Source organism: Phyllostomus hastatus, unplaced genomic scaffold, assembly GCF_019186645.2.
Source record: "Phyllostomus hastatus isolate PE091 unplaced genomic scaffold, TTU_PhHast_1.1 phas_contig_58, whole genome shotgun sequence".
Lineage (NCBI taxonomy): Eukaryota > Metazoa > Chordata > Mammalia > Chiroptera > Phyllostomidae > Phyllostomus > Phyllostomus hastatus.
The window spans coordinates 22702516-22763463 of record NW_025333916.1 but is presented as its reverse complement, the minus strand read 5'-3'; the positions used below and the strand labels follow the sequence as shown (position 1 = coordinate 22763463).

The following is a 60948-nucleotide window of genomic DNA, read 5'->3' as shown; positions in this document are numbered from 1 at the left end:
TTCAACCCCTCATTCTTCAAAATACGTAAAATGTAGCCTCTGTCAACAACCCCAAATGAAATAGTCCAGTTATATTAGAAACTCAAAATTCAGGATATTCCTCAGTAGTCATAGCTGTTGTGTAACCAAAAACTACAAACATTACGCCCCAAATAAACTTAAAAACTAATCCACCTAAAAAAAGACCCACCAAAATTTATTATAATACCGTAACCAATTCTACTTACAGCCAACCCTAAACCACTGTAAATGACAGTCTTGAAGAAAAACTTACAAAACTTACATAGTTAAAATAAATACAACATGTTATTCTCACATGGAATTTAATCAACTAGTGATGTCATGAAAATAATTATATTTCAACTATAAGAATACTAATGACCAACACCTATAAATCCCACCCACTAATTAAAACTATTAGTGACATTCATAGATTTACCAGCCCCATTAAATATTTCATCATGATGAAATTTTGACTCCCTTTTAGGAATCTGCTTGATTTTACAAATACACTTATACAGCACATATAATAATCACCTCCTGCTCTGTAACCCACATCTGCTGAGACATGAACTCCAAATGAATCATTCAACATGCACACACCAGTGGAGTGTCTGTTGTCTTGATTTGCTTATTCATTCAAGTAGGGCGAGGCCTATGTTACGGATCTTACACCTCCCTAGAAACATGAAATACTGGCATCATCTTATTCACAGTAATAGCTGTAGCATTTATAAGAGTAGATTCTAGCCCAAAGTCTTCTGAGCAGCCACAGTTATCAGAAATCTCTGAGCCTTTCTCTACATGGGCACTAGTCCAGCCAGATGGACCTGAGGAGGAGTCTCAGTTGACAGCTACACTCACCTGATGCTTCCATCTTCTACTCCATTCTCCCATTTGTTATTTCAGGCCTAATAATTATTCACCTACTATTTCTTTATGAAACAAGATAAAATAATTCATCAGGAATTTCATCTGACAGACAAAATTCCATTTCACCCCTACTGTGCAATTGGGAATATTCTAGGACTTTTAATTCTGCACTTAGCTATACTAATCCTGTTGTCACTCATTCTTCTAGGAGATCCAGGCAGTTGCACACAGCTAATCCTCCTAATACTCCACCACACATTAGACCAGAGTGAAACTTCCTATTTGCATATGCAATCTTGTGATCCATCTCCAATACATTAGGTGGCATATTAGCTCTAATTATCTCTATTCTAATTCTAGCAATTATCCCAATACCTCTTACATCCAAACCACAAAGCATAATATTCTGACTCCTCATCCATTGCTTATTCTGATTACTCGTAGCAGACCTGCTACCATTAACATGAATTGGAAGACAACCAGTTGACAACCCATTTATTATCATTGGCCAACTACCATCAGTCTTATATTTTCTAATTCTTGTCCTTACGCCACTCACAAGCTTAAGTGAAAATAATCTAGGCCGTCCTGATATGCCAAGATAGCAGGTTCAATCCCAGGTCAGGGCACACACAAGAAGCAACCAATGAATGCATAAATAAGTGGAACAACAAATCAATGTTTCTCCCTCTCTCAAATTAATAAGTTAAAAATTATAATCTAAAGTGAAGAGTCTTCATAGCATATTTATTACTCTGGTCTTGTAAATCAGGAAAGGTAAAAAACCTCCCTAGGTCATCAAGGAAGAAGCTCCAGTGCCATCATCAGCAACCAAAGCTGAAATTGTACTTAAACTATTTCCTGAAAGTTGCTCGTGAACAGAGAAACATTGTCACATGCTATGTCAATATTAAAAACAAATGAGCTCTGGCTAGTGTGGCTCAGTGGATTACGTGCCAGCCTGCGAACCAGAGTCACTGGTACGATTCCCAGTCAGGGCACATCCCTGCATTGTGGGCCAGGTCCCCAGTAGGGGGTGCACGAGAGGCAACCTCACACTGATGTTTCTCTCCCTCTTTCTCCGTCCTTTCTCCTCTCTCTAAAAGTAAATAAACTCTTAAAAATTAAAAAACATTCGAGACTATTCCATTACTATGTAATACATGTATTAAGTTGCCTACCCCATTGCAGTGTATTAGCACCTACGTGCTTGATTTATGTGACACATAATATGTACAATCATATATTAACTATTTACTCCATGTATATAAGCACATCAAACTACGATTACATAACAGGATGGTTCATTGTGCATAAAATTCTCTTCCACATGACTATTTGTAAACCCATAGATATAATTGACACTACATAGAACATATTTTTGTGACCTAGAATAACAAGCACTTACTTGTTTGTGATTCTGTGGGTCAATATTTTAAATTAAATTTATCAGGGTAACCTTGGTTAATAAGATTATGTAAATTTCAAGTGTCCAATATAATATAGCACCTGTATATTGCACTGTGCACTGATCACCCAAAATTTAGTCTCCTTTCACCATGTGTTTGACCCCCACACAGAGAACATGATGCTCTTTGTTACTGATTGTACATACCCTGTTACATCCTGCCAGCTCTCAGTCACCAAGCTTAGGTGACTTTCCTTAGTCCCCAGCTGCAGGAAACCAGCGACGCGTCTTACAAATGTGTCCCCTTCTCGCTCCAGGCTCATAACGTGGGGTTTTCTAGAGTTGAACTGTATCTGGTGTCTGGTTCTTTCTTCATGACCATCTCATTTAAAATCACCCACTCTGTCCTTTTAAATAAGACATTTTGATGGACTAAGCCCATACTCACACATAGCTGAATTATACATTTGGTATCTTGTAATTAGGGGGAGATGCTGTGACTCACCTATAGCTATCTGAAACCTTAACACAGTCAAGCAACCTGCAATTAGGCTGCTGTTGAACGATACTTACCTTTACTAACATCAGCCAAGAGGTCTTAGTCAATGCTTATAGCACGTAAGGGAATTTTACATGTGTAGTAGTCCCCCTTATCTGGGGGCGATACGGTCCAAGACCCCTGCAGACGCCTGAAATTGCAGATAGTACTGAACCCTATATATATGATGTTTTTCCTACACGTACGTGTCTATGATAAAGTTTAATTTATAAATTAAACACTGTAAGAGATTAACAACAACAACAATAATAGAACAATTACAAAATATACTGTGAAAAGTTATAAATGACTTTGGTACTTTTATTAAATAAAATATTGAACGAGGCACCATGACACTACGAGCCATTCTGGTCATCGAGACGGCTGCTGTGTGACTTATGGCTGAGCAGATAACACAGCATGGATGTGCTGAACAGAGGGCGGAGTCAAGTCCTGGATGGGATGTGGTGGGACAGTGTGAGATTTTTCCACATTCCTCAGAATAGCACGCAACCTAAAACAAAAATTGTCCATTTCAGGAATTTCCCACTTAATATCTTCAGTTGACCATAGGTAACAAAGCACAGAAAGCAAAGTCATGGATAAGGGGAACTATGGTACATGTACATGTATGTTTACCAAATAAAAACTAACTTAGCAAACCTCCCTTACCCCCCGTAGACCTTAAACTGTATATATTTGTTAACAACCTTGGCAAATGCCCAAAACAAGATTAAAGTATAACAGTACATAAAAGCTTACTCCACTCTAAGTATGTAAGTTACAAATTAAACTGAGACATATTTTAGCCAAGATCCTTCACCAAATAAAAATTTGTAACACTAAAATCGTCACATTGAAATCTATGGTTTAGAAAAACTTATTCCCCAGTAGTTGAAAATACTTCCACTAACAACTCACGTGCAATTTCAAGTCCCATTTCAATGGATGGGAAGCCCCTAATGTATTTGTTAATGTAGCTTCATAAATAGAGGCACTGAAATGCCTACATGAGTTTCCTCATTCCACAAACACAGGTTTGGTCCAGCCCTGTTGTTAATTCTTAATTACACATGCAAGGGTCTGCATCCCAGTGAGAACGGCCTTTACATCTCCAGTGACTGAAAGGAGCAGGCATCAAGCGTGTTAGCAAATAGCCCATTACACTTTCCCTAACGGCACCCCCACCAGAAACAGCAGTGATAAAAATTAAGCTGTGAACTGGTTTGACTAAGTTAAACCTAATAAGGGTTGTCTATTTTGCACCAGCCTCCAGTCATCCAATTAACCAACTAAGATTTTTAGCATAAAGTGCGTCAAAGATTTTCATCACAAAGTTTTAATTAGGCTGTAAAAAGCTATGGCTAAAAAAAATGATGAGAGTGACGGTTATTCTTGCTTCCCTGATAGCTGAGAGTCAGACTGGGATTAGATGCCCCACTATGCTTTAGTCCTAAACCCAAATAGTTACTGTAACAAAATCACTTACCAGAGTACTACTAGCAAATGCCTGAGACTCAAAGAACTTGATGGTGCTTTACATCACTCTACATAAACCCCAATAAACCTCACTAATCTTGCTAATACAGCCTATCCACCGTCCTCCTCGACAAAGCCTGACACGTTACCTGAGAGGTAGCAGGGCAGTCCTACTCCAGAGTTTGTATCAGCAATAGAGTTTATGGCCCCGATGTTGGATCAGGACATCCAGGGGTGTAACTACTACTAATGGTTCCTTTGTTCAGTGACTAAAGTTTTTCGAGACCTGAGTTTGGACCACAGTAATCTAGGTCGGTTTCTGTTTCTTCTTTATCCTAGTATGAAAAGAACAAGAAAAATAATGCTACTTTACAAAAGCACCTTCAAATTAATAGATGATATAATCTTAATCTAATTAACCTATACCAACCCTGCCCAAGAATAGGGTTTGTAGAATATCAGAGCTTGGTAATAGCATAAAACTTAAAACTTTATAATCAGAGGTTCAACTTTTCTCCTTAACAATGTTTATAGTTAACTTTCTTTTAATTATTCCCATTTTACTCATTATGACATTCTTTATTACTATATATCACCAATTGAATGAGAAGTACTAGGCTATATTCAACTCCATAAAGGACCAAAGCCTGCTCCAACCCACTGTCGATGCCACCAAGCTATTAAAGAACCATTATAACCATTAATACCCTCAAGATGTTTATTACTGCACCAATCCTAGCCCTCACTGTGGCCCTGACACTATGAATTCCATTACCCATATCATATCCATTAATCAAGCGTAAACTAGGGTGCACTGTTCTTTGGTCGGGTTGAGCTTTAAATTCAAAATATGATTGTGTCTGTACACGCAGTAGCACAATTTCATACGCAGTAACACTAGCAATCATTCTATTATAAATTCTGTGAATAAATTCACCTCAACAGTAGTCACCATCAAGAATACTTACGGCTAATTTTTCCACCTTGACCCCTCGCCATGTAACAATTTATCTCAGACTTACCAGAAACCAGCTGAGCTCCACTGGACCCAGCAGGAGGAGGAGCACAACTCGTTTTTAGCTGCCACACTGTGTGCGCAGTAGGCCCACTGGCCCTGTGCTTCTTAGCAGAACGTGCTGACGTGATCGCCATCATTATTACAACAGTGTTATTCCCAGGAGCACTTTGTACCCTCCATATAGTAGAACTATAGTCCATTTTGTCATCAAAACTTTACTCAAGAATCAGCCTCTTCTGTGAATTTACACATCTTCCATGAGGAATTTTCCTAATTTGAACACTAGCCCTTTGCATATGACATGTATCGTTTATTCTACCAATCATCTCACCACACACAAAAGAAATGTCTTAAAAGAGTTACTTTGATAGAGTAAATTATAGATGTTTCAATCCTCGTGTTTCTAGCATTATAGGGATAGAACCTGTTCTTAAGAATTTAAAAAAGAGTCTGTGGTACCGCATTGTACCACACTCTGTAGTCAGGTCGGCTTTGTACGCTACCAGACCCATATCCCCAAAGCGCTGGTTTATATTCTTCCTGTGCCAATAAATCTCCTTATTTTTCTGCCACTATCAATCATTTCAGGAACTATGATTTTCACATTAAACTCACAGTGATTAATGATCTGAACCAGCTTTGAAGTAAACGTATTAGCCGTTATTCCACGTTTAACAAGTTCGACCCACAAGCCACAAGAGCATTCACTAAACATGTTACTCAAGCCACCAGATCTGTACTTTCAGTAACAGCTGGTGTTGCCCTGGCCAGGTGGCTCCCTCGGCTGAGTGTCGCCCCGCACACCAGAGGGCTGCAGGTTTGATTCCCAGGCAGGGCACAGGCCTAGGTTGCGGGTTTGCTCCCTGGGCAGGGCATGTACGGGAGGCGGCCAGTCGATGTTTCTCTCTCACACCAATGTCTGTCTGTCTCCCCCACACCCTTCGCTCCATCCATCCGTTCCTTCCTCTCTTTCTAAATCAAGGAGTGTGTCCTCAGGCGAGGATTAAAATAATAATGGCTACTATTATGAATCCAATGCATTCTGGCCAACTACAATAGCTCTCATCATAAAACCTGGACCTGCCCTGTTCTCCCCTTGGGTGCCCAAACTTACAGAAGCTGCCGTTCTACTGGCATCTGGCCCGACTTTAACACCATGACAGAACATTGCACCACTATCAAGTTTATATCAAATCTCATCATCCACTAATGTAAACAGGCTGCTAATTACAGCTATTTTATATACCATAGTAGGAGATTGGGGAGGACTTGACCAAACCCAACTGCAAAAAACCAGCCTATTCATCAATTGCTCACATAGGTTGAGTAATACCTATTATAGTTTATAATACAACTATAATAGTTATAAAGTCATTTGTATCATAATTGTTATTGCAATTATTTATATAAAATTCAGGTACCACTTTCACTCTCCCTATACATAAAACAAAAGTACCTTAATCTCTATTTTTATTCTCCCTATTGCAGGGGTGTCAAACTTATTTTCACTGGTGGCCACATCAGCCTCGTGGTTGCCTTCAAAGGGCTGAAATAATTTTAGGACTGTGTAAATGAAACTACTCCATAACTGTTAAGGAGTTGAAATTACATCCTGCACTTTGAAGGCAACCATGAGGCTGATGTAGCCCCTGGTGAAAATGAGTTTGACACCCCTGCCCCTATTATATTATCAGGAGGCTTCCCACCAGGGGTGTCAGAGGGGTTTATCTGAATGAGTGATTATTCATGAAGTAAAAAAAGGGCCCTGGCTGGTGTGGCTCAGTGGATTGATTGCTGGCCTGTGAACCAAAGTGTCACCAGTTCAATTCCTGGTCAGGGCACATGCCTGGGTTGCGGGGCCAAGTCCCCAGTTGAGGGTTTACAGGAGGCAACCACACACTGATGTTTCTCTCCCTCTCTTTCTCCCTCCCTTCCCCTCTCTAAACATAAATAAAATCTTTAAAAAGAAAAAAAAAATAAAGGAAGTGACATCACCAAGATCTCCACCTAGGTCATTACTGACTTTGCCCCCCCTCACCAGAACAACTCACAACTATTAATGAACCAACCACTGCTGAGAGAATCCTAGAACAAGGGAGTAAGGCTGAGGTATCCCTCTATGCCACAGAGACCAAGAGAGACCATGTTAGAAGGGTAAGAGGAAAAGCTACACACTGACTGCTTTGCCTCTCTGGTGCAGCACCATCCCAAGAGGTATCCCCTGAGCCAATGGTACCTCCAGTGAAGAGACAGCCCAGGGGTGACATTCACCCTCGCCCCAGCATTGTGGGTTGCTTCATGGAATCCCCTGCTATAGTTTCACCCAATGAGGATCGCAGAGGAAATCTACGGGGCTCAACCATTGGGAGTCAACTGAGACAAAGCAGAGAGAGGCTTCCAACAATCAGTACTTGGGTCTTGGTAGACCAAGGTCCTACCTGCAGAACTGAAGTAGTAGTCCCAAACTATGGCTTTGCTCATCTGCAGAGCCCGGCCGTAGCACATGGGGGATTTGGCAGGGTGCAGGTCTGCTTAACCTGGCTTCCCAAATGAGGAGTTCTATCAGACCTAGAGCCTGGGCTGCCTATGCCCAAGGGAGAAGAGCTAAACCATAGTCCTACCTGCTGCAGATATGGCTCCTGGCACTGTTCAACCAGAAAGCCTGTTTGGGGAAAATGTGGGAGTTGCCTGGAATAGGCCCTCCCAGGCTAACCCAAGCTAGAACCAGACATACAACCTCACCCACTGCAGAAGATGGCCCTCAGCTAGGTGGGAGAGAACACCCAGAAGCTGTGTAACCCAGCAACTCTCCAGCTGAGAGGAAGATAGACAGAGCTTATTGCACCCCCTGTGAGCAAAGTCAGTGGCCCTCTTTGGCCAGGGAACATGGTACACAGTTGGCTTGTGTCCAACCACAAACAAAGAGAATTAGTGGCCCTTGAGCTGCTTTTCCCTGCTTGTGTGGGCAGAAAAGCTAATTCATAGCCCTCTTATTGCTGAATACAGCTGTCAGCCTGCCTGACCAGGGAATGAGAGCACACAGGAAACTGTTGCTCATCCAACAGCCCTGTTTACAGTGCAACTTGGAGAGAAAGCACAGCCTATGGGTTTTTTTTTGTCTTCAGGGCAAAACTGGTGACCTCATCTGACCAGGATATTTAATGCACACTCTTGCCCAATTCAGGCCCCTAAATAACAAACCATGAAGTCCCTGGGTCCCATCCTGCTGCCCAGTCATGGCAGAGAAGCTAATTCATAGCCCCACATACTGGAGTTTAGTCCCCAGTCCCAAATGTCTAGTAAGCCTCATCTTAGAATCCCAGCAACTATGAAGCCCATCCTATCAGCTTGCTTGGGCAGAAAATCGAGCCAGCAGGGCTGTCCAGCTATTTGTAGCCAGTGGCATACACCCCTCTCCTCAAGCCTCAGAGCTCAAACAATTGCCTCATACAAAAACAGACTGTAATAGCAGACCGCACCTGCCCAAAGGCATTCTCAACAGACATGTCCAGAAACCCAGGACTGAGCTGACTGGTGAAAAACCGTCTCTGCCAATGGGAATCTGCAGAGTCTAGAAGAGGAGATCATTTACTCAGATACATAGGGGTCAACATAAGGAATCAAAGATCATTTACAAACCAGGTAAATATGATACCACCAAAGGAACCTAATAAAGATTTAATAACTGATTCTAAAGAAATGGAAATCTAAGAACTGTCAAAGAAGAATAATCCTCTTAAAAAAGTTTAGTGAACTATAAGAACACACAATAAACTAAACAAAATTAGGAAAACAACGTATGAACAAAACAAGAAGTCCAACAAAGAAACAGAAACCATTGGAAAAAACAAATCTCATAGCTGAAAAATACAATAACTGAAGAATTCAATAGAGAGCTTCAAAATCAGACTTGACCATGCAGAAGAAAGAACCAGTGACCTGGAAGGTAGGACAATTGAAATTATCCAGTCAGAGGAGCATAAAGAAAAAAGAATGAAAACAAGTGAAGAAACCCTGTGGGACTTATGGGGCACAATGGAAAGAAGCAGTATTTGCATTATGGGAATTTCAGAAGGAGGAGAGAAAGAAAGAAACAGAAAATATGTTTAAAAGTTTCCAAGCCTGAAGAGAAAAATAGACATCTAGATCCAAGAGGCCCAAAGGATTCCAAATAGGTTGAACCCAAAGAGCGCTACATTGGGACACACAATGAAATTGTTAAAAGGCAAAGGCAAAAAAAAAAAATTTTTAAAGCACTAAGGTAAAAGAGAGAAATTATATACAAAGGAACCCCCATATGAATATAGGCAGATTTCTCAAAAGAAACTTCTCAGTCCAGAAGAGAATTGGTGGACATATTCAAAATATTGAAGGAAAACAAAATGTCAACCAAGATTACTATAGTCAATGAAGCTGTTCTTCAGAAATGAAGGAGGTATGAGGACTTTCCTGAAAAAAAAAAAAAAATACTGCCTAAGGGAATTCATTACCACTAGATCTGTCTTACAAGAAATGCTAAAGGGAGTTCTTTGAGTGGAAATAAAAGAATGCTAATTAACATCATAAAAACATAAGGCAGTGTAAAACTTACTGGTAATGGTAAATACATAGTCAAAGTTGGATTCTGTAATATGATAATGGTAGTGCAAAATTAACTTACAACTCTAAATTTAAAAAATTTAAAAGCATAGTACAAAATAACCATAACTATAACCATCTGTTACTAGTTATACAGTATTTAAAAATGTATAAATTGTAACATTAATAACCTAAAATGTGAGGGGGGAGAAGTAAAAATGTAAAGTGCATAAATTCTAGTTAAGTTGTTATTAATTTAGAGTAGAATTTTAGCTGTGACTAGCATGGCTCAGTTGGTTGGGCATTGTCCTGAAAAGCAAAAGGTCATGGGTTTGATTTCCAGTCAGGGTACATGCCTGGGTTGCAGGTTCAGTCCCCAGTTGGGGCACATAAAAGAGGCAACCAATCAATGTTTCTCACATCAATGTTTCTCTCCCTCTCTCCCTCCATTCTCCTCTCTCTAAAAATAAATAAAAAAAATTTTTAAAGTAGCATTTTATGAATTTAAGGTATTTCATATAAGCCTCATAGGAACCACAGAGAAAAAACCTATAGTAATTACACAAAAAGGACACGATAAAGAAGCCAAAGCATACTAATACAAGACATCAAAACATATCCACAAAGACAGAAGGGTAAGAAACAAGGAACGATGATTTATAAAGCTCAAGAATACAAACAAAATGGCAATAAGTCCTTACTTTTCAATAATTACTTTAAACTTTAGCAGATTAAGTTCTTCAATCAAAATACATAAAATAGCTGAATGGATCTTTTCAAACATACGATCACATACTACCTACAAGACACACACAGACTGACAGTAAAGACATAGAAGAAGATACTCAGGCAAATAGTAACAAAAGCGGGGGCAGGGATAACTATTCTTATATCAAAAATATATACTTTAAACTGATGAAAAAAGAGATAAGAGTTTGATAAAGGGGTCAATACCTCAAGAAAATATAAAATTTAAATATTTATGCTCCCAACATCAGAGCATCTAAATGCATAAAGTGAAAACTAACAGAACTAAAAGGAGAAATTAACAGCAATAATATAATAGTTAGGGACTCTAATACCTCTCTCTCAACAATAGACAGATCATCTGGACAGAGGACCAGAAAACTGCAGATTTGAACAACCCTATCAATCAAAGGGACCTAACAGACACATGCAGAACATTCTATCTGATGACAACAACAGAATACACACTCTTCTCAAGTACACGTGGAACGTTGTCTCGGGCAGACCATATGTTAGGCCACAAAACAACGCTTAGGAAAATCGAGAAGACTGAAATCATACCAGTATCTTCACTGACCACAATGGTATGAAACTAGAAATCAACAGTACAAGGAAAACAAGAAAATCCATAAATAAATGGAAATTAAATAGTACTGTTCTGAACAGCCAATGGATCAAAGAAGAAATTAAATGGGGAATTTAAAAAGTATTTCAAGACAAATGCTAATGGAAACACAGCTACCCAAACTTATGAGATATAGTAAAAGCAGTTCTAAGAGGGAAGTTCATTACAATAAATGCTTACATTAAGAAGCAAGAAATGTCCCCAATAAACAATTCAACTCCACATTTTAAGGAACTAGAAAAAGAAAAACAAACAGAGCCCAAGGTTAGAAGGAAGGAAATAATAAAGATTAGAGCAGAAACGAATTAGAGAACAGGAACACAATAGGAAAAATTACCCAAACTAAAAGTTGATTCTTTGAAAAGATAAACAAGTTGACGAAACTTAAGCTAGATTAACCATGGAAAAAAGGACAAAAATCAATAAAATTATAAATAAAAAGGGACACATTATAACTGATACCAAAGAAATATAATAAATCATAGGCTATTACGAACTAATTAACAGAAACATACAGATTACCAAGACTGAATCAGAAAGAAATAGAAAGTCTGAAATTTGCAGCTCACTTTTGACACATTTGATCAGTCACAGCAACTTCTCCATATACTGCACAAATCTTTTTTTGTGTTTTAGTTGTATTTCTACCTTTCTTGAAATAATAAATCATAATATGCTGAAAATGTTGCTTATTATCTTCCATCTTCAATATTAGAATGGCTACACAAAAATTCACCAATTTTGATAGGTTTTTTAATGCACACTGATATGCCAGCTGTCACAATACAGTCTAATAAAATTGTTTCAAATGAAGTTAAAGACAGCTAAGTGCAACAAGAGCCATCTTAACAGAAAAAAAAAATCAAAAACTTATTGGCTAACCCAATAGTAACCCATGTTTACTATGTCTTTTCTACAGAGCAGTATTTGCCAGTTGTAGGAGGAGTTGTCCACAGCTTTCCATTATTTTCAGGCTTATAGCCTCAACCACTCAACTCTGCCTGAGCAAAAACTTATTTTACAATTATATTTGTAGGCGGTAATATAACTCTCTTTCCGCAGCATTTCCTTGGCCTTTCAGGAATGCCACAGCAGGACCCGACCATGAAGCTGCAAACACAACATGCAATGCCGTCTCACCCACAGGCGCACTCATTTCATTAGCAGCGGAAGCACGAATTAGGAGTTTTTATACACTGAGAAGCATTGGCATCTAAACAAGAAGCATCAGCAGTAGAATTAACCACTGCCCATCTCAAAACACCAGTCTCAGATGATTGCATGGATGTCCCCCACTGCATCCTGCATTTGAAGAACCTACTTCTGCACATTTAACATCAGAAAGGAGGAAACGGAACCTTCTCCAAGTGGGTTCAAGCCAACGTCATAACAACTATGTCTTTCTCAGTAAGTGAGAGAGTAAAAGTTACATCACTTTTTAAAAGTTAAAATATTATAGTTTTGAACCCTTTATATCTGTATGGCATGTCCATTCCAACTAAGATACCAAGATGCAACATCACTTACTACAGAAAACTCTTTACATTTTCATGATCATGGACAAAGAATCGTTTTCCTAATTCATTAGCCCTTCACATTATTTCATTACTATTAACAACTGAACGAACCCACACAAGTGCAACGGATGCCCATGTGGAAACAGTTTGAACTAATCTACCTGTTGTCTTCATTTTAATTGCTCTACCATTGCAAATTCTTTATATAATAGATGAAATCAATAACTTTCCCGAACTGTAAAAACCTATAGCCACCAATGATACTCAAGCTGTGTATACACAGACTGCAAAGATTTATGTAACTTTTGCAACTGATCAAAAGCCAGAACTGTGACTACTAGAAGTTGATAATGAAGCAGTTCTACCTATAGAAGTAATAACCTGAATGCTAAATTAGTCCAAAGATGGCTGGCACTCATGAGCTATGTATTCCCTCCCTAGGCTAAAAGATAAATATCACTCCAGGTGCTTTAATTAAACAACCCTAACATCAGGCTTATACTACTATGGACAATGATTAGAAATTTGTTGGTTGAATCATATCTTTATGCCTATTGTCCTTAAATTGATTCTACTAAAATATTTCAATGAATAATCAGCATCTGTAATATGAAGTCATTAAAAAACTAAGTAGTGCCCTGGCTGGTGTGGCTCAGTGGATTAAGCATGGGCCTGCAAACCAAAGCCTTGCCAGTTCAATTCCCTGTCAGAGCACATGCCTGAGTTGTAGGCCAGGTCCCCAGTAGGGAGTGAGCGAGAGGCAACCACACATTGATGTTTCTCTCCCTCCCTTCCTCTCTCTCTAAAAAAATAAATAAAATCTTAAAAAAAAACTAAATAGCATTAATCTTTTAAGTTAAAGACAGAGTTTCAACCTCTTCTTAATGATATGCCACAACATCAACATGATACATCAACATGATTATATTTTATCAATTACAGTATCATTCATTGTATTTCAATTAAAAATTTCAAAACACTTTTATCCTTCACCTCCAGAACTAAACAATTAAAACACCGAAATATTATATCCCTTAAGAAACAAAATGAACAAAAATTTATTTGCTTCTGTCACTAACCCAACCATAATAGGATTACTTGTTATTCTATCTCCAAGCATTTTATATCCCAAACCTAACTAATAGGTGCTTTTTATTTTTATCCAACAATGACTAATTCAATTTACATCAAAACAAATAGTAGCTGGGTAGAGGAGGGCAAAGGGGGAAAAATTGGGACAACGGTAATAGAATAACAAGAAAAAAAATTTTTTTAAATAGTAGCCATTCACAATGATAAAGGACAGGCCTGATTTCTAATATTCCTATCACCAAATCTACTAGGCCTTCTACCACATTCACTTACACATCCCACACAGCTGTCAATAAATCTAAGAATGGGCAGTCCCCTATGGGCAGAACAGTAGTTACTGGTTTCTGCCACAAAACAAATCTTTAGCCTATTTCCCACCTGAGAGTCACCCACCCCACTTATTCTATATTAGTCATTATTGAAGCCGTCTGCCTATTTATTCATCCAGTAGACTTAGCTGTGTGACTAACTGCCAACATTACAGCTGGCCACCTACTAATTCATTTAACTGGAGGAACAACATTGGCCTTAGGGGACATTAGCTCTCCTGGTTGGTGTGGTTCAGTGGATTGAGCGCCAGACTGTGAAACAAAGGGTCGCCAGTTCAGTTCCCTGTTAGGGCACATGCCTGGGTTGGAGACCAGGTCCCCAATAGGGGGTGTGCGAGAGGCAACCATGTATCGATGTTTCTTTCCCTTTCTCCCTCCCTTCCTCTCTCTTTGGGGATAAATAAATAAAATCTTTTAAAAAAAGAGGCATTAGCTCTGCTACAGCAACTTATCAAATTTAGTTTTTTGATCTATTCTTGAATTCGCAGTAACTTTAATTCAAGCTTACACAGTTATGCTACAATACTGGGAAGTCTTTACCTGCGTAGCACTTAGTGGCCCAGCGAACGCATGTGTGCCACATATGGGTGTCCCTTGTTTCATCGTGCTCCACCCTGTCGCACTTCACAAGTGCTGAGTTTTTACAAATTGAAGGCAATACCCTTCATCAGCAAAAAGATCACAGTGTGCTTTATTGCCAGGGTCTGGGACTGAACCTGCAATATCTCCCATGTCTGCCTGTAGAAAGTGAGCCCCGGGCCCTGACCATTTCCCGGGGCCCACACCCGTAAGAGCCCTCACTTGGAAGGCGTCCTGGCGCTTTCCCCCAGTGGCGGAGCTGCTGTGAAGAAAGTTGGACATTTGGCCACCAACCCCCTTTCAGATGACTGGACCCCTTTCCAGACTCCCACCCCCTTTATTCACGGGCCCTCACGCGCCCCTCTTCCTGGGAACCGGTGGAGTCATCTCTCTCCCAGGGCCTTGTCTTCCCTGGGCGTTCCCCCACCACTTCCAGCTCCCTCTGGCTGCCTCCTCGGTCTATCTTTCCACTTCTACAGGCTCATCCCGAAACCCACCTTGCTCCATGCAGGAGAAGACCTCTGGACTGTTTTCATTTTGTGCTGGCTTTTTCACGGACTAGCTGCGTGACCTGACCTGAGCACAGGTTTCTCTGGGCCTCAGTTTCCTTGTGTGTAGAAAGAAGGTCAGGTCAGGCAGGATCCATGAGAGCAAGCTGCGTTCTCAGGAAGTCCAGCCCCCTGTGCGTCAGCGGTGGAGTGGGCATCAGGATGCCTTCCGAGCCCCCGGTCCTTCCTGCTCACCATTGGCATGACCAGCGTCCTCCGTTCCCTCCCTAACATGAGTTGGAATCATTAGCAGACAAGACTGAGGTCCAAGCGTGGATTGGCCCAGGCCGCCTTTCAAATTCTCCTGGCCCGTAAGTGCTCTTCTGGGAGGTGGGCTCCTGCCGGCCCTCCTGCTGCCGGCCTTCCTTCTCTTGGTGACCTCTGGGTGGAGGCCAACAGAGAAAGTCGTCGGTCTCACTCCATTTCGCAGACGAGGAAATGGGGGCACGGAAAGACGAGACGAGTTGCTTGGTTCTCACCCAGGGCATGGATGAGATTTGGGCGTTCTGGTTTCTGACCCCAAAGTGCGGCAGCTTTCCCTCATAGTTGACGTTGCCCAGCTGGCATCCCACGTAAGGGCTTTCACGTGGGAAAACATCCCTTAAGTTGCAAATGCGAGAAAGATGAAAGCAAGTTAAGGCAAAGCTGAGGAGAGTGGCTCCGCTGGGACTGGCATCTACGGGCGGGGGTAGCGAGATAACACCCGAAATGAAACTCATCTGCTCATACAAAATCAAAAACAAAAACAGAAACGGTTCCCTCTGCAGGCCGGGGCCAAGAGGAGGGCACTTTCCCATCCCATCAGCTTCCCTGTGCACTGCTCCTCGCTGAGCATGAGCTTCAGCGTTCCCAAGCCCCATGTCCCCCAAAACGTGGAAACACCCCAGAGCAGCCTCCATGGAACTGGAAGATGTCCTCATAGAGTCGACCTGGAAATGTCAGGAGGACTCCATTGCCCCATTCTAAGTGCCTTCCAGGAGGGGAGTCCACCCCCACTTTCCCCTGTGACACCTGTGTCCTTAGTTGGCCTGCCCTATGTAGACAGACATGTTCCCAGCAATCAAGTCAAATCTCTCCGATGTGGCCTGAGCCACCTCCTCCTCCAGGTCTGTGGGTGGAGTCAGCACGGCATTGGGACCCGGCTGTGTGGGGAGTCGGGCCCAGGTCTCCCCCTGCTCAGGAAGCAGCCCAGTGTGTCAGGCTGAAGCCCCAATCATCCTTCCTGCCCACCAGGTCCCTGATTCTGCTTCTTAGCACACCCTTGTGGATTACCAGGGGACTGTCCAGGGGAAGATAGAGAGGAAGAGGGCACTCATCCTGCCCTAGGGAAGACAGGGAGCAACTGCCGTGGGGAGGCACCCCCCACCCCCGCCACCCCTGTGGGTGCGGTGAATGATGTAGCTGCTTCTCTCCACAACGCCCCTCCCCCGCCCCCTGGAGGACGACGCTGCTCCTCCTCGGGGCTGAGATTCTCAGACCTCTCCCTTCCCTTCCCTCACACACCCCGCTGCCTGTGCACACACCCGCAGCCTCCCCGGTCTGCACTGCTCGCTGACCTCCTGACCACTCTGCTCGCTCTTTGGGGTGTGAGCCCTTGCACTGCTGCCCCCACCGAGGGTACAAATAGTTATGCTCGACCCAGCGGACTCTGGTCTAACATTCGTTAGCATCCCTTGGAATACTTGAGAGTTGAACCTGTGACCTAACAGCCAGCTACTGACTCTCTTCTAAGAATTTACCCGATGAGAAGCCCACACACATTCTCTTTGACTGGGGTGATATCTCTATTTAGCCCACTTATGATGCGCGTTTTAAATGGATACCTTTTATCGGTATCTTACAATTCTTGGATGTTGAGAGCAATGGGTCTAATTACAAAGAGTATAGAGATTTGAGGGTAGATTTTTCTTTTGCGTAATAGTCGAAGATTAAACATATTACAACTCTGGAGTTGGTAATGGGAAGTCAGGTTTGCTAACAATCTGTGAAGTTGTACAATTATTTCCAAGATGCTTTTCTCCATCTTTTGGTCCGCCTGGTTGAAGTCATAAATGGCACAGTCGGCCAGTCAGGTGTATCAGACATAGGAGCCGATTGTGTTTTTCTGTCCCCTGACTAGTGAGATGGCCGTGTCTGATCGGCACACACGCAGCCTATCGGCAGAGCGTGCCCTTAGCTGGAGCCATTATATTGTCTGCCTGGACAAGTCTCCTAGCTGAGCCAGCAGGAGCCGGTTAGGGGCACTGGGCCCCTCAGCGGCTGCAGGCACCTGTGGACACAGGCTCCGTGTGGACAGGCAGTGGTGCTGACGGCTTGGGAGGCTGGGGGCTGCAGCCGGCCCCTTCCCCTGTGTCCCTGGACTGCAGAAACATCAGTCTCCCAGGCCACTCTCAACTCCTGTGGCAGCCAATTACTCAATGGCTTGTGGCAGGACCTACACCCTCCTGTCCCAGGACCGTGCAGGGAAGAGATGCATGAGGCTTTCGGTTAGACTAACTCTGCATTTCCTCCATTCCCCCTTCTGCATCCTTCTCCTGTAAGGGAGGGGCAAGTCCAGCAAAACACAGAGTTCTGGTCTTCAGAGATCTCAAATCAAGGAATGGGGGCGGGGTATGCAGGCAGGATTCTGCTTTAGCATGGTATTTGTTATTTCACTTTATACGACTGAATTATATGTACTTTGTAAACCAGCTTCAATCTTTTGTGAACTGTAGAGTCTGAGAATAAACCAGTTAAACTGTAAGAGTCTGTGTGTGTACATGGTGCAGCAGGTGGGGTGTCAGGTTTGGTTCCTTGGCACCTCTCTTGAGTGTCCATGGCGTCTCCCTGCTGTCTCTGCTGCTGGAGAAAGTTGAGCTGCTGCATTAAACCTTTGAAGGGTAGCAGAATATGCTACCCCAAAATGTGCCACTCTGGCCTACTGATTATTTTTAGCTGGCACTTGAGAACCAGCAAACGCAAGGAGAGGCTTTCTCTGAAGTCCCCTCATCTGCCTGAAGACCGGTCCTCCAGAAGGGACCCAACCATCATAAACCCCTTCTGGGTGTTCCACCCGCCGCAGTGGATGGACGCCCATCACAGGGAAGGAGCCTGAAAGTCCACACCACACCCCGGCAGACTTCCTCATGGAAGTCTGTTCTCAGGGCCCGTTTATTGTTCCTGAAAAGCGTTCACTCTCGCCGAAGAGGCCGCCACTCCCCCAGCTCTTTCCCTTTCAGATGCTGTGGAAGCCTGAACTCTCAGCCACCTCAGCTGGTTACTATTTCCCCCGGGTATCTCCCATGGACCCATGTTAGTAAACTTCTGTTTGTTCTGAAGTTTACCAACTTCTGTTTGCTCTCTTGTTAATCTGTCTTTCATTACAGAGTTTTAACTCAGAAGGGTAGAAGCAAAATTATCTTTCTTCCCCTATACCCTGCTGATGGAGGGAGATGGTTCTGACTGAGGCCTCCAGCAAGAAATGCTTGGGGCCCTCCGGGATGAACTCCTCACAAGGGACAGGAGCCGAGGAGGGTGACCCAGGTCCAGTGTCCGGGCAACGTCTCCCTGCAGGGAGAAGGGCCGTTGGCACAGCCCGAGGCTAGGATTTGAAGGCCCGTGACTGGGGCCACCCTGCTCTGGGGAATGAGAACTCAGGAACAAACTAAAGAGCTCTCTCCTGGGACCCCGAGGCAGGGGCATTCTCGGTGGAGCATGCTTGGCTAAGCGGCTGCCATGGCTGCGTCCCTTGAGGAACCACGCTGTCCCAGCGGGGATCTGGAGCACCAGGCTGACACCAGGCAGAGGAAGGGCTCCCTGGGCTGCGGGTCACCTGCTGAAATAACTGTGTAGGAAGTGGGTCTAGGAGCAAAATGGGGCTGGGCTGCCGAGGGCCCTGCAGTTTGGGGAATGCAGGTGTGTGCTGACAGCAACAGGTTCTCAGCATGCCGTTCGCCAGCAGCGCTCTGCTAAGGACTCACAGGCCCGGGACACGGAGTAAAGCAGTGAAGCAGTGAAGCCAGATGGGTGTGATGGGAAGGCACAGACTTGATCTGAGTCTCAAGAGTTGATCAGTGCAAGCCAAGGGTCCGGGTGGGAGTAAAGGACCGTTGCAGCAGGAAGGGTGCAATACGTGAGATGGAAGAAGACACTCCAGCTCCTGCTTTTGCAGGAGGACTGGTTTTAGGTCTCAGCTGGTCCAGACTGAGTTGGTGCGAGGGGTCAGCTGAGGTGGACGGGAGAGGAAGGACTTCGAGAGGAGAAGGCCAGATGTCAGCTGGGTCATGCGTGTGAGGTTAAAAGCACCCAAGACGAAGGCAGGACTTGAACCAGAAGAGACTTGAGTGCCAGGTGCCAACACCTGAGCTGGAAGATGGGAGATCTAGAAGGTCACTGATGACAGTGGAAGGGCAGAGGGTGACATGGTGGTTTAAAGAGCAAAGGGTAGGAGAGAAGTGGTCTCAAGGGAGAACAACTAACTGTGCTCGTGATGAGTGCCCTGAGTGGGAAGGACCAGGCACTCTGAAAATGACGGGGTGGGGGTGGCGTGGGGAGCCAGGGCTTATTTAGAGTAGGAGGTCTCTCTGGGGAAACGACATGTAAGGGCAGAATTGAAGAGTGAATGGGAGTTGGTTAGCTTACCCCTGAGGGACCCTAAACTGACATTGAACATAGCCATGGCTGCCGCCCTGTGCGTGAGAAAGGATGCTGTGGACAGGCCCACCCGGGAGAGGCGAGGAGCACGGCGCTCCCCACGCGGCTCTGCCTCTCCCTGGCCAGGTGAGGTGAGCGCTGCCCGCCCTCTCTGGGCATGGGGCGCCACGGCACTTACCTCGTGGGCTTGTTACGGAATGCACACGAGATGCATCCACCACCAAAACCACATGGAGGCCCATGTGGGGTCACCTGCTGCCACTCTTCAGGAGAAGATGTTTCTCCTGGAATGGCCTCTGGGCCCAAATCTCAGCAGGCCTTTCTCTCTATATTTATTTAATCCTTTCAATAACCCTGTGAGGTAGGTTAGGGGAAAAAAAGCCCCAAAGAAGTTTTCTTTTTGTTCTTTCTAAGTCAACACTGCCCGAAGCCCTGGCCCCACCTGCATGCTGTGGCTGTGTGCGACAAGGCGCCTTTTGTTAATATCTGGGGCATTCGGGGGGGTGGCTTCCTGCCAAACTGCCTTTTAATTTATCAGACTCTCAGGTCTCAGGTGTTCAGGCTCTTATTGCTTCACTTTTTAGGTCAGCAGTTGCTGTGAGAGAAGCCAAGTGTGTGACCAATGCCACCTGGTGAGGCTGCGCCCAGGTGCCGAGGTCCCCACATGCAGCGCCACTGCTGTCCCAGGTGTCTGGGTCGGGCCATTTTGAGAGTCATCTCCAAGCGTCTTGGACAGGTTACCATATCTGATCCTGAAACAGGTAAGTTACCTGTATGGACAATGTCAAAATGATTTCACCCCTCCCTGCACATTACCAGCAAGCTGTTTGAATAAGGCAAGAAATGCTGTGAACCTTTTGCTTCTTTTTCTCACTTATTTTCTTATTTATTTCAGCTTGCTATATTTTTGGAGCCCTGTAAGCAGCTTTTAATCCTTTCTGGAATCATAAGTGTCAACCAGGAAGTGCAGGGCGAGAACCAGGGGTGAAGTAATGGGGCCTGAGACACGCAGGTGGAACCAGAACAGGTGAGGCAGATCCAGCCCTGAACCCCGGCTGCTGACTGGCTGGGGGAGCGCCTCGGCAGGGCCTCCCCATGCCCCTCAGGGACCCCACAGCAGCAAGGCACTTCGCAGAAGTTTTGGTGGCTGCAGGTGAGGGTGGAGCAGAAGTAGAATGACAGAGGAGATAAGACAGGTAACTATTAGGATGGTGAGCTTTTGTGACCATGTGATACACACCTTTCAGGACGTCTAGAAACACTGGGGCTGTGCGCTGCAGGGAGAAGCCAGGTGTGCTGGCAGCAGCTCAGACCACGGCAAACTGAGTGCTGGAAGTCAACACGGCCTCACTCTGTTTTCCCTGAGAGCCCCGAGTTCCCTGCTCTTCTCCTTCCTTTCCCCATGGATTCGTCAGGTCAGCCTCCCTGAAGGAGAAGAGCCACAGATGGAAGGTGAGGTGAGTAGCCAGAGACCAAAGAGAAAAACATTTATCAGTGGCCCGCCGCGTGCCAGGAAAGACATCCTTTGAGGTAGGTCTGCTTATTCCCACACTCCAGGTGAGGACACAGAGGCACAGGAAGTTGTTTACTTGGCCAAGGTCACACAGCCGGTGACAAAGCCAGGATGTAAACTAAGTTCTGTCTCGTCCCCCTTTTGCATGCTGTAGAGAAATAATCCACTCTCTGGGGCCTGTTTAGTGGTAGGTGTTTGATGGAGCCAAAGCAAGACACCAGGAGGTCACTACATTTCTGCGAAACCCTCACTGTCAATGTCTGGTCTCCTCTAGCCTGCTGCCGGCTGCTGTCACTGCTGTGGAAGTGGTGACTCTCCCTCCGCGTTGTGGAGGCCTACGCCGGTGAGACCTCCAGAGTGCCGGGCAAATCCTCACTCTCTGAGACCACTCCTTGCATCCCCTACCCCTGGCTCCAGCTAACTGCACTTAAGCTGAGCTGTTAAAAACCTTGCCAAAATAACAGCGCCACCCCGGTTAGTAGAATGACTGCACTGGGTATCAGCTAAGGAGTTAAATCTAAATCCTCAATTCAAGCTTGTCATATCAGTTGATCTTACTCAGGACATGTGTCTCAGGCTCCTGGGTCTAAGTCCAGCTTAGGGGTAGGGGAGGAGGAAAATGCCCAGGAAGCTCGGCCTCCCCCAACCACAGCACGTTGCAGGGGTTGGCAGCTCGATGGGGCCTTGCCAGGTTCAGAGGCATTGCTGGCAGTCCTGGGAATAACTGATGAAATGTTGACCCGAGACTGAGCACTTGAAAATAAATTCCTGCACCCCGGCCCCAAGGGAGTCTCAGGAAATGTCAGGAACTGGGAGAGGAATGCACGTTTCTGGGTGCTAAGGCACATTTGGGGCAGAACCAGAGAGAGACCAAAAGAGAACCTAGAAGCTGGCAGTCTTAATGACTGATTGTCTTTCTGTCATTTTTTCAATTCTGAAAAATGGCAATTGTAAATTCTACAAGCCAGAACACGCCACTCGCCCAGAACATCTTTTCCGAGTTGCCCTGGGGAGTGTTGTATGGCCGGTGCTGCAGGAGTGAAGGACACATGGTCCTTAGGTCACCGCTCTGAGGACAGAGCAGAAGCTCAGCCCTCCCAGCTGCGCTTCTCGCTGTGCGCTTCCTGGGAGGCCTCAGCAGCAGATTGCCACTGGGCAGGTGTAGCCACATCTGCACGTATCGGCTCCTCCAGCCTTCCTGACTTTGTAACAAGCATCGCCAACAGACCACAGGAAAGTATTCCTTCCAGAATTCCTGAATGCCAGGCGTATGCATTCAACTGCCTACCGAACTCCTCCACTTAAATATCTAGTGGACATCACAGAGTTAACATGCCCCAAATGGAACCCCAAAACCCCCCCTTCCACCTTGACTGGCCTTCAGTTTTCCCTGTCTGGGTCAATGCCAGCACCATCCTTCCAGGTCCTCAGGCCAAAAAACTTGGAATTCAAACCCAAATCCAGTCCAGGAAAAGCCTGTCTTCAAGGTATATGCAGAACACAATCGCCTTTACCACCTTCGAACACAAGCCAGAGTTCTCTCCTGGGTTATTATAATAGCTTCCTAAATGGTCTCCTCCCTTCCACCCTCCCTCCTCCTCAGGCTATTCTCATGCAGAAGCAACTGTCTTCTTTTTAAAAATAAGTCAGGTCATATCACATTCTGCTTAAAAAAAAAAAAGGAAAAAAACCCTCCAAAGTCTTCCCATCTCATTCAAAGTACTTACAACGGCGCACAGCGAAGCCTTCCACAACCTGGTGCACGGGCTCACCCGCACACCTGCCCTCTCTGACCTCCTTCCCTGTTCCTCCCTGTCTTGCCCGCCGGCTCCATGCACCCTGGACTCTTCTTCCTTGAATTCCCCTGTTCCTGCCTCAGGCCCTTTGCTTTGGCTGTTCCCTCTGCCAGTGTTCTTCCCTCCTTCCTCCAAATATCATTATATTTCTCTGCCATAGCTTTAAAACAGATTCAAATTCATCGTTTAAAAATACATCAGATTCTTCGATACTTCTCCCATCAAGAGGTGGAGTGCAACCCTAGACTCAGCGACTCAATTCTAAGAAACAGAATACAGCAGAGTTGTGGTGTGGGACTTCAGAGACTACGTCATAAAAGGCACTGCCACGCCTTCCTCATTTGCTCTCTCTTGGGTCACTCTGGGGGAAGCCAGCTGCCCTGTCCTGAGGACAGTCAGGAGGCTCTGTGGGAAGGTCCACATGGCAAGACACGGAGGCCTCCTGCCCACAGCTGTGGGCGCGAGCCGCCATGGAGCCACCTGGGCTGGCCTGCAGAGGAGGCAGCCCTAAGCCAACTGCTTGACGGAGACACCCTGAGCTGGAGCCACCCAGCTAAGCGGCTCCCAGATTCTTGACCCTCGGTAACTGAGAGAGAGAATAAATCTCAGTTGTTTTAAGTGTCTAAATTTAGAGTTAATTTGTTATGCAATATTAGTTTATGAATATGGTTGCTTCCTCATTCCCTTCAAGTTTTGCTGCAATGTCACCTTTGGGGACACGCCCTCCTGAACTGCCCTATTGAAACTGAAGTCTCCCCAGCCCTCCCCAGTTTCCTTCTGCAGCTTCTGACTCTCCATTGCACTTGGTGCTTTCTAATACTCTGTATAATTTACATGTGTCTTTTATTATCTTTCTCCTCATTAAAATATAAGTTCCACGTCGGCGAAAGATGTTCTATTTTGTTTATTGGAACATGGTCAACAATCAAATATTTGCTGACTGTATATGTGAATGCTTGCCTTGGCTTAATTCTCTGAATGTGCTTGCTTCCTGAAGTCAAGGTTCATCCATTTTTTAAAGCTTGTTCTGATGCTGCTTTTCTAAGGATTTTGTCTGGGCTTATCTTTTCTCACTACTACACCGGCCGGAAAAGGCTATTTGGTTTTAGAGAGTGACAGGGCCATCCGATCTCTTTCCTAAGAGCAGATCTGCTACCAAGACCAGCTCCTTGAAGGCTGGTGGGTATGTCTTTCATACTTGACCCATGACTGGTTTCCATGGAGTTTAATTTAGTCAGACGGGCTCCAAAAGACACAAACAGTCCAAGCAGCAGATATTCCAAGTGGAAGCTAATCTGATTGTCCTTGGTGCCAGTACATTCAAGCCTGTCATGTGTGGCCAGCCTGCAGTCATGTGGCACCAGAGGGGCAGCTGTATCAACAGGCCCCTTGCAGGTCCACACACAACACGACTAGAGACTGAGTTCTAAATAAGGCAGAAGGTAAGAATGAGCAGGGAGGAGACACGAGGTCTCTTGTACAAGGAGTTGTTAGCTGGCCTGAGCAGAGAGGGCAAACTCTATAGTCCAGCCCTGCTGTCTTAGACAGGCCGGTGCCACCGCTGTTGTGCAACCGCCGCTGTGGGCTCTCTGCTTGTGTGCGAGGTGTGCTTTGAGGCCCTTCCGGAAGGTGGTATGCCTGACACTTTGATCGGCATTATCTGCAGCCTGGACACGGATTGCTGCAATATCCTTGGGATGCAGTGTCTGTATGGTTATAATGATCTAAAAGGCATGTAATAAAAAAGCCATTTTTGAGTTTGTGGCTTTGTGTATCCTCTGGGTGACAGGTATACCCAGGAAGAACAATGAAGAGTCAGTATATCTGATTCACATTAACCAGTTCTGGACTAACTTTCTCTCTTTGGGCCTCACTTTCCTCAACTGAAAAACAGCTGTTTTTAGCTCCCCTACTGCCTTCTGGCTCCAGCGTTCTGAGACCTGGAGCCACACAGCAAAGAGCCTTGGGCTGCAGGTAAGGAGAGGAACACAGAGCCTCACAAGACCATGGGGTCACCAGGTTAGGGTTCTTCATCACAGTCATAACCAATGTCCTTTATTTAGTAGGGGGAGGGGTTTGCAGTGGCCAGGGCGTGCTAAGTGTGAAAAAGGCCACATTTGGCCACTGGGCAAGTGTCCCCAACAAATTCCAACGCTGGAACTTGTCCAGTATGCATCCCCTGGTGAAGCCACATCTCACCACCCAGGCGTCCAGCCCTCGGAGCCCAGCTAACACCCTTCCCTCTTTGCTTTTCTCCAACCACTTCTTTGGGAGTCTCCTTCTCACTTCCCGTAGTTAGCTAAAACTCTTCTCATCTTTGCCCTCAGTGAGAACTATTGGGAACAACTTGCTATATTAAGGTATGCTATGTATTTGTACTTTAACAAGGTTAATTAATGCAAGTGGCGTTAACTTCACGGGGTTCCAGGCAAAGTGGATAGGAAGCTAAGGAAAAGTGGAGGGGATGGGGAAGTCCCCAAGGCTCCTGGAGCTTGGGCTGAGCCCTTTACTCACCTCCACACGCCCTGACTTCTGGTGTGCAAAGTGGCACAGTTGAGTCCTGTCACGTGTCACCCGGTAGGTTACAAATAGCACGTGGATTAGCAAACCCATCCTGAACCTTCTGGTTCAAGGGCAGGGAAAGTTACCAGTTTAATTCCAGCAGATCATTAGCGACTCAGAACTGGGAAGGGGGTTCTAAGGCCAAGGAGGGGTGCGAGCAGACCTCCGAGTGAGGCAGGGAGGGCTGGCCCGGAATGGAGACAGCCAGGGTCCTGCTTCAGCCTAGGAGCTAGGATGGCTCGGATGTGGAGAACCCTCGTCTCCTAATGGCGCACAAGTTTCTGGAACCTGGTATCTATCTCTATAACCTCCTCACCGGGGAACTCTCGGAGGAGGACTTGCTCCAGTGACCCCCAGTCAAAGTCTGTGGAACGGCAGCAGGAACACAGGGCTACTGGATGGACCCTTCCCAGGCCGCGGGGCGGCCGAGAGAGCGGCGGCGGGAACGCGGGGGGCCCCACGCTGCCGCCACGCTGGTAGTGCAAAAGCCCATTCCCTTTCTCATGCCCCCTCCCCCGAACCCTGGAAGCTAGCCTCGGCCGGCGCAACGCGCAGTTCGGACAGCCAGGAGTCCCTCGACTCGCCACCGATTCCCCTGGGGCTGCAGACCTGGGGGGCGGTGCGGGTGCTCATTTACACCCGGGTTCTTCGCGCGCACAGCCACGGGCTCGGAAGCGGCCGGGTCCCCCAGACCTGGACGGCGAAGCCGCACCTCACTCTCCACTGCCAGGCCGGGCGCGCTTCCGTCCCCGAAGGGCAGCACCCGGTGCCGGCCAGCTCCCGCCAGTCGGCCCTGCCCTGTCCGCCGTCCCCAGCCGCCGCGCCCTCCCGGCGCCGCCTCCTCCTGTAAATACAGTGGCGGCCCGCCCTCCGCAGGTGGGAGCCTGCGGAGGGGTTCTGCGATCAGCCGGCTGCCCGCGGCCGGCGCTGCACCGCTGAGCGCCTACCCCGAAACCCACGCCAGGCTCCCGGGAAGCGCCCCGGCGCGGCCAGCACGCTCGCTAGACGGAGCCGCAGGTAAGCGACTCCGGACCCCGAGCCTCACCGGGTCCCGGGGACCTGCGCTCGCAGCCCGCCGGGCTGGCGCCGCGTTGTTACGCCCGAGGCTTGTTGCCAGGAGCGGCTCCAGCGCCGAGGACCGTGCGCCGACCTGTGCCCGAGGGAGCCGCGTGCCCAGCCGCTCGCTCGGGGCTGCTGCGCCGGATCTCCCTAAAACCCACGGGGCTATTTCCCGTGAAAGACGTTTGCCTTTTTGCCTGGATCCCCAACCGCACCAGAGCTCTGGAAGTTCTTAGGTGCTGCTGAATTGGAAATGCCCTTAGGAAAAGGGATAGGGTGTTAGGGAGGTGAGTTTGGCTTCAGCGAAATTAAGTGTAGGTTGGCATTTGGAAAAGGTTACACTTTCTGTTAGTGTAGGTGTCCGTGTGTCTGTGTGAGTTCATGTATAGAGAGAATCGACAGACAGACTGACCCACACGTTCTTTTGCTTCAGGGACTAACACGTCTGTGCTTACTCCACCAGGCCACGGAAAGAAGCCTAAATCCAGTTTGGGGCTTCTGTTTTCTTTACTGGTATTTGGGAATTTGCCTTGAGATGCTTGAAGCCTTGCGACTCACTTCAAAACGGAAGGTGCCGGGAACACAATGAATCCCTGATAGGACTTTGTAGCAGAGAATCGCCCTTATCCCAGAGCTAGCAAAAGGGATAACATGATTCAGAAACTTTAAAAAATATTGGTACAATACTTTAAATCTCTTTGTCTCAGCTTCACTGCATCTTCATAAATATAGTTTGTCCAAGTTTAAAAATAAAATCTTATTTCCCTCCTACACTTCCTTTTTTCTTCAACTTCCTTTTGATTCTATCATACTTTTTCCTGGAAAAGTACTTCCTCATCTAAGACAGGCTGTTTGCTTTCCTTACCCACACTGGCCCGGCTTGGTCCCGATTTGGGTTTGTCCAGATGGCCTTGGCCTCGGTCTTGAGCTCCTTCATGTGACCATGGATGCAAATGGCATAAGATATTTTAAAGGTTCTCTTTCCTTGAGCAGTGAAGACAGTCTTCACGCTGGGAGTGTCTTCTCGAATGCCCCGACTTGAAAGGTCCTGGTAAAATACCCGCCCGTTAGAGTAGAGTGAACCGGGTAACGGAATACCGAAGTCAGTGTGTGTGCACCAGACCACTCTGAAACAGCTGCTCCGGGTTTATTTAATCTGTGGTACCCGTGAGGAACAGGGCTTGGGTGATCTTGTGGAAGGTGCTTTCTCACTTGATTTCACTCCTGCTCTTCTTTCAAAGTCAAGTTCTATTGCCATTTAGTGCTTTGTAACTGGTGATTTTATCAGCTGTTTGTTTTTAACAGCCTCAGCCTCTTTGTGGAAGTGGGTGGCACCAAGGAGGGGGGCAAGTGAGAGGCTGCCTGGCCACCTGGGAGACAAGGCTCCGCCTCACCGGCTCTGCCACCCTCCCCAGGTCATCCCGGCCCCCCCACCCCCCAGCAGCCAGGCCACCAGATTCCAGGCCAAGGAAGCCCCTGAGTGAGAACTCAAGAATCACATTTTGACAGAAGTAACTTAATAACCACTAAGCCCACTGAGTTCCCAAACTGCCTTCCTGTTCAATTGAAACTTGGCTCTCCTGTCGATGTAGCCTTAGAATAAAGCACGGAATGGAAAGTTGCTGCGGGTCTGAAACAGGAAATGGAAAGTTAGTTACTGAACAAAAATGTACTGACATGGAAATGCTCAGAGCAGCTGTGATGAAACGTGGAACGTCTGTAAATCAAAAATAATCCTTGTGGTTGTTCCCTCACTCACCATTGTTGTTTTTCTTTTTTTGCCTGAGAGTGTGAGTTTGTAAGACTTAGAACAGGAAAAGCCACATCCAGTTACTTGTGTTCTATGTTTTTTTAAATATTTACTAAAAATAAAAAAATTAGCCTGGCTGGTGTGGCTTAGTGGATTGACTGCTGACCTGCAAACCAAAGGGTTGCCAGTTCGATTCCTAGTCAGGGCACATTCCTCGGTTGTGGGCCAGTTCTCTGGTGGGGGGTGCACAGGAGGCAACCACACATTGATATTTCTCTCCTCTTTCTCCCTCCCTTCCCCTCTCTCTAAAATAAATAGAATCTTTTTTAAAATTAAAAAATTAATTACAGTAGACATTCAATATTCCATTAGTTTAAGATGTACAACATAGTGATTAGACAGTTATGTAACTTACAAAGTGATCACCCCAGTAAGTTTAGTAACTCCCTGACACCATACACAATTATGACAGTATTATTGACTGTATTTTCTATGCCATAATTTACAGCCCCGTAAAGAGTTTTGTTTTTGTTTTTTAGATATACTCTTAGGTACATGGTAACTGCATTTCCTCTTCTTGAATATCTTCATAAAATTAAGTATTCAGGAGTTCCTGAATGCCAGTCCTTCTGACTCATGAGCCAATTCATTGTTCTGCAGTGTGTCCATTGGATAGAGTTCTACTCCCTATGATTTCATCCTGGTGTGACTTCTGACGGCCAGCGAGAGGACAGGGTGGGTCAGGAACACCTGTGCCCACTTTAATTTGGAGTTTGGTTATGTTTGCAGAGCTGTGGGCACCACTGGAGGGAAAGGAACACACCCCACCCCTCCCTGGGGCGGGGGCCTCTCCTGGCCATGTCTCCTGCAGCCGCTGAACCAGGCGGGGCCCAGCAAGACAGGCATGTCAGCATGCTCATTTTCTTCCTTTTCGTCTTTGGTGCCATCCTGCTGTTTGTGGGAGTCCTGCTCTCCATCTTCGGGTTCCAGGCATGCCAATACAAACCCCTCCCGGACTGCAGCATGGTGCTGAAGGTCGTCGGGCCTGCGTGTGCCGTGGTCGGGCTTGCGGCTGTGATCCTGGCCCGCTCCCGGGCACTACGTCAGTTCCGTGAGGGGCGCCTTCGAGGCCACCAGGCGGACCCTGACCAAGCCTTCATCTGCGGAGAGAGCCGCCAGTTTGCCCAGTGCCTCATCTTTGGATTTCTCTTTTTGACCAGCGGCATGCTCATCAGCATACTGGGCATCTGGGTCCCTGGCTGTGGTCCAGACTGGGAGCAGGAAACGCTGAATGACACAGACACTGCCAACGAGGAGCCCCAGATCTGTGGGTTCCTGTCCTTGCAGATCCTGGGGCCCTTGATTGTGCTCATGGGATTGTGTTTCTTCGTGGTGGCCCACGTTAAGAGGAGAAACAACTTGGGTGAGGACCAGCATGCCTCCGAGAGTGAAGACAGACAGACCCAGAGCACGGAGCCTGTCCAGGTCACCGTAGGTGGGTGGCTGTCGTTCCTGTGCTTGCTCACATCACAGTGGCTGTCGTATCCAGGCTTCTCTGGGCTGCCCTTGGGTCTGGCCTAGATTCACTGTCTCTGTCTCTGTCTCTCTCTTTCACACACACACACACACACACACACACACACACACACACACAGTGTTGCTGCAAAGGTAAGCCCCAGAGGAGTCCTTGTACACATCATTTTGTCCCAGCAATTCATTATTATTTAGCAAAAACTTTTGGACTCTAAGTGGTGACTTTGAGGTAACAAAGCAAATCAAGAGGAAAGTGAGAAGAACCTCAGAGACGATCTGTGAGTCCTCTGTCACCTTAGGGACCTGCCAAGTGATCCTCTTTCCCCCACTGTTCTCACACTGAAACCTGTGGCACTTGGCCTTGGCGGGCACGTGAGTTCTCATCCCCAGCTGTCGCTGGTTGACTGCCTTGGGTAAGTCCTTAACCTCTCGTGGCCTTAGTTTACATGTCTATAAAATGAGCTTTGCCCTTCTAAGATTCCTTCCAGCACTAACTTCCAGGTCCTCTATGTTCTGAGGGACCTTCCATTTTCTTCATTGTTCTTTACTTTCTGTAACTTCAGGATTAGAGCAAAGTTTGGAAGCAGAGGCATAAATGGAAACAAAGTATGACAACACCTGTCACTTCTTTCCCCCATGGAATGCCTAGAAATTCCTTTTGGGTCCCCTGGGTCTGGCTGAATAGATGGATTATCCCAGAGTCAACTCCCCAAAGAACACCACCAGTAGCGCTGGCCTCAGCTTCACACAATCAGGGGAAAACCCCATCACTTCTCATCTTTGCAAGTTACTTTTTTTCCCCAGCCTCCCACTCTTGAAAGGATGAAGCTCTGAAGCCACAGCCTTGACATCTAAAAGGCCAGGCAAAGAGAATCCCAGAGCAGAAAGCTTGGAGGGAACAGAGAAGGAGGGTGCGAGTGAGATGATCCTCATGTGGTGGCTGCAGCCAGAGCCAGCAGGGCTCACGGAGCACAGGCAGGCACTTCCCTGGGCTGCGGGCCCTGGGACCAGGACTCAGGGAGAAAGGGAAGGTGGACTCAGACAGCCCTTGCTCCAAGCCTGGGTTGGTGCTCCCAGCTTGCTTCTCCGTGCATTTATGTACGTCAGGGGACAGTACAGGTATTAGTCATGATAGATAACACATACATAACATTTATTCTTGTGCCAAACACCCATCTAAGTGCAGTTAGCATGTGCTCTTCAAGGGCCTATTGTATGAAATTCCTTCACACCTACAACAACCCACTGAGGCAGGTACTCTTAGTACCCCCAAGTTAGAGATGAATAAACTCTTAACCCTGAGGCCCAGGGTCACCAAATAACCTGCCTAAGGTCACACAGTAGCCAGTGGCAGAGCCAGGACCCAAACCCAGGTGGGTTGGCCCTTGCACAGCACCCTCCCCAATGCACTGAGCTGTGTTTCTGTGTCTGCTCTTCCCATCTTCCCCAGGTGTCCTGGGTAGTTGTCACATGACAAAAGGGCTCACCCAGTAGAGACCATTCCGAGTCCTTCCAGGGAGCAAAGTGGGGCCCAGATGAAGGCACTGGTGAGGTGCGCAGTCTTTTCTTCGTTGAGAGCATTTTGAGGTGTGCCCTTTGGACTTGCTATCAGGAGAACTTCTGGGTGCCTCTGTCCTGGTGGCTAGAATGGGAGGTGTCAGGGAGCAGGGCTGCTGGTGCTGGGGTGGGGAGACTCCTGGGCAGTCTGGTCTGATGTCGGCACTGCACTGCATAGTTTAAAGTCTTTGCCACTTAACCCTTTAAGTCCCATCAAGCCTGTGAAAATCTGACACCCTAGCTCCTTGTTTTTTCTCCTTTGATATTATGGGATAAGGGTTAAAGCTTTATAAATCATTTGTGACTTTTGGCACAATTCATAAGGTCCTGGACATTGTCTCTCAAAGGTCAGTTCTGCCTTACGAGTGAAGTTGGGGGACTAAGAGGCAGCTCTTGGACCTAAGTCCCAGAATTCAGCTGTTCCCAGGGCGGAAGTCTCTCCCACCGCCCAGTAGATGCACCAGCGATGTCCACATTGTGGACACACTCAGCGCTGGACCCTGGCTACACAGGCAGGTGTAGGAGATAGTCCTCCCTCAGGGGCCTGTGCTGTGAAGGCACAGAGAACCTCAAGTTCTTCAGGCCTGGGGAAGGGGAAACCCCGGGGGGCGATGGGACATCTTTGCTGGTGAAAGCAGATTGCAAGGTGAGGGAGGGCTGGAAATGGACCGTGCAGGAAGGACAAGCCCCAGAGATAACGGGTGACTTTGAACATTTCCTTATTTGTGTTTGATAGGTCACTGGCCTGCCTTAGAGGCTTATGCCCCGGTCCTGTGTTCTCCAGTGTGTAACTAAAAGTGAGCGCTTAACCTTGCTTCCTCTGACCTACCCAGACCTTCTGAAAAAAATGAGAAGACAACCATTATGTTTTATCAAGTCTGGGTTAGCGAGGAAAGCTCGAACAACTAGGAGTGATGGAGGTAATGGGTTTTCTGAAGGGCTAAGTTACCTCCCGGGAAGTGCTTCGGGCACTGAGGTGGAGAGTGGAACCACTGGCCACGGCTGCCAGTTGGGAATCTTTCTTCAGACATGCAGATCAGTGCCTCTTGTTGGGCAGTGAGAAGAAGGCACCTCTGAGGGTGCAGAGCAGCTGACAGAGTTTGCTCTGGGCCCAACTCTGTTTCAGTGGCTGCACAGGAACCCAATCCTCCTACCCGTCCTGAGGCAGGTGCAGGCAGGTGCAGTTATGGCCTGCAGTTTACAGATGTGGCAGCTGAGGTCTAGAGGGGTTAAAGAACTTGGTCAGGGCCATGCTGGCTTGGTAACTGGCAAATGGAACCCTGGGAGCTTTACGGAGTCCTGCCCCTGCCTAGGCAAGCATCAGATCTGCCGCCCACCGCCGCTGCAAACCCAGCTCCTTCCCTGCAAACCCAGCTCCTTCCCCAGAGAAGTGCTCTCTCCTCCTTCATGTTTCCTGTGCTGTCATGTGGTGCCGCTGACTCCCAAAGGCTGTCCTCAAACCTCTATGTAGTGGTGCTTGCCTCAGGGCTAGAATGTTCTGGGCAACTCACCTGGTGCATTTTGTATTGGAATTGGAACACAGCTTAGTGCTTGCATCTGGTCCCGAGTGTCTCCTCCCCAAAACACAGGTGTGTGTGCTGGGAATGCTAAAAACAAGATGTTTGAGTTTAACTTTGTTTTGTGAGGCTTGGGTGAATTGCCGGTAGATAAAAGACTACAAGAGCATAAACCACAGCTGTGGAATACCAGCGCTAGGCTGCAGGGTAGCTGGTTGTCATTTGTTCAGAGGTGAAACTGCATGTGAGAGACAAGACACTTTATCCAACAGCCAACCTTTGATGAATGAAAATTGTAAGTTAAAAATGAGAAAAGCTTTAAAGCTGTGGACAGGGCAAGCGAGGCACATTGTTAGGAAATGCTTCATTGAAGCACTGTCACTCAGACTTGCAATGAAGTACAGGTCAACTGTTTTTTAAAAATTGTGTTAAAACACATGTAACATAAAATTCACCACCCTGACCCTCCTTAAGAGTGTGGTGGCGTTACGTGCATTCACAATGCTGTGCAGCCGTCACCCCTCGCGACTGTCAGAAGTTTCCCATCAGCCCCCACAGGGACTTGGCACCCAGGAGACACCAGTGCCGTCCCCCTTGCTCCCAGCCCCTGGGAACTTCTACCCTCCGTCTCTGTAAGTCTGATCAGCCCTCTTTTGAATTCTGGAGTTGGCACAGGTGTTTTGACCATTTCTATCGATGGGCTAAATACGTAATTAATTTATTTTGCTCTTGCTAATTTGTTTGCATTTATTACTCATGGATCTTCAACAAAATATTGTGTTTCCTTAGGTGATGCCGTGATAATATTCCCGCCCCCTCCACCACCTTACTTTCCTGAGTCTTCAGCTGCTGCAGCGCCTCGAAGTCCTGGGGCTAACAGTTCGCTTCCAAATGAAAGTCCGCCTTCCTATTACAGTATTTTTAACCACAGGTAAGACTTTCCATTTAAAGTTCATGGGCAGCATTTTAATCTTTTTTAGGCCTGTATTTAGGCCAAATCAGCTTTAAGGCTGTTGGACAGGAGTAAACATCAGAGTGTGAATATCTTTTTTTGCTGTCATTATGAAAGAATTGTTGCCTTAATATTAACAGTGCCTTTCAGGGGACTTTGGGCAACATGTAGGTTACAGATTATAAAAGTGGTTGTGCTCGGCTCACGCGAAGCCTTCTCCAGGCATTTTACTGTGTGTTCCTAGCAGGGGCGACCCTCAAAATGTTCAGCAACCCATCAGCCACACTGAGCACTGAGCAAGGGCTTGGAGGCCCCCCACGTGCTGCTTTAGATTGTGGGGAGGTGCAGGACCCCAGGGGACCTCTAACAGAGGCACCCGAGTGACTGGCTAAAGTCACCTGCACCTGACCTGACCAATCTGCCTGTTCCCCTCAATAATAAGTTGTTCCCGGGGCCTCAGAGCCTTCTCAGATTGATTGAAGGGAAATGTAAGATCCACAGCCCCACCCCACAAATTAGGGGGTGTATCAGGGATCCGATGCAATAGCGGACATCTAAGTGCCTTTTCTTTGAGGCAGAGGGACACAGCTGTAGGTTTTGGAGTCAGCCCAGGGGGCTGCAAGCAGCGGTTAGTTAGCCCAGTTCACAATGGGCAAAGGTCGGAGGGGGCTGAGTCCAAGGACAGGCCTGAGGTAACAGGAGCCTAGAACCATGGTATGTGGGAAGGAACCTGGAATGAACAGGACAGTGAGGAAGAGCAGAGGTCAAGGGTGAGTGACAGGGACAGTGGATGCCGCTGCCTGAGGAGGAGGTGGGACTGAGCTCGGTGCAGGTGGGGGGAAGATGGGGAGACGCTTGTGTTGGAGGAGTAGTGAGATGTGGCTTCTCCAGGTAGACTGGAGGGCACTTTCAAGGCACTGGGTCTTGACCAAGAGATGGAACTGGGGAGAGGTTGCTGAAACCAGGGGGTCAGGGAGTTATGACTTGCAGAGGGCCCACAGGGGCAGGTGTGACAGGAAGGAGTTCCTGAAGTGCCAGGGAGGAGCAGGGCTGGCGAAGGCTCTGGCACCTTCTCAAATGAGAAACCAGGATGCAGGCAGTGAAGGAAGAATTGCTGGGAGATTTCAAAAGGCAGGTGAGCGGATGAGCAGGACTCGGTGACAGGCCACTTTCCAGGCACTAAGACTTGTGCCTTTTTGAACGGAGTGGGAAGCAGGGCCTGAGGGGCGCAGTGAGCATGCTGTGGGTGGTGCTGCCTTGGCTGGCCACCCACCTTCTCAGGCGCGTGTTCTTGTGCTTCAGATGGGGTGGTGAGCTGGCAATCCCGCCAGTCATGGATGTGGGAACTGCCCTGCATGGAAGAAGGGGAGGTTAGGTTCTGGACATTTGTAGGATTCTGTTAGTGACTTTTTCTACTCTTTTCTCCAATGATGAACTTCTCCAAGCCCTAAAAGAAACATCTATTAACCTTAGTAAATAAAACAAAAACTACTCCTACTATTGCTTCGATGGTTTCTGTGGGCCAGAGTCTGGCTTCTCTCGCATGACCTCATGTACTTCTCCTAGTCTTGGGAGGTGTGCACTGCTCTCCCCATTTTACAGGGGAGGGCCTGCGGCTTAGAGATCACGTCGCTAGAAGGCAGCAGCACGTAAACTCAGATGCAGGTGGGTGGACCTGTGGCCGACCCCCACCCCGTCAGTGAAGCACACCTTCCTGCTTTCTCCCAGTTTGTGGCCTAATGATTTAATTGTCTATTTGCATAAGGTCGTCTGCCTTTTGTTAGCCGCCTTAGGGGACAAAGTAGTAGAGAACAGTGACTCACATGTGTGTGTGCGTGTGCGCGTGTGCTCTTTGGACGGCCCCTCTACATTTGTGCTCCCTGTCTTTTCGGTGACAAAGGAAATGACGACAGGAGGGAGACTGTCTTAATGTTACGATCGGCTCTAAGGAAAGTAAGGGACAAGGAACTGAAACATAGGTATAAACAGAATGTGGAAAAAATTGCTCCTTAGGTCCTTGCATGTTTGAAAAGAACCTTCTTCCTTAAGGTGTGTTACTCTTTCCCTCTCCTCCCTTTCCCGTCCTCTCTCCCTTTCCAGCAGGACCCCGGCTCCTGAGGACCAAGGCACTGCCTCTGTGAGGGAGCACGTGCCCATATACACTATTTCTGGGGCTCCTCCATCCTCGGAGAGCGCACACACTCCACAGCTCTCGTCTGAATCGCCTCCCAGATATGAAGAAAAAGAAACTGCTACAGCCACAGCCTTGTCTCCTTCTCCTCCGCCTCCCCCACCATGAACTATGGACTCCAGTTCAGTTTTATATAGAACCAATCACTATTTTATTTAACTTTTTTTTTTTAATAAAAAATACAATTGCATTGGCTGTGTTCTGATTTCCCGGTGTGGCATCAACACCCGTGACAAGCGCCCACCTGTGTGCGAGGGCCAGGGCGGAAAGTTGAGGTGGGGGGGTGTGTGGCATCCTGAGCTAAGGCCCAGGTGAGGCGCTCTGGGGCTTCAGAGTGTCCCTGCAGCAGGAGGAGAAGAGCAGGTGTTCAGTAATTAGCACTCTGCCCTGCCCTAGGGGTGGACAAACAAAGGTTCTCTCTTGTAATTTCTTATGGGCAAGACCCCCAGTTCAAGTTCTTCTAGGTAATTAAAGGGGCAGAGGGACAGACTTTTCTCTTGTAGGGTCTCAGTTGTCTTTAGCTCAAAATAATCTACATACCACAGGAGCACATCTTGGCTTGGGGTCACTCATTAAATCCCGACACAGGTTAGGGTGTTAGGACTTCAGACGCCAGGGGAGGAAAAGGGCCCCCTGGCTGGATGGATGCTTAAGCTCCTTCTCTCACTCAGACCTACCATTCCAGGCAGTCAGTAGGATCATTCCTATTGGAGGGGGAAAAAAAAAAAGGCTGGGACAAGCTAATGAACTTATTCAAGGTCACATGCTTCTAAATGGAGAGGCAGGGTTTTGAACCCCTCTCTGCAGTTTCCAAAAGCTAGGCGGGTATTTCAGGATGCTGTGCTGTCAAAGGCAGCTAGAAGTGGTCATTAATGTTTAGTTGGGTCCCTTCTGCTTCCAGTGTTAATCACTTCTGGATTGCTCTCCTAATTTCTGTTATTTCTTCTTCCTCTTCTTTCCTTTTCTCTTTCTCTCCTTCCTCCTCTTTCTCTCTCTCTCTTTTTTTGAAAGAAGGTATTTAGGGTACTTAAGTAATTTACACTGGGGCAGTTACCATTGTATTGGCCCCTCCCCCCAAGCCTCCGTGTAGGGAAGGGATCCTTTTAGAGAAGTTTCCCGGGACACTTTGCTCACCAGTTTCCCTGGAGAGGTCTGGGAAGGATGTGGCTTTCCGTGTGACAACGGAGGGGCACTGAACCGTCTGGATCACCGACCTTCATTCTCATAAGGCTACTGCTGAACAAAACCTTTTGTTCAGTTGCGTCCAGTAATAAATATTTCATTCTAGATATAAACCTTAAGGAATAATTCCTAAGTATGAGCAGTTCTACTTGGGAGAAACTGATTCTTAGAAGATGAAATCTGTACTAATTTAGCATTTGGGGGAACAAAATTTGACATAGCAAAAATGTGAACGTTTTATGCCTTTTACACAAGCCATAATCCCCGTTGAAATCAGTATTGTGCCTGAAAGCAGAGCTCACGGGAGAAACTGCTCCAGTAGCTGAGCTGAAGCTGCAACCGATAATGTCCTGGGAGCTGCCACCATCACCAATCAGGTGGGCGGTGGTCTGATCTGCAGTGCTTGCCTCTTTCTACACCAGGCATTTATTGGTTTAAACTGCTCTTAAAAATTCTGTGCTTTTTTTCCTGAAAGGGTAATTATTCACATTTTAAAATTAGAACAGAGGGTAGATGGTCACGACTTCCTTCTGCTGTTATTTGTTTATAATGAGTAAGCTGAAACTTCTAGGTAGAATTAGTTTTAATCATTTTTGAGTTCTCATATATAGTCAAGAGCCCTTTTAATGGCTCTAAGTTGCAGTCTGTAATGAAGTATTTTACTTCTGTATGCTAGTAAACCTGAATCAGCTGTTACAAATACGACCTTCCGGTTAGGGAAGTCTATCCTATTCCCAGGGGTCTCCTGGGTATGCAGCCAAGCGGGACGCAGCCTGCCGGGAAGGGTCTGGGAGAGTGAAGGGGCGGCTGCGGGCCGGGAACCACAGGCCGCTCCGTCTGAACGATGCATCCTCGCTGTCCCACGAACGTCCCGGCGAAGGAAGATGGCATCTGAAAGCCCACCCGGCTACCTATACGTTTTTTTTTCTTTTTCCCTTATATGTGTTAACACTTTGTTTTAACAGAGGTGAAATTCATAAGCAGGCATACCTCGTTTTATTTGCTTTGCAGGTGTGTTTTTTTTACAAGTGAAGGTTTGTGGTTAACTCTTCATCAAGCAATTATATCAGAACCATTTCATCAATAGGCTCAGATGATGGTTAGCACTTTTTAGCAATGAAGTACTTTTTAAGATATGTACGTACATCTTTTAGACATGATGCCATCACACTTAGTAGACTGCAATATAGTGTAAACAGAATTTTATATACATTGGGAAATCAAGGCATTCGTGTGATTCCCCTCATGGCGATATCCCTTTAGTGCGGGAGCCTGGAGCTGACCCACAGTATCTACAAGGTATGCCTGACCCATAAAACTAACTGTTTTAAAGCTAACAATTCAGTGGCATTTAGTGCATTCACAGGTTGTGCAGCCACCACCGCTTTCTATTTCCAGAACATTCTTACTACTCCAAGATTAAAAACCCATTCCCCTGAAGCAGCCATGCCCCACTCTCTTCCCCCCTCCCCCCACTCCTCACCTACAGGCAAACACCAGTTTGCTTTCTGTTTCCATAGATTTACCTTTCTGGGATATTTCAGAGAAGTGGCATCATACACTGCGCAACCTTCCTCTCTGCCGCCTCCCGTGTGGCACAGTGTTTCTGCGAGTCAGCCGCACCGCGGCCGGTGTCAGCGCTTCACTTCTGTCCAGAGCTGAGCCATTACCCATTGTGTGCAAAGACCACAGTTTTGTTCATTTGTTTGTGGGTGGATCACCATTTGGGTTGCACTTGCCTTTTGGCTGTTGTGAATAGTGCAGCTACGAACATTCATGTTCAAGTACTTGTTGGAGAACCTGTTGTCAATTCTTTCGGATGTATACCTAGGGATGAAATCCCTGGATCCTATGTTAACTTCAGTTTGAGTTTTTGAGGAACCGAACATTGTTTTCCCCAAAGGTTGCACCTTTTTATATTCCCACCAGCAAAGTACAAGAATTCCAATTCTTCCACATCCGTACCAATACTTGTTTCTGCTTTTCAAAATTATTATTATTATGGCCACCCTAGTTAATATAAAGTGGTAACTCATGGTTTTGATTTCAATTCCTCTAATGACTAATGTCGAGAGTTTTCTCATGCGTTACTTTGAACATTATCAGAAGCATAAGAAATCTTCCTCTGGATTTTCCTCTTATGGCACTGGAAGCTGTGGTGACTCACTTTATAGAAAATAGTAGAGGAAGTCTGAGAATTCAAGGAAGACCACCCACACAAGATGGGTGGGGCAATGTACCCCTGCTTGTGAATTCTTTGTCCTCTGGGGTCAGTTAAGGGACTAACCCAATCAGCCAACTCAACTGAAACAAAAGCAGTTTCTGACAAGGTAAGGCCCCTTTGGTATTTCTTCAATTTGCAAGCTAAGGAGAAATGGGGCAGGCCCAGGGCAATGGGTTTCAGAGACTGAGAGCTGAGGGGAAGGCATGTGTTCATCCAGTTCCCCCCTGAGAGGGTGGAGTGGGGTGGGGAGGGGCAGGAGGAATTCAGGTGACGACTGTGACATCATTATGCGCTCTGACCCTTGGTCTTCTGATGTGGTTGCTGTGCAGGTGACAGAGGTTATGTGCATGATGGGTCTTCCCTAACGGGGCCGTCCCTCCAGGGCAGGCTATAGGGCAGGTTTTAGGACAGGAATGGACTGGGAGAGAGGAAATCAGCCTTGGAAAGTGGCCTTACCTGGGCAGGGGAGATGGTGGGTAGACAGGCTGGATTGTCAAGGATCCCAGGCAATAAGGACGAGGTTAACTGTTGAAAAAGTTGAATTGCTCGGTCCCCTTCTAGACTGGCCCAATGACTCCAGATCGCCAGGGCGGCGATGTTGACCTTGCAGGGAACCTGGGACACACTGCCTGTGGGCATGATAGGGAAACTGCAGAGGCGGCACCACCACGTGGGCTGGGTTATCTGGGTTGTGAGCTCCCTGTAATCGCTAGGGTTTCTGGAGAGTCCTGTTTACATGTCCCAGACTGTGCTAAGTGTCCTTGGGGTGAGAGACAGGTTCACAGTCAGCCTCCAGTGTGGATGGTGGCTTCACAGAGTCTCCACGTCCCAGCCTTCCAGGCAGCTCTGTTGGTGATTCAGGTGAGAGCCCCTGGCAGGTGGGAAACAAAGAGCTGTGTCACCTGCCCTTTCCCCTCTCACCTGGGGAGTCCTCCTGTGTTTCTCGAATGGAGCACCTTGAACTCATTTAATTAAGGAAGGCATGGTTTTGTCTTTGCTTCTTTGTGTCAGAAGACATCGAGACTGCTGCACGTCTACAGCTGGGGTCGTCAGTGACATTTGTTAAGACGATGCAGAGTGGAGGAAAACAGCTGGGTTAAAACGGAGAATGTCTTCCTTTCAGGGACTCCCAGCTCCAGGTGAACCCAGGTGAGGGTGTTCCCCCCATCAGTGTGGTGGGCTGGGCTCTGCCAGCTGCTATTCTGGACACAGAAAACCCGGATCCTCGAGCCTCTGCTGTGGGAGCTTCACCAAAGGAGAGAGAGGTCCGGAAGCACACTGTGGAGGAGGTGGGTGGGCCGGAGGGGAGAAATGTCCTCTGACTGCTGGCGGGGAACCATGCATGGCCAGTCAGCTGCAAGCTATGAGCCTCCTGGGATCTTACATACTTGGGATTCCTTGAGTATCATGCCTGCTGCCACCAACCTGAGTACCCCAACAGGAACAAAGCGGAGGACTTGGATGCAGCTTACCCTCATAAGGAATGCTTTGCGGGGAGGGTGGGGGGCGATTCCAGCTGGGTGGAGCATGTGACTGCTGGAAAAGACTGTCTGCCCTTCACCTCGCTGGGGAGGTGCCCCAGTATCCAGCTGAGGTGGGGCCAGTGTTGGGAGTGCGGAGTGACTGCATCCCCTCCCTCTCCAAGGGGGGAGGGTGTCAGAGAGCAATCCGATGAGGGTGGGAGGTGGGCAGTGACTAACCTACTTTGTGTTCTCCTGGAGGCTGCTCGGGTCTGAAGAAGCCAGAACTTGGGCAGGGTGTGTTTTGGGAAGTGGATGAGCCCCCACTGCTCTCCTGTGCACAATCACAAACAGGATATTTGCTTACAGGCCTTTGAATGAGCAAGTGAGTCCAGCCTACTGGTACCAGGTGGGCCAAATGGCTTATTTATTAGGGGTTTTCACAAAGGAGGAGGACTGTGCCTTTTCCACGACATCGAGGGGCCAGGACCCAATGTGATGGAAAGGTCCTGGGCCAGGCCCTGCCGGGCCTTCATTCTTCCTCAGACTCGGGGTCATCCCAGTGTCCCAAAGCCCACATAGGAAACAGCCATTCACCTGTCTGTCAAGTCCCCTAGGCCCGGCCAGGCCCTTTCTGCGGCACTCCAGCCTTCCTTCAGGCCCTTAGGCCTGTAACTGCCTCCCCATCTCCTTCCTCAGGCTCTGAAACTCTGCTCCTCCCTCAAGGTCCTCAGGCAGGAAAGTTGCTAGAAGCTGATCTGCTGCTCCATCTTTCTGCGAGGCTGGTGTTTCCCCCAGGGGCCTGCAGGGCGGGGTGAGGGTGCAGCCCTGACAGGTACACTGGCCAGCTGCTCCTCGGCTGTGTCCCCCGATGACTCCTGCCACTCTGTGAAAAGTAACAGGTCCCACGGGAAGAGCCTGGCAGAGCCTGATGTCCCCACGTGGCCTGTGTCCTTCACAGCTGTGCACTGGGCAGGGACTGTAGCACCCAGTCCCATCAGCCGTAGGTAGGTCATGGTTCTCCCATCCCTGCCCATTACTAGGGTGTCCTTTGGCCCCAGAAAGGAACGAGAATTACAGTCCAATTCCTATAAAGGTCTCCTCTTGCCATAGTAGATTGCTGGCTTTGGGATTCTTCTTTTCTTTGAATTACAATTTAATATTACTACTAATAAAATGACTGAGTACAGTAAAAGATGTTTTTAAGTTCTTCTAAATCCTTAAGATGTATCTCACTAAGCACATAGGTACAATTAGAGTATGTTGAAAGTCATTTAGTTAATTTGGTTTTCGTTGCTTCTATATTACTAATTTGAAATACAACTAGAGTCATGTATTTCTATTTACATTCAATATTAAGGTTTTGTTTTTTATTTAACACAGTGTAATTAATTCATTTTCTTTTTAAAATAATTTTTTATTTTTCAATTACAGTGGACACACAATTGTTTCCAGTGTACAACATAGTGATCAGACATTTATATAACTTACCACGTGGTCACCGTGAGACGTCTAGGACCTGTCAGCGAAAGAATGTCCAACCCAAGGAAAAGTCTTGTAAGAGTTTATTTGAGCCAAGCTGACAATTGCCAGGATGCCACATCTCAACAGGTTAAGAAAATGCTCTGGCAAATGGCAATTTGGCAGCTCATTTTATACATTCGAATCGAAGGAGAAGGCACTAGGGGGTCATGTGAAACCCACTGGTGATCGGTCAGGGAGGCAGGGACACAGCAAAGCGGGGAAACTCTGAGATCGGATAAAGAGGGAAGTGGGCAGACACGAGTTTCTTTCCCGTCAGTGGTCCGGGACCGCCGGCAGGCACAGTGCGCAGGGAAGGTCTGTGGGCAGCAAGAAACAGAGCGCTCTCGCGCCCTGGTGCCGGCCACTGTGCCTCGGAGGGGTCCGGAAAAGCACCCCACTGCGACCTTTCAGAGGTGTGTTACCCTAGGTGCGCAAAGACAGCAGACAAATTCAAAGTTAAAAATTACCTTTGTCGGGGAAGCTACCGCCCTAGGACTTGACTACCCAACATGACCTGCTTTTAGCTCTGAGTTTTCCTGTTCAGACCACCCTGGTGGTTCCTTTGGTCTCTGGGTTTGTAAGGGCCACCATGGGGGCCTCCCCTCAGCTTGTCAGGTTTAGTATGTGGCTTTTGCTGTTCACATATTTGTCTGACACCATAGTTATGACAGTATTCTTGACTATATTCCCTATGCTGTACTTTACAGCCCTGTGACTGTTTTCCTAAGTGGAATTTGCACATCTTAACCCTTTCCTGTTTTTCATCTTTCCCTCCACCCTGTTCCCATCTGGCAAACATCAGTTTGTTTTTTGATTCTATGAGTTTGTTTCTGTTTTATTTTTTTTAGACTCCATATGTAAGTAAAATCATATGGTATTTGTCTTTCCCTGACTTACTTCATTACCATAATATTCTCTAGGTCCATCCATGTTGTCGCAAGTGGCAAGATTTCACTCCTTTTCTTTTAATGGCTGAGTAATAGTCCATCATGTATATGTTTTACATCTTCATCTACTCACTTATCAACACTTAGTTTCCTTCCATACCTTGGCTATTGTTAATAATGCTACAATGAATGCAGGGATTTCAAATTAGTGTTTCAGGTTTCTTCAGATAAATACCCAGAAGAAGAATTGCTGAGTTCTTTGTCTCTTGCTATATAGCCTTTGTTTTAAAGTCTATTTTGTCTGTATAAGAATTGCTACCCCAGCTTTTCTGTGTGTTTTCATTTGCATTAGAAATATCTTTTTTCACCCCTTTAAGTCTGTGTGTCTTTTGATCTAAAGTGGCTTTCATATAGACAGCAAGTGTCTTGTTTTCTCATCCACTTGGCCACACTGTCTTTTATTCAGTCCAGTTACATTAAAGTAATTATTAATAGGTCTGTAGTTATTGCCATTTCCTTAAAAATTTTTTTTTTAGCCTTGGCTGGTGTGGCTCAGTGTTGAGTGCTGACTTGGGAACCAAAGGGTCACTGGTTTGATTCCTAGTTAGGGCACATGCCTGGGTTGAGGGCCAGGTCCCCAGCAGGGGGCGCTAGAGAGGCAACCACACATTGATATTTCTCTTCCCTCTCTCCCTCCCTTCCCTCTCTAAAAATAAATAAAATCTTGAATTTTAAAAAAATTTTAATATTTATTATTGTCTTTTATCCCCATTACCATTTATGCCCCTTACACCCCCCCATTCCTGCCATTTTATTTTTCATATTCCTGATCATTTTTTTCTTCTTTTACTTAAAGAAGATCCTTTAACATTTCTTATAATACTGGTTTGGTGGTGATGGACTTTAGCTTTTTCTTGTCTGGGAAGCTTTTTATATGTTCTTCAATTCTAAATGATATTGGGTTGGCCAAAAAAGTTCATTTTTTTTTCCACAAGATGGCTCTAATAGTGCTTAGTTTTCTTTAACTCCATTCAAAACAAATTTGTTAGATTGTATCATGACATCTGTCATATCAGCATGCACTTAGATTTATCAAAATAGGTGAATTTTTGGTAGGCCATTTTAATATTGAAGATTGAAGAAAATATACAACATTTTTGGCATATTATTCTTTATTATTTCAAGAAAGGTAAAAACACAAGTGAAATGCAAAATAAGATTTGTGCAGTGTAAGGAGAAGATGCTGTGACTGATTGAACGTGTCAAAGGTGGTGTGTGAAGTTTCATGCTGGAGATTTCTTGCTGGACAACACTCCATGGTTGCATAGACCAGCTGAAATTGATAGCAATCAAATTGAGACATTGAGAACAAGCAACATTATACCACACAGGAAATAGCTGACATACTCAAAATATCCAGATCAATAAATTTATTGGTGAAAATGAAAAAAGTATCTTTTATTTTACAGAAAAAACTAAACAAATTTTTTGGCCAACCCAATAGTTTTGCCAAGAGAGTAATTTTGGATGTAGGTCCTTGCTTTTCAACACTTTGAGTATTTTATGTCAATCCCTTCTGGCCTGCAACGTTTCCATTGAGAAATCAGCTGACGGTCTTACGGGAGCTCCTTAGTAGGTAACTGACTGCTTTTCTCTTACTGCTTTTAAGATTCTCTTTGTCTTTAACCTTTGGTATTTTAATTATGATGTGTCTTGATGGGGACCCCTTGGGTTCATCTTGTTTGGAATTCCATGCACTTTCTAGGCTTTTAAGTCTATTTTCTTTGCCAGGTGAGGGAAGTTTTCTGCTATTATTTCTTCAAATAGGTTTTCAGTCCCTTGCTCTCTTTCTTCTCCTTTTGGCACTCGTGTGATGTGAATGTTGGTAGGCATGAAGTTGTCCCAGAGGTCCCTGAAACTATCCTTATTTAAACTTTTTTTCTCTTTGCTGTTCTGATTGGGTGTTTTCTGCTAGCTTATCTTCCAAATTGCTTATTAGATCCTCTGCTTCATCTAATCTACTGATTCCCTCTAATGTATTCTTCATTTCAGTTATTGTATTTTTCATTTCTGACTGGTTCTTTTTATGTTTTCTATTTCCTTTATAATGTTTCCTATCTCTTGTTAAAGTTTTCACTGAGTTTTACTCTTCCTTGAAGTTCATTGGGCCTCCTTATAACCAGTGTTTTGAACTCTGCATCTAGTAGACTGCTTGTCTCCTTTTCTTTAGTTCTTTTTCTGGAGCTTTTTTGTTATTTCATTTGAGATATGTTTCTTTCTCTCCTCATTTTGGCTGCCTCCCTGTGTTTGTCTCTATATATTAGATAGATTTGCCATCTCTCCTTGTCTTAGTAGAGTGGCCTTATATAGTAGGTGTCCTGTGGGGCCCAGCGGTGCAGTCTTATACATGCATGTGCTCTGTGGGGAAGGAAGGGGCAGTGGTGCCATCTCCAAACACAGTTTGCCCAGGGGAAGATGCTCCAGCTCCTGATTCTCTGGAGGCCTGGTATAGGCTCCCACCTGGGAATTTCACCATGAGGTCAGCGGCCAATGAGAAGGCTCCTGTGTCAAGCAGGAAAGCTCGCAGAGCCCTGCATGGTGTTCGTTCTTCAAATGGAGTGGCAATGGGTCTCCCCAGCAGGAGTCCTAAAACCATGTGCAAAGTCCCTGGCTTAGCTACCTATTGCTGCCTAACAGTCTACCCTAAAATGAACATCCTCAAACAATAATGCACACATCATCTCACTTATTCCTGTGGGTCAGGAATTCACAAGCAGCTCCACCGGGTTGCTCTGACTTATGGTCTCCCGTAAGGTTGCAGTCCAGGTCTCTGGCTTGGCTTGACAGGGGCCCACTTCCGAGATGCTCACTCACAGCGCTGGCTGGCCATGCTGGCTGTTGGCAGGAGGCTTCAGTCCCTTCCCGTGGGGACAGCCACCGGGCTGCTGGAGTATCTTCACAACACAATGCCTGGCTTTCCTCAGAGCAAGAAATTTAACAGAAAGCAGCAAGGGGGAAGCTGCAGTGCTTTTTAGCATATAGTCTGGAAGTCACACATCATCATTTCTGCCACATTCTGTTTGTTAGGAGCACGTTACTAAGTCTGGCCCACACTCAAGGAGAGAGGAATTAACTCCTACCTTTTGAAGGGAGGTGCCTCAAATAATTTGTGGACATATTTAAAGATTGTCATAGTTCCTGAGGCCAGGATGCTTTTCCTCTTTTAACTGAAGGGCTGCTTGACCTCTGGGCTGTGGGGCACGTCCACGTCTCTGGTAGACCCAACGGTAAATCAGAGGAAGGTGTAGCCTCTTCCCAGGGGATAGCTGCCCCTCTCAGGAATCGACTCTCATCACACCTGCTTTCTTTTGACTCTGCTGTAATAGTGGGACTGGTTAAAATACAGATTACTGGGACTCAGCAAGGGATTCTATTTCATTGGGTTTGAGGGGTCAATGGATCTGCATTTTTACAACTATTTCAGATACAGTGAGCCCTTTGGCACTGGTCCAGGAAGATAAAATGGGGCCCTAGCTCTCCTAGCACTGTGCTTTTCTGTCACTCGACAGGTCTAACCCCGTCCCCCTGGGGCAGGTCGGATGGCACCACTGTGGCCCCCAGGGCACTCATCACTGCACGCGGCAGGGTGCAAGCACACCGCCGATCCCTGGTGGATGGTGGGTGGGTGGGTGAACTCATCAGCGATGGAGGCCCAGCTACCTTCACTGCAATGATCCCTTCACAGCAGCCAACATTCTCAACAGAACCTAACACATTGTTCTTGCCTCAAAATATTGAGATTTAACCTGACTCTCATGAAGTCTTTTGACCCAACTAATAGTTTATAGAAAATACAGGGAATCAGGGAATACATTATATAATACCTTGGGAAAATAACTAGATGAATTCAGAATCTGGGGAATCCAATAAGGTGACTGGCTGGGACTCTTGAAAGAGTCTGTCATGGTATCAGCGGGCGGGGGGAGGGGAGAGGACTGGGCCAAGGTGCTGTTCTAGATCAAGGCTCACCAAACCATGACCTGCAGGTCCGTTGCCTATTTTAGTGAACAGAATTGTATTAGCTTACCTATTGTCTATGGTTGCTTTGGTGCTGTGGTGTCATAGTTGGCAGACTGCAACAGAAAAAATGTAGTCCAGAAACCTAAAGTATTACTTGTCTTGCCCTTTCAGAAAAAACTTGCCTACCTGTGTTCTAAATTAAAAGACATATGCCACCCTTCTGCTTCCTTTGATGACAGAATAAGTAGTTGTGGCTAGCCCTTCTGCCATACATGATTATGGATAAAATATATGAAATAACTGTTTTCAGACATGAAGTAACTGGCAGCACAGGGCTGCCAATAAAAAGACAACCCAATTTCTAAAAGGGCAAATGTTTGAATCAACATCAAAAAAGTATATATACATAAACCCACACATACATATACATCTGAGCAATAAGTCCATAAAAAGATGCCCAACATCTCTTGTTATCAGTGACACACAAATTAAGACCACAGTGAGATACTGCTACATACCCAGTAAAAAAGCAAAAAAGTAAAACGATTGATAATATAAGCATTGGTGAGGATGTGGAGAAACTAGAACTCTCATATATTCCTGGTGAGAGTGTAAAACGTTACAAACACTTTGGGAAACAGTTTGGCAGTTTCTTATAAAGTTCAACATATACTTATTGCATAATCCAGTGACTCTACTCCTAAATTTTTGCCCAAGAAAAAAGAAGACGTATGTCCACAAGAAGGGTAGTACACGGATCTGTGTTCATAGTAGCTCTCATCACAACAGCCTGGAACTGGAAACAGGGCAGGCGTTCATCCGTGGGTGAGCGGGTAAACAAACTGGTATTTTCATGCAAGGGACTGTATAACTCCGCAGTAGAAAGGAAAAAACTACTCAACATATGCAACAACATAGATGAATCTCGGAAATATCATGCTGTGCAAAAGAAGTCAGACAAAAAGAATATAAACTGCACTATGGAATTTATGAAGTTTTTGACCAGGCAAAGCTACCAATAGTGGAAAAATTAGACCAATGGGTTGCCTAGACAGGGGTAAAGGGGTGACTTGTTGCTAAGGTGGCATGAGGGGACATTTTCTATATTTTTGATTGGGGTGGTTGTTGTAAGGGTACATATAATTTAAAACTCATCAAATTGTACACTTAAAATAGAAGCATTAAAATAAAATGTTAATTTTACTTCAGTAAGAAGTTTTAAAAAGACAAAGGAGAAATAATAACCAAAGGCAAAGTGTGAATCCCAACTGCATCCTGATTTAGTGAAAACAGATCTATAAAAGGTATTCTTAGGATGATTAGAAAATTCTGAATATGGTCTGGCTATTAGATAGCATTACAGAATTATTGCCAGTGGTCTCCGGCATGATCATATGATTACTGTTGGGTAGGAGCATATCCTCATTCTTAGGAGATGTGTACTAAAATACTTAGAATTAAATGTCATGATGTCTACAACTTACTTTTAAGTGGTTTGTTAAGAACAAAAATGTGTATAGAAATACACACAGAGATGAAACAAATCTGGCAGATATTAGTAACTGTTGAAGAAAGTAGGGGGTATATTTTCATTGTACTTTCAACTTTTCTGACTTTTCAACTTTTCCCACCAAGTTTCTTCTTTTAATATTTTTTAAAAGATTTTATTTAGTTAGTTGTTTTTGGAGAGAAGGGAGGGAGAAAGAGGGAGAGAAGCATCAATGTGTGACAGTTACATTGATTGGTTGCCTCTCACAGGCCCCCAGGTGAGGACCTGGCCCACAGCCCAGGCATGTGCCCTGACTGGGAATCAAACCAGCAACCTTTGGGTTCGCAGGTCAGCACTCAATCCACTGAGCCACACCAACCAGGGCATCCCACCGACTTTCTGTAATAATAATAATAATTGGGGGAAGAAAAGTTAATTTTGAGGTGTTATGGCTCACTGTAAAGTCTACAAATTGTTCCATAGGAGAGGACCCTTATGAAGACATAGTTGGAGTTATTACTTTTTTTCCCAATTCTTCTAAATGTGTGTGTGCTTTTGAGCAGAATCCAAGGAAAGAGGAACATTACCTGGTTGCAGTTCTGCTGACCTCTGCCTCCCTTGGCTGCTGGCTGGGGCAGGGAGGCTCTCCAGATGCGTTGTGTCAGAACACCAGGGCTGGGGCCACGTCTCTGCTGCCCTTGGAGGAGGGAGGTGAATGGTTAACCATTGCCCGCCCTTCACGTCAGAGTGTTCTCTGAACCTGCCCAGGTTGTTCCCAGGCTGAATTCTGCCAGCCAAGCTGAAAGTCTCATAACAAAGGCACAGATGAGACAACGCCCAGGTAGCCCTGTTTGCTAAAGAGTGAAAATCAGCCCTGACTGGGTGGCTCAGAAGGTTGGGGCATCATCCTGCAAATGAAAAGGTCACTGGTTGAAGTCCCTATCAGAGCACATGCCTGGGTTGTGGGCCAGGTCCCCCGTTGGGGGCATGTCAGAGAACTGATTGATGTTTTTCTCACATATCGATGTTTCTCTCCCTCTCCAATGCCTCCCTTTCCCTCTCTCTAAAAATAAATGGATAAAATCTTGTAAAAAATAAATAAAGAATAAAAACCAGGTATACATGGGAACCTTACAGAAAATTACATTTTTGCATAAAAATGTCTCCCCTCACACCACAAACTCACTGATACTGGAGACGCTGCCCAGAGCCCAGGGCAGGTGAGGTCTTGAATATGATGAGGGAAGGGTAAGAAATCCTGAGCGCTTCCTCTGGAAGGGGCACCTGTGGCAGGTCAGGACAAAGCCAGTGAAGGGAGGTGGCTCCAATCTGAGTTGAGGCGGGAGGAGAGAGTGAAGCTGGCACCTTGACCAGGGAAGGAACTGAGTTCGAGACGCACGTGTGGTAGACCATGCGAGATATTACAGAAACATCCCCAAAGTTCAGGGCTGAAAAGAAGTCCACTGGACATGGCTGCTCATGGGCTTGGGGAGCAGGGGCACAGTAGCTTCCTGGGAGTGCTTAGGAATTGCACAGGAGGGGAGGAAATGGAGGCAGAGACACACATGATGTTTTAAGAAGTTTGGTGCAACGGCGATGACTGTGGAAGAGGAGGGGAGGGGTTTTAGTGTTTGGAAACCTGAGTGTACCTGAGACTGTGTGGAGAGGCTGGCACTGGGGAGACAGGCTAGTTCAGAGAGGAAAGAAGACAGGATGTGCTCATACCCGGCGGCAGGTTAGCAAGAAGAGACTTGTCTGAGATGGAGGGAGTGAAAGAGGTAGGCAGAGAGGTGGGGGTGCACCGAAGTCCTGGGTGAGATCCTAGCACCACCCAGCTAGATGTGCATTCGACGTTCACACCTTTAGAAATAAGAGTGACTATATTTACCACCGTAGTGCAGTTTTGAAAGTTGCTAAGAGAATAAATCTTAAAAGTTCTCATCACAAGAAAAATTTTGTGACCATACATGGTGACAGAGGTTAACTGGACGTACTGTGATGATCACTTCATGATATATACAAATATCAAATCATTATGTAGTACACCTGGAACTAATATAATGTTTTGTCAATTATACCTCAGAAAAATAAAGAACCTCATTTTATGTAGCTGTAGATCCAGGCTTACTTGTAATCACAGCTGATTCAGGAAGAAAATCAGAAGGGAAAGAGGGGAATAAAGAAACTGACAAACGTGTGGGGAGTCTGAGATAATGAGGAAGGTGGAGCCACAAAGTGATTGACAGGCATGGAAAGGTGTCAAAGCAGAGAAACATACAAAGAAGAAATCACCTAAAACCCCACCAAGAGATGGCCAGTTAGGTCGCACACAGTGACCCCACTATGGGAACGCAGACTCAGCGAGTCCCCTTGGGTGAATCATTAACTTTCATGGGGCATCACCCTCCTCATGGGTGTTTTCAGTTTATCACAGCTGCTCTCTTGCATCTCTAGGGAGAAGTCACATGGTCTGTAGCCATTACCTCCAGTTCAAGTATTTTGATCTTATACATCTGTTTTAAAAATGTTTCTAACTTGGCTGGGACACATTCTCATTGGGAGGAGACCGGCAAGGCAGGTGGATCAACATATGTTTTATAAACGTTGAGTGACCTCCTCTATGGTAAGCATCATCTTAGTTCCCATACAGACACAAAAATGAATTAAAGGGTCTCTGTGCCTGAGGCTCGTGGTTCAGGACGCAGGCCGTAGGCTGCAGCAGTGAGCATGCTCTCGTGGGGTGTGGCTGGTTGCATAGTTTTGGGGCTCAGAGGTAGTGATTATCTGGAGGGGGGTGCTGAGTACCAGACTGGGCTTTTTCTGCTTGAAGAAACACACCAGTGTGGGAAACCATACTGTCTTCTGAGCATTGACCCTAATTAAAAATCATTTCACCGCATAATGGACATCACAGAGATAAGCACACTTACCAAAGGAGACCAGATGGTTCCTGGGTGTGCTGGAGAACACACCTAGGTGTGCATCCTCAGCAGTGTGTGCCTTTTCCATGGTGTTTGCTCTGCTGGAATGCCTTTCCCTGCATCCAATAGCTACCAAAATGCTACCACCCCATGTACCTTTCTTTCCTGGTCCTCTCAGTCAAAATCAACACTCCTTTTCCTACACTATAAAAGTGTGTGTTTAAAAATAAACTCATGAGCTCTGGCTGGTGTGGCTCAGTGGATTGCGTGCCGGCCTGTGAATGAAGGGGTCGCTGGTTCGATTCCCGGTCAGAGCATGTTCCTGGGTTGAGGACTAGGTTCCCAGTAGGGGGTGCTTGAGAGGCAATCACACATTGATGTTTCTCTCCCTCTCTTTTTCCCTCGCTTCCCCTCTCTAAAAATAAATTAAAATCTTTTAAAGAAATAAACTAATGAGCAAAATAGAACCAGAGACAAGGACACAGGGAACAGACTGACAGCTGCCAGAGGAAAGGGGGTGGGAGATAATGGTGGAAAGAAGGGGAAGGAACTAGTCAACATGTATGAATAACCCATGGACATGGACAACAGGGTGGGGATGGACTGTGGGAGCAGGGGTGAGGTGGGACGGAGGAGGGCAAAGGGGGGGAAGTTGGGACAACTGTAATAAATTAAACAAGAATAAAATAAAGTGAATACAAATATAAACATGTGTTTAACTTTGTTGTCATTCATATTTTTTACTATCCTGCAGTAGTTTGTGAGTTACATGTAAGTTCTCCCTACTCTAGTACAAACTCCTTGACCATGGGAACCAGGTCGTATTCCACACTTGGTGCACATCCTGGGTCAATGAACATTAAGTGAAAGATTGAGTAAATGAATGAATGTGAGATAAGCCTTGAGTACACACAGAAAGGTCTGGAAGCCAATCCCAGTACAGCACATTACTAGAAAGAATGCACTCTGATTAGTAGCCAGTTGCATAAAATTACACATAGATTTCAATCAATGATGCACAACTGTTATTTACTTACCCTGGGAGAAGCCTGTCCAGGTTGGGATCCCCAGAAACAGCCTTGTCCACGTGATGTGTTGGCGAAGTGCTCTCAGGGAAAACTAGCGAGAGAAGGAGGAGGGGTGGGGCACACTAAGCAAGGATGTGTCTCAGTGAAAGACCAGGGTCAGCCTGACCCCCGAGCACTGGAGCATGCGTCGCACCATGGAGTTGGTGCTCCATGAAGCAAGAGGGCCAGCCTCTGCACCCCCACGGCAGCTGGACAGGGGCTGCGGTTCCCTTGGGGGTGGGCATAATTCTCTAGGAGAGAAGCTCCCATTGGCCAAGGGCAATGTTCTGGGTTGGGAACAGCTGCAAGCCATTAGCAGCCTAGCTACAGCGTGGGAGCCAGGGCTTGGTTAAGGAAATCCAGGCAAGGATTTCCAGTCCACTTAGAGTTCATCCCTGATGATCGCCAGGTGCTCCCCTCCCTAGTCTCCCTTTTTTTTCCCCTTTTCTCCTGCTTAGCTAGCCCCGCAGGGTCCCAGTTCCAACCAAGTGGTACCACAGCTGGTGCCACTGAAGGAGCCACAAGGCATTCACGTAGCTAGTGGTCCCTCAAGGCTCAGGTATGGTTCTGCGGGGAGGCACACCCTTGTAGAAACAGACATTTCAGCCACTAATGATATCCACCTGCCACACTGTAACCTTAAAAAGTCCTTCAGCTGAAAGAGCTCTTCCCACCAGTGGTGAGGAGGTCAGGGAATGCGGGGAACACAGCAGACTCTACATTCACCATGTAAAGATGCTACCTTAGAATTTCCCCTAATTGCTAAAAAAAGATGATTGTTCCTGCAACCTGTGACACTGGCTAGGATTCAGTTCAAGTAGCTAAAACACACAGACCCCAAAGTGTTCATCAGACAAGATAGATGTGTGTTTGTCTCCCACAAAAACAGGTGGCTGTGGGCTGGAGAGGTGGCTCTGCTCCATGAGGCTGTCCAGGGACCAGGGACTGGGGACCAGGGACCAGGACCAAGAGCCAGTCTGCATTGTTGCCCTGCCATTCTCAACAGGAAGCTTCATCACACAGTCGGTTACAGCTGCCCTGGCTCCCACGGTTGCATCTGCATTGCAGCCAGGGGAGGGAGAGAAAGCCAGAGAGGCCCCTTCCTCTTATTTGCTTGTTTATTTGTTTGTTCACTCGTTCTACTGAGGTAAAATACACCCTGGAATGCAACTTAACGTTTTGACCATTTTCAAGGGCATAGTTCAGTGACATTAAGGACATCAGTCCATGTCTAGAACTTTGCTTATTTCTTTTATGGGCATGGTCCAAAAGTGGCATGTATCACTTCTACCCACCTCCCATTGGCCAGAAATTAGTCCTATGGCTACTCCTGTCTGAAAGGGACATTGGAATTCAATGTGTTCTCTACCCGGATGATGTGTGGGTCACCGGCCAGCAGTGATCACGGAACGCTGCAGATGGCTCATCGAAATGTGAGAAAAAACATGCACAGAGACAGACCGGTTTTTGTGGAGAAGTAGGGAAGGAACGGCCACCCCCTGTAGTGGGGAGCGCACCGATTTACCATCCAAACTGGCTTTTATTGGGTTCGTTTTGCATAAGAATTCAGGTAAAGCACATTACTCATTGTGAGGAAGTAAGGATCAAATGATAGGTAACAAGGAACTCTGAGAGTCTATTTTGAGTCAGGGTCAAAGAGCTGTAAGACAGAACAAACTAACTTCCTCCTTGGACCTTTCTCATTCAACTGAGAGCATTCTAAACAAAGAAGGTTTCACAGGAATTTACATGTTCTTTCTTAGGCTTGATCACCTGGGGAATCCGCCCTTTCCAGCATAGGGCGGCACCACCCTGTCATTGTTTCAGGCTTAGGTGGAGCAAGGGAAGTAAAGCAGCCAAGAGATTAAGATTTTTTTCTTGCATAGTAGGAAGACTCGGGCTTTGTCAAAGCCAAAGGGTGAGAGTCCATCACCCCCTTTTGCCGTAGCCCCCAAAATCCTTCTTTTGGGGGCCTCCCACGTGATCGTGCCTGTCTTAGGTCGTTGCCCCCTTGGGGAATCTTACCCGTCATTGGCTAACTGACCAAGCATTGGGGTCCAGGCAGGGTGAGGTATGAAGGAGCAGAAGCAGCGCTCCTGTCAGGGAGATAAGCTTATCTCCTAGCTGTCTTACAGTTCCAAGGGTGTTCCCTTAGCCTTAGCCTAGGCGGGGTTACAGCTTCTGATACCAGGCAGGGTGGTTCCCAACACCTGGACAATTCCATGCCCACCTGCAACTTGAAACTTCCCTCCTTAAAGGAAAATGTGTGGCCTTAATATCCCCACTCGACCTCTCCCCTTCCAAGAGGCTCTGCTCCTGTGCCCATTCTCCTGTTTGGTTTACTGCCTGTATGGCCTTCGCGTGTCTGCCAGCACCAGGGCTGGCCGCCTGAGGTTCTGGTGCCTGGAAGGCAGAAAAAACAGCTGCTGGGGGTGGGCCATGCCTGTTTCTAAAAGGCTGAGTTGAGATCATTCTTGTAAATAAAATAATTCTCTTTAACTAGCTTAAAATACTTGCATATATAAAAGAATACTTTTATAAATCATTTAGTGAAACCACTAATTATTTTTAAGATTGGCCACCCTAATCCGTTTCTTGTGTGAATGTGAAGTCCTGCTTCCAGCCCGGTGTGGGGCTGCCAGCTGCAGCTAGCTGGGTCCTTCTGGTCCTGCCGTGCCAACCATGGTTCTGAGGCCATGGGTTTCATCATCTCTCCAAGGCCAGCTGCTCCTGGTCTCTGTTTCTATATGAAAGTCACCTTTTGGAGTCCGCCCTGCCTGGTGTCAGGAAACTGTAACCCCCCTTGACTTAGGCTGAGTGAGAGACCTCTGAACCAGGAGCCACTAAGGAGACAAAACTTATTTCTCTGGCATGAACGCTGCCTGTTTGTGCCTGGCCCCCAATGCTTGATCAGTTAGCCAATGACGGGTAAGATTTCCCATGGAGGGAATCGCCTAAGACAGGCATGATCATGAGGAAGCCTCAGGGAAGAGACTCAGGCTGTGGGAATGAAGGGGTGATGGACATCAACCCCTGTCCCCTCGGCTTTGCCAAAGCCTGAGTCCTTGTTCTTAGAAGTGAGTAATCCAAGTCTCCTGGCTGCCTTTGTCTTCTCTGTTAACTCAGGCCTGCAGAAATAGCAGGGGTGGTGCAGCCCAGACCAGAGTCGGCGGACCCCCAGGGTAATCAGGCCTGGGACATAGAATATGCAAGACCCTGTGAGATCTGCTTGCTGGAGGATGCTATTGAATTAGAATATGAAGGCACAGACAGGAAATGAGACTAGCCTTTTAGGTCCTGTAGTGATAAAACCCCAAACTTTGCCCAGAATCCCAGCGGGAGTTCTGTCAGACCCTTTGAAAATTGCCTATTCCTTTTAATCTTCCCTGCCAGACTGTTAATCCACAAACTGTGTCTGTATTCTTAATAAAAACCTGCTTGAGCAGGAAAATGAAGCACTTTCCACTAGAGAGAGTGGCCGTTTCATCCCTATTTCCCCACAGGACTCGGTTGTCTCTGTGTATGTTTTTTCTCGTGTTTCGATGAGTCATCTGCAGCGTTCCACGGTCACTGCAGGCTGGTGGACGCGTCAGTCACCCCCAAACTTAGTGGCTTAAAGCAACAACAATCATTTCATTATCTTTTACAAGCTGCGGACCTGTGGCTCAGGAATTAAGGAAGGGCTTGCCTGGTCACTTCCAGCTCCAGGTCTCTCGGGCAGTTGCAATCACATGCTGGCTGGAGTTGGAAGAGAGGAGGTCTGGGGGAGCTGGGGGCTGGCCAGGCATCTGTCTCTCTCTCTTCATGTGGCCTCAGGACCTCTCTGTGTGGTCTTCCTATGCGGAGTAGCTTGGGCTTCCTTATGGCATGGCTACCCCGAGCAGTCCTGGTGACCAAATGCTTCCAGAGACACTGCTCCAATGAGCATGGTGCATGCTGCCTGATGGCTGAGCTTTGGGGGTCATAGAGTGTAGCTCCCACCATACTCGAAGACAGTCACAATAGCCCACCAGTTTCAGGGGTGGGGAGATAGTCCCCACCTCTTCATGAAAGCAGTGTCAAAGTAGCCATGAGAGATGAGAATGAGAAATGAGAAACGTTGTCACAGCTATCTTTGGGAAAAATAATCTCCTACCTCAGCTTTGGCTGATTAAAAGCGTCACGAGCTCCAGAAGATGGAAGGGGGAAGTCCCTAGGAGATATTCTTAGATTTCCCAACTTGAAATGTCTAGGTGTCCTAGATTTTGCTTATTTCTTTTTAATTTGGAAGATAAGCAGCATCAGTCTGGAGAGAACTAACCCTAATACAGAAGAGATGAGTACCCTGTTGTGCCCTCTCCTTGGCAGTGAAAGCAGAAGCCACAGCAACAGCAAACAGAAGCATCTGGAAAGAGTCTCCACAAGGATCTGCAATTGGCCACGGTGGTTTTTAAGGAAGAAGCTACTGAAAGTCAGTTTTCCTAAAATATAATCAGTGTCCTCTGCTTGCTCATAGTTTCTGCTCTTAAGTTTTATTTACATGTGGCCAGTATGGTGGCCCCTCAACTCTCCTTGTCCTCTTCCTGTATCATGGCACTTCCATGTCAGCCAACGGCCTCAATCTTCTCTTCTTCTAGTTTCTAACTGAGAACCTGACTTCACAGGTTATTGTTTTCAAGCTGGCCACACAGATTGTAAGTCCCTTCCTGTTGGAGTGGCTAACTTGTCCTAGTTGGCTCAGGACTTTCTCAGTGTTAGCGATGAAGTTGTGTCCTGGGAACCCCCTAAGTCCCAGGCAAACCAAGGTAGTTGGCCCCCCTCCCCCCTACCTATGGAGGGGCTGCTCTTATATCAGATGCCCACATCAAGGGGAGGAGGCCTGGGTCACCAGGTGTCCAGCTGGGCCACTGTATTATGGCAGCATGGGGTAGCTCCCTTGAGGATGGAGTAGGAGTTGGGCCAGCAGTGGTCAGCCTCTCGAGTTAAAACTATGCCTGGATGAATTACTCTTTAGAAGGGAAGGGATCAAGGTATAAATGCCTTGCAGTGCCATAGTAGAAAGAGTAGTGAAGTAGGAGTCAAAACACCTGGTTTCTGCTGGTGAATGGCAATAAAACCCCAGAGCCAAGTAATTCATCTTCCTGAGCCTCAATTTCTCCAACTGCAGAATGAAAGGATTAGACTACAGCTTACTTTGTTTTTTCCTTTTTATTTTGGAATTTTATTCCAGAGGGTAGAGTTACTCACACTTCTCAAGACAAGGTCTTCTACTCTCATCCTTAGAGCATTTGTTGGGTGGCAAGAATGGTAATGAACGCTTCTTTGGGCCTCTGGCTCTCTGAACTTGAAGCCTTCCCTAACCTCCCAGATCTGTAGTCCTACACGCTCTCGCTGGAGGAGCTCTTCTCCTGCAGAAAGCTGGTAGACACTTTTCTAGGGGAGGCAGGAAGAAGCTTGTCCCGGCTGTGGCTCTTATGTCACCAGGCACAGAAAAGTACAGCAGCTGCTTAAGACCTCAGCCAGAGATAGACCTCAAGTAGTACGCATATCTGCAGCTCTGACTCCTTTTCCCCAGGCCAGAGAGGACCCAGCCGGCATCCCGCCCAGAGAATTCCTGTGGTTATTAGTATTACGAGCAGAGCAGTGTGTGGCAGGCTGAGTCACTCTCTTGGTGGCATTAAGGCACAGGGAGCCATGTGGTGTCTAGGAACGGGCCGTGGGTGGGGAACAGCTGTGCAAATCGGCCCCTCATGTCACTGCCTGCCTACGCCTGGCGGAATGGATTCCATCTCTGCAGCAGCACTTCACACTGGGTGGCCTCTGCCTTCCAGCCCGCGTCAGCGTCACGGAGAACTACGCAGAAGGTTGAGCAGGGCGTTGCGCCCCTTAGAGGAAACAGGCCCTGCTGAAGGGTCTCTCCTCTCTCCCGAGTATCTGGCTCAGCAAGGTCTCACTCTCCTTTCCGTCCTCTCAGCAAGCTTGGGCAAGAACCTCAAAGCTTGACAGGCGAGGCCCATGAAAATCAGAGTGGGCTGGTGGGGCGGGGCTGGGAGTGGGGGGAGGGTGGGCTTTAGGTCCCCCCCTCAGTGACATACGTTCTCACCTAAACTTCATAGAGGCACATCTTGACTCTCTTTCAGTCCTTTACTACTTTTGCTCCTTTGAAGATGCAAAACAAACAAGAACAACAAAAAAAACCAAGAATAATTATCAAATAAACACATACCCACACACAGTAAAGTGCTATGGTTTCTGCTTTGTGTGTTTTGAGTCTCCAGAGGAGGAGGTAAGTTTATGTACATACTTTACCTAAATATCTTCCTTTGTAGTCACAGGACTTAAGCTGACCCTAAGAATCAGAGGAGGGTCACCTTGGCCTTCAGGCCTAGTAGCATTGCTCCTAGGTGCCCAAGCAATGGCTTTAGGGTCTTCTGGTGAGGGTCTGGTGGTTCCAGCCTTACCAGGGACCCAGCTCCTCAAGTACCCAAGGAGAAAGCTTTAAACAACACAGAAAATAAAATAACATATTTTTTGGACCATAAGATGTACCTAGGTTTTAGAGAAGGAAAATAGGAAAAAAAAATTTTGAAGCAAAAAAAACAAAATGTTTTTTGGAAAATGTTTAATAACATTTAACATTGTTAAATGTGGAAAAAATGGAAAAATGGAAAAATGTTTAATAACATAAATAACATAATATTTCACCAATGTAAATGTAAACAGAACTCAACAGCAGCATTAACAACCATTATTCCTCCCAAATCTGGGGTGGGGGGTTGGGGAGGAAAGTGCATCTTATAGTCCAAAAAATACGGTAATTAGAAGAGGTAGTCACTGAGCTTACTATGCTATGTGCTCCGTGTGGATCATCATGCTTGATCTTCATACTTTTATGAAGTGGGTACTATTATCAGCCTCTTTTATGAGTGAGGAAGCTGAGGCTCAGACACTCGAGACTGTTGATTCAGCTGCACAGCTCGTAACTGGTGAAGCCAGGACCTGGTGGCAGGAGAGATCCCAGAGTCTGAGCTCTCGGTCACTATGCATGTGTAGGCTCACACTCACACACACATGCACACACGCAATGCCCACTCAAAGGTGCCTACAGGGAGACTTTGGTTTAGACAGCATAACTATTTCTGTAAAATTTACAGAATCATAGATGGTTGGGAGTGGAAGTCACCCTGGAGACGACCTACCTGACCACTTCCCTACTTTCAATTTCCCAAAAACAAAAACCTGAGGACTTGCCTTTGAGAAATAGTTCTCAACTGAGGAAGATTCGGGATCCCCTGGTTAAAACACAGCTCTCTAGATCCACAACAGAGCATCTAATTCAATAGGTCAGGGAGGGGGCCCCAAATTTGCATTTCTGGTGAGATCCCAGGGGGTGCTGCTGCTGCTAGTCCTGGGCCCTCACCATGAGAACGACTGTGTGGCAGAGACTTGGGCATCAGACCCATGGCAGTGCCATCACTTGAACGTTCTCAGTAAAGCCTGGACAAATGCGCTCCCAGTAGGGTCATTCTTGTCTGAGTCACTTGTTCTTAAATAACTCTCTCTTCGGCTCCCAGCAACAGAAACAGAATGTGATGGGCAGAATTCTAAAAATGCCCTCCTCCAAAAAAAGATCCCACATTTCTTATTCCTCTAGAACCTGTGAATGTGATAAGAATATCATTCCTGTGATTGTGTTGTTTTTTGGCACAGTTGATCTAAAAAAGGGATTATCTTGGTGGGTATATTTCAATCATACAGGTACTTGAAAGCATAGCTGTTTCTGTGGCTGTTCCAGCAGAAAA

At 46.6% G+C, this 60948-nt stretch overlaps 1 protein-coding gene and 2 long non-coding RNA genes across 4 annotated transcripts; 2 read left to right on the top strand and 1 right to left on the bottom strand.

Annotated features, from left to right (window-relative positions):
• Window positions 1-4466: 4466 nt before the first annotated feature.
• LOC123824941 lies at window positions 4467-21325 on the bottom strand. Its single transcript, XR_006786783.1, has 3 exons — window positions 21204-21325; window positions 15281-15931; window positions 4467-4633 (listed from the first exon to the last, which is right to left on the bottom strand). It is a non-coding gene; the product is annotated as an uncharacterized LOC123824941 (long non-coding RNA).
• Window positions 20576-22818, top strand: LOC123824940. Its single transcript, XR_006786782.1, has 4 exons — window positions 20576-20724; window positions 20859-20990; window positions 21211-21420; window positions 21751-22818. It is a non-coding gene; the product is annotated as an uncharacterized LOC123824940 (long non-coding RNA).
• Window positions 22819-25887: 3069 nt separating this feature from the next.
• Window positions 25888-36583, top strand: TMEM171 (transmembrane protein 171). Of its 2 annotated transcripts, none has more exons than XM_045848355.1 (4): window positions 25888-26851; window positions 29433-30138; window positions 34040-34181; window positions 36306-36583. In XM_045848355.1, exons 2-4 carry the CDS (start codon window positions 29502-29504, stop codon window positions 36499-36501), a joined length of 975 nt encoding a protein of 324 aa, XP_045704311.1. In that variant the 5' UTR covers window positions 25888-26851; window positions 29433-29501; the 3' UTR covers window positions 36502-36583. The 2 variants fall into 2 exon arrangements, with proteins under 2 accessions (XP_045704311.1, XP_045704310.1); XM_045848354.1 differs by having other exon boundaries at window positions 25889-26851; window positions 36303-36583.
• Window positions 36584-60948: the final 24365 nt, after the last annotated feature.

Coding starts and splice junctions, on each gene's coding strand:
- TMEM171 (XM_045848354.1), top strand. CDS start 29,502: ATGTCTCCTGCAGCCGCTGAACCAGGCGGGGCCCAGCAAGACAGGCAT. Junction 30,139..34,039: donor GCCTGTCCAGGTCACCGTAG/GTGGGTGGCTGT, acceptor GTGTTTCCTTAG/GTGATGCCGTGATAATATTC. Junction 34,182..36,302: donor TACAGTATTTTTAACCACAG/GTAAGACTTTCC, acceptor CTCCCTTTCCAG/CAGGACCCCGGCTCCTGAGG.